The sequence below is a fragment of the Ischnura elegans genome, chromosome X (genome assembly GCF_921293095.1).
Source record: "Ischnura elegans chromosome X, ioIscEleg1.1, whole genome shotgun sequence".
Classification (NCBI taxonomy): Eukaryota; Metazoa; Arthropoda; class Insecta; order Odonata; family Coenagrionidae; genus Ischnura; species Ischnura elegans.
The window spans coordinates 67,442,807-67,514,895 of record NC_060259.1 but is presented as its reverse complement, the minus strand read 5'-3'; the positions used below and the strand labels follow the sequence as shown (position 1 = coordinate 67,514,895).

The window sequence follows — 72,089 nt, the reverse complement described above, 5'->3', positions numbered from 1 at the left end:
CCTCATAAAATAGGCTTAAAACACGACAGTTAAAACAGTTATACCGCGTGCAGAGAAGAGCCGCCCGGTACGTGAAAAGTCATTACGATAGTCTTGTTAGTGTTACTGACCTCTTAGATAAACTCGGATGCGAATCTCTGTCAGACCGTTGACTGAAAAATAGACGAAACCTAATAGATAAATTCAGCAACGCTGTATTTTCCAATAAAGTTTGCCATATCTTACGAACGCCAACGTACTGAGGTAGATCAGATCATGTAAATAAAATAAGAGAGATAGACAGACCGTAGGACAGATAGATTCAGATCGTAGTTTTTTCCTCGATCAATAAAAGGCGTAAACGGCAGCGATAGAACACACAAATAGATAATATGACTTGTAGCGTAGCCTACTAACTCGTGTATACCTTAATATGTATTTCTAAATTTTCTTATTATTTATAATAGAATGTTATTTGTGCGGTAGGTTTATTGGCAGATTATCCCAATGAGTGGTTGGGATTTGCATGCATGTGGTATTATAATTCGTTATTATGCGTACTTTATGACCGTGTGATGTGCATGTGGGAGTCCTATCGCATGCTGGTAGTGGATCACCCCCTGCCAAAGACCCTAGAGGTGAGTCGCAGGGTATTATGTAGATGTATATTTACACTAATACGAGTCTTTCGTATGTCTTTATCTCCTTCCTCTCATAGGTTATTTATTAGTATTGTAAATATACTTCATTTTAAAAATTTTTGTGAATGCTTCACAAAATAAATACAAAAAATTTTTACAAAATTTACAACATGAAAGAAATTCGCATCTACGACTTCAAGTACAATGGGAAACAAAAAAAAATAAAATAATGATCTTTGCATTATGTTGCAGTTTTTGCAATCATTTCAAGTAATTTGTTGAAACATTATTAATTTTAAGTTTCCTTTTCACACAAACATCACATTACATTAAAAACGGAAGCACATTCGCCAATTTTTAAATTTCTTCGTTAACTGGTTGGGGTGAGTTTTACTCACCTGTGCAGCTGATCTGAAACAGGGTTTCGGCGCGGTCTCAGTCGTGAAAAAAACGCAGTGAGCCTGTACTTATGCAGAGATCCCACTCAACCGCGAAAACAGTGAATAAGCAGTGAATTTCGTCTACCGTGAAAAAAACAGGAAATAGCCGTGAATTACGTCGGAAAACCTCAAAAACCTCTCAAACTGGATCGTAGATCTATGATTGACAGATCAAAAAAGAAAAATCAATACGTCGATCGTTATTTCAAGGTCAGTCACTCGCAGACACCGTCCATGCATTTATCTGCACACGTATATTCGAAGCGCAATTATTGGTCCGTGTGCCCATGACGATACACAGACCTCAAGCCTGTGATTGGAAGACCACTTTAGCTACCGTTCATTAATCCTGGCCAAAAAATTGACTCCCCTGCCACCCTCCATTTTCCCACTTACAACCTTTAGCCGGCTCTAAATTTTGGCAACGATTGTCGTCATAAGAGCACCTTCATTGCTGCGTTTGCATTCCCGGCGTTTATCGCGTTTGCTAAATTTTTAGTCAAAGTGCGGCCGGTTATTGCTAAGTGATCAATATTATCTTCCTAAAATGGCTTATCAAAAGACCGTGAATTTGGCGAAATTTAAACCTTGAAAACCTTGAAAAAAACGGTGAATTTTATATTTTAGTTTGAGTGGGAACCCCTGTTACGAGTCTGTAGATAACCGTGAGGCTTGGTGGAATAGGTCCTTTTTTACGGGAATGCGCCGGCCAAGGGCGTGTGCTAGCCTCGGTGGCGAGGGGTGTGTAGTCCTGGCCCTGTAATTCAGGGGTCGCGGGTTCGAAATCCTACCGAGTGGGTTTTTCCTCCACCTACCTTGTCTTGATGTACTGAAATTGATGTCTTAACACAATGTTTATTATGTAGTTCCTCATTTTCTCTTTCATTTATTATTTTTTTCATCTCGAAATTCAATTTTTAAATACTTTTTCGTTCAATTTGGAATAGTTTTGCGGCAAACTTTGTTTATTTAATTGTTGAATGGAAAATGAAAGAATAAAACTTCGTAAGGGTCACTATTATATTAATTATGGGCACGACCTGGGTTTCGTAACTTAGTTACATTTTCAGATGGCTGATATTACCAGCATCTTATATTAAATGCGACAGCAAGGGCATCGATTGGAAGGGATAGAATTGGGTGAGAGGGGGTGGGGGTTAAGCAGTGAATGGAGGGGGAGGAGGAGAGGCCTTGGTTTGGTCGGAGGGTTTTCCTGTGTGAATAGGTATCTGACCTGTGAGAGGGGGCAAGGGGTAAGTTGGGTTAGGAAACAAGGGGCCAAGGAAGGCAGCGGAATTGGAGAAGAAAGAGGATTAGCGGGGGGGGGCTGATAAAATATTATCATTGAATTGTTCATCTTGCCTAACTACCTTGTTATGATTTCCTGACATTGATGCCTTAACAACTGTATTATTATGCAGTCCATTTCTTCTGTATTTTCATTCATTTCACTTTATTTTTTTGCTCTTCAATTATTTTACGCATTCCTTTCTTCATTCTAAAATAAACAGCATTGAGTTATCCAAGTCACAATAGTATATCGTAGTTCACGAGTCCGGCTGTGGATGATGCGAGCATGGTATAATGGTTTCCCAGAAGAATATGGATCGCTGAATGAATTTTAGCAGAAGCACTGCGTGGTACTCTTTCTTGGAAAATGTGAATGGTACACAGGTGGATTTTTAGTGCCTATTTAAATGCACAAGTGAACCTTACAAAGTTTTATTCTTTTATATTTCCAATAAGTATGGAGAGGTTTCACAGAGTCAAGCCTGAAGTTATCAGTTACATGCTGAATGGAAGATAGAGACGGCAGAAGTTGTGTGCGAAGTCGAAAATTCCACATAGAAATATCTAATATTCAGAGAAAGTCATGAAAGGAATGGTAAATCGCACTCTTATACTATTGAACAGAATAAACAAAATACACAGTTACTTTACGCTTTGCAACCGCGCATACTATGACTGCAGCACCTCCATTGGATTGTAGTGACCACATTTGGAACACCATTTTAATTTTAATTTCTACGTATTACTCGAGATATGTTCCCATGGCTGTGAATGTATGAGATAATTGCATTGCCATTCAGTCTGAGCTATCCAGAAATTTTTATTGCTCTAGGTAATCAGGAAGTGGTCGATATACGAGTGGCTAGATTTTTCCCGGAAGGTCAAACAAGAAATAGAGTATAATTAAAACGTGATAAAATAAGAAGTATTTTAAATTTTTACATGGCAAAAATTACCGGTAAGGCAATTGTTTTATGAAAGAAGGTAATTTTTGCACAACATTTTTAAGATGAGCAAGGGAATTGCCGATAACTGCTTTTAAGATAAATATAGTCTTTCACTGAAAAAAGGAGCGAGATAATTATGTGCATTTAAGGGGAATGCTCTGACATTAGTATTGTTCAGTGTTTTTTTTTAAGAAATGCGAGCAGCATCAGCGTGGCGTTATGATTGTGAGTCAACCATTTAGGGTGGTCATGAAAAAAATTTACCTGCCCTTCTAAAATGAAAAAGGGAGTATATTTGATTATTATTAAAGGCATCCTAATAATCTTGTATTACATAGAAGATATTACGAAACACCCCGCCTGCACCTCTCCCAACTTGAACTTACAACTCTAATTAACAGTAACGCGCATTCGCATTAGGCTCTTTCATTTTATACATATCCTTGCTTTCATCCTTCCCTCCCACCTAACCTCAAATCTCTACTATGGATAGCACTTCATTACTTTTCCTCTCCGCCCATCTCACCTTTTACGTGCTCTTTAACTTACCTCTCGGATGCCTTTATTTCGCTCCGTAAAGTGCTACATCTCAAGCAGTATATTTGGTAGTTAATAAATATAGTTTTTGTTAATTGCACTGAGGTCAGGTACTCGACACGGTATATTTTTATCGGATGAAAATTATGCATGCGTAGTTTTGTGTTTGTAGGAACATGTCCTAGTGTTTTTTTCACACGAAAGACACTCATGTTATTAATTTCGTGAGCGCAATTCTATAACTGCTGTAAAACCCCTTACATTTAATATAATAATATATATTACATTTATAGTCATTATATAATAATGTGGAAGATATTGGCATGCATGATGTCACCAGGCGCCAATAGCGTCCGATTGTAATGGAAAAAGGAAAACTAAAAAGGAGAAAGACTTGACTTGACCTCAAAGAAAGGGGCATAGATAAAGTACGGACTGAATGTGCCTTGAAATTGCAAGAAGTAGTCTAAAAAAAAACATGTAATTATTGATTCCTATGTTAATTTTAATTATCAAAAATGTATTTATGATTACTATTAAGACATTCGAGCTTAATTATGAACATAATTATGCGAATCACTTACTGATACCTGGAATATATTAAGCAGTATTTGAATACTTGTTAAGGGAAATGTTAGTAACGACTGAAGTAAACATCATACCGAAGTATACATAATAATTTCGCGCACATAATTTTTAATTTCTCATGTAATGAGGTGGGTAGAAAACTGATGGATAATATCCATCCAATAAAATGCTTAGGAATAATGCATGCGCACATCCGAGTGTCAAAAATACTTAAGATTAGAGGAATATGCATTGATAGTGATTGGTAATAATGTGTTAAGGACATAATGTATATGGTTATTTTGTTGGGATCCTTTAGAACTCTTTGAGATGAAAATTCCGATTTTTGTTTCTACGTCACATGTGTGTTGCGACGCAGATATGTCTAAGTATTTTTGAGTTCAAACCAGACTACTCGGACCATCTATGTCAGAATTCTATCAGGGTGAGGTTTGCGCGACTGAGGACTTAAAAGTTACCTTCTGTTCTGACACCTGGAGTCTGGGAGGTCTGGAAGAATTTGGTAATAGAGAATAATGCCTCGGTAAGACTTCCGCGGACGGTGAGAGTAAGTCGAACTGGCCCTTTTCAGGCACACAAGGCATAGGCAATACCCGAAATTAGAGCTCGGTGGAAAACCGTATTTGGCGTTGGCCGTGGGGACCGACTTTTGAAAGTGCCTGCACTTGTGCCATTACTTTCAAAATGATTCTCTTGAATTGGAAAAGATTATTTATTGGAAATAACCATGTAACTATGCAAATTAATTGCACTACTAGGGCGTTTGCTATCAGTACGCATTATTTTATCGCGCTGAACATATTTGTTTTCTTTTTATACCAGGTCTCATGTGTTCCAAAGTATTTATAGGTGATTAATGAATTGTGTTACTGACACTAACGGTAAGTTTTGTAAGTTTTAATGGGTGACATCATATTATTCTTTCGGTTCAGGCAGGAAAGAGTAAATTAATTATGAAATACCTATATCCGAGTTTTGGCCCCAGGTAAATCAAAGTCTATGAACTCTAAGTCAAATGAAATGTCGTATCCATGGAAATTGAGTCTTATGATGGGGGAATAGGAGAGAATCGATTTTATTTATCGACGTCATTGCTACGTATATCGAAAGATGATTTATATTGCCCAACTAGGTTTCAATAGATCTCGTAGACAGTTTTGAGATATAAATGGTAGCAATGATATCTTGATTCTTGGATAAATTTCATATTATTCAATGGACAATTTGCAGATCAATTCTGAACTTTAACGCTAGCTCTCATTTACATACTTGGCAATACCACTCTTAACCCCAAGACATCTATGCTTTACCGTAGGTACTGTCATTTAACCGTCCCCTCAAGATTGCCCTCGCCATTCTTACCACCAAATCTTTTTGCAAAGCATTTTTTATGCACATTTCAAATCATTCACTGAAGTTCTATCTACGTAATTTTGTACACCAGTCTAATGATGGAAAGTTGTCCTTCGGAACTGATTTTTCCAGAGACCTATTTATAATATGAAGGAAGTGCTCTAACTTTCTTAACAAAAACAGAAACAGGAACCCATGTATCGATTAATCGAGAAGAACTTCTTAAATACGTTTCGTACAACATCATGCTTCTTATTCATAAAAAAACTCGTATTCGAGGAGCAGAAAAAAATTAATTAGAATTCAGAAATGAATAAATAAAAGTAGTAATTGAAGTAAAAAATCTACAAATTAAAAAATATTAAAGTTTTTGGATCACCGCTTGAAAACAATCGGCAGGACATATTTTCTTAAGCAACTGATTGAGTTTACTTGATTCCGAAGCAATTAACGTACATGGATAAATCTGTTACGCCATCCGACTTTTATTCCAAATTCGGAAAGTGAATGTGTGTTGGTAGACCATCCCTAGGTACTGCGGTGGACGCATCGAGTAACAATTGCTGTGAATCGAGAATTTACCTATTTCTAAATTTAATTGGATTCAGTAAATTATACATATTACATCATTATGATGAGGCTATAATGATGTGGTTGATTAGCAGCCGCGAATTTAAAAATTAAAAAAAAACTAAACCAATGAATAACCAAGCCCCCACGAAGATTTTCAAGAGCTGTCCAAATCTGTACAATCTAATCGTCAAAAGGTTTGGAAATGGGGAAATTTTACTATTCCTATTGTGAGTTACTAAAACTGATTGTGGGACACCGCACTTACCTGAAAGCAGTCTGGAATCCCACGTTCTGCCAACTCTCCAGATGGTTAATGCTCACCACAATGAACTGCAATTGCTGGCGCGAGACAAAACCTAGGATTTCGAGAAAATGCCTCAATTTTGAGAATACCCTCCGTTAAAACCTGCAAATAATGACTGAAAAAATTACGAACAGTCAACGGAAGGTCTTACATTTTCGTCCTCATCTAAACGATCGAATAATAAAATAACCCTAATCAAAACCAGCTGCAACACTATTACTTGCGATTGGCTTTCGGCAACGAACACATTCCAAAAGAACGCAGGTGAAGTCCTATACCGTTTATTTAAATAGTTGATCTCACCTCTCCGATAATGCAACACCCAAACTAAGCCGGGTTCATCGTTTATATTACGGAAGAACTGCGGCTATCGTCTTAATATTTATTTGGCATAAGTAGGCAAGATCCACTACTGGCATTGCCCGGAATCAGACTAAATTACATTCATTTATTGAATAACAACCGTGGGATGGCTATTGGCGTACCTTTATGAGGTCACCCGAAAGTGTACCATAAATATTAGAAGGACTAACTCACATCTTATTAATCCGAACGCTGTACTATCTGCATATCAATGACTTATGTTTTTCTTGTTGCCAATCCACAATAGTTGCAACGCTGCTTCGTTACAGCAGTTTCTCCTGTATACACTATTATTCACAATCTTAGAGAAATGCAGTATCTGAAATTTGGCGACAATCGGCCGATAACTGGAGAAATTATTGTACCATATTACGGCATACATGTATAACACGAGGGCCTGAGTTTCGAATTGACACCAAGACACGAAAATTTGCAGAACTATCGCAATGAGCTATTTCACAAGCTATCGTTGCATCAATTACTCCCGTCTTTGTCATTGATTATAATGCAAAATAAATTAAAACATTTAAATTTGATAGCTGTCGGACAGCAACTGGAGAAATTTTAATACCATACCCTGGCCAAAATATAAATGCCAAGGCCCGATGCGCAAACTAAAAGAAAGACATGAAAATTCTCAAAAATTGAAGCAGGCGAGCGTGAACCATCGATGAGTAAGCTATGGTCGAAGGATGTCGTGATCTTTTTCAACACCACATACATACAAATGCGAAGCATATGCATGACTACACTAAGAACAAAAGACATACGAAAGTAAACGCGTGGACCAATAGAAAAAGAGAGAAATAAGATATTAGTAAAGGGATAGGTTGCATGGGTTTCCTGTTGCCACCCAAAGAGGTACCATGCTAGCTCGCTGGGACCCAATTCTCGGCCTTCGTCATAGAAGCGACGAAGGCCGAATGGCCGGCCCAATCACGCATCTCGTACCCATATCTCGAATGAATATGGAAACGAGAGACGTCCTACTGTGCCATGTTACAGCCCCGCCTTAAAAACAGGCGAATGAAAGGCTGCCCTCAGAAATAAGAAATGACTAAACTGATCTTTAACTTTTCCTTAACAACGATTTATTACAATATATATATAGTCGCATATTGCTTACAACCAGGTTCATTACAAAAGAATTACACTTGAATATAACAATTAATGAAAATGCAAGGGCATACACAAGTATCTCTAATAGTATACATATATGCATTTGAATTAAACAATATTTCACATTGAATATACACAAATGCTCCTATAAGATATTAATGGAGGAATGGGAGTCACATAATTACGCAATGCCTTTAAGTGTGTGTTTATAAGTCGTATTAATTGCCTAACATCTTTAAGTGTCCTACCTAACCCATCAGCTAAATCACTTTATTCTCCCTCCACTTCTTTAAGGGGTTTATACTCTGCACGCTCCAAGAAGATATTTGATTTCCACTACACGACACAACTTATTTCAATTACCCGCATGGAACATGATTTATAATGATTTGAAGAATATTGTTAACGTAGAGAAAACTATATCCCTGTCAGAACAATCAATCTTATTTCAAAATTAGGGTACGATCTACGGAAATGAATTTATCACAGCAACCTGAAAAAAATACCTACGACATAATGAAAACAGTATAAGAAATGATCGCTATCGAAACCAAAATAAGCACTAAAATAATGGGGACAAGCTATTTCTTAAACTATAATTTCGTCCACCTGAAAAAGAAAATACGCACTAGGCAAAGTGCCCTAATCAAAGTTACTTGGAATTAGGCAAATATGAATTTAACGAGAGAGAATTCGCACTATCATCAACTTGGAGCAGTGAACACAGTATAAAATGCTTCTCTAAAGCCCCATCGGAGGGCCCTACCGCGAATAGACCATGTCTCGTGAATAACTTAACCACCCTACACACTGCGTGCCCTAGAAGAGGAGTCGATCCCTTACCTCGAATCATCTGCAAGGTCCCTCGGTGGAAGAACTCTGCTTTCCATCGGCGATCCCACGTCGCGCTGCACTAATCACACAACTGACCATTTAACAAGAACACTATCACACTCACACTGCACTGATCACTCTCTTCTCTGCTGCTGGCTGCACTTATGATGATCTTGTAGAAGGTGTTGCAATTTGAGGGGATCGAAGCCACAATGAAGTTAAACGATGATAATTGACAGATAATTGGAGAAAATTATGCTGCGAGAATTGCGAATGAAGATCATTTATGGAAAGTCATGTGCTTTGCAGTGAATATCAGCAGACTGAACATTCGTTAATAATGAGTGTTATAAGAATTTAGAAAAAAGACGAAGACACCAGGTTATAATCCGTGCTTTCGATAACTAGCAAGGCGCAGAATAAGGCGTTGGAAGTAGATGATTGTAATAAGAAATCAAGGCAAATGTGTGAACGACGAGAAACTACTCTGGATATACTGAATAACAGCCAAGCTTAACCCAATGATGTAGAAGGCAGTAAAGATTCAGGAGTAAATTTGTGAAATATATATTGAGATGAATAATCTTAGGCCCCGTGAGGGATGCAAGCAATAAGGAGAAGATTCAAATAGCATTACCCTAAGTCAACATCAGCGCCAGTCGCTTTCGTGTAGGGAAGTCTACGCGTAATCGAAAGACTCTGTGAAGGTAAGTTCAGGTACATTGCCAGCAAATGGAGCATTAAATAAGAATTATGATATAACAAAAATGAAGGATAACGAGGAATATGAGCAGCTTGCGAAGTGCTAGGAGTATTAAAGGAGAAAATTAGAGCGAAGAAACGGCTGGGATTGCATTAAGCACGGATTAGCAAACTGAAAAACAGACCGAGACACGATGACTCCCAACGCCCCTGCCTGAAATAAATAACTATGCGTTAATGTCTACCGTAAATTCAACACATCAGTGCAATTTATAAAAATATCAATATAAATTAATATTGATTATGTACGAGGCATTGAGTATGAGACTTTGAATGAGGCCCATGATATTAGCAGAAATTTACACCCTAAGGAGTGAAACCAAAAATATTCAAGGTGGTAGCGAACACCATTTTACAATCTGAAATACTTCATAATCAATTCTTGCAGGCGGTTAAAACATTACTTATTCTAAAGTGTTCCATGAGAGACTTACATTTTAATACAAGAGACGAGGCAACCACGATGTCCTGGAATCCGCAATCACTCCAACTTTTTCATCACGATCACAGGCAGCACTCACAAATGTTAACAGCACTTCGTACGAAGAACCATTGAGAACTAGAAGCGAACTCTCTTTGCCTTATATACACATCTAAAGCCGTTGGTTAGGTGGAAAGGGGACAGGGTGGGGAAGGACAGGGGACCGTCTAATTCAGCGTGAAAACTCATGAAAAATTGAATTGCAGAACTCTAGTTGAAAGGTGTTTGTAAAGATAATGTGGATAGGGTGGGAGAGGATCTGTCAAAAGTGGAGAAGATGACGACATTCTCGAGAGCTGGCGTCAAACAACTGGGAATCACACAACCATCTTTGTCCTTACCACCCTGAGAGCCAATAATAAGGTACTGAATGCAGTCTGGCCCGCTTACCGATAACCGTCCGAGACCGAGAGGGCGTTCGATGACTGCTATGTCCCGCACAACCCGAAAATGCACCCTCCGAATGCTCGAGTGAAGAATTGGATATGGTGCGATTCGACTTGGAGGCAAGCATTAGAAACGATTGGGATAGTCCGTAGGCCCAACGACAGAGAAGAGCGTCTTCATGGAATGGCTGGCAATGCCTATGATGGCCATACGAACCTTTTTAACCAATCATTTTATTCGTGTGTTTTAAGTTATTCAGTTATTCTCTCAGGAATACTTTTAGCTTACACAATATAAAGTTTGCAGGCTACCTATATAAATCCCTCAAAAATACACAAATTAAAATTTCAAAGCTTTGCATGAAACAAGTGACTTTGTACACATACGTAGTGCACGGGTGCAAGCTATATATATTTACATCTACATAATACCCTGCGAGCCACCTCTAGGATGTTTGGCAGGGGATGATCAATCACCAGCATGCAGCATTCAATTGGACTCCCACATGCACACCACACAGTACAAAATACGTCACGCATACTAACAAATTGTACTTCCATATGCTGTTAGAAATAATAATAAAATTAAGAAACATGTATTAAGTTCTACATAGGCTAGTAGGCTACACTACAAGTCATCTAATTTATTGATGAGTTTTATCGCTGACGTTAATTGATCTGACGACGCTAATCTCTTATTGATCGTGGAAAAAAGATCTTCTGAACCTGTCTGTTCTACAGTCTATCTCTCTTATTTTATTTATATGATCTGGTCTTCCGTAGTATGTTGGCGTCCGTAAGATATGGCTAACTTCGTTAGAAACGACACTGCTCTTGAATTTATCTAAAAGGTTTAGTCTATTTTTCAATCTCCGGTCTGACAGAGATTCCCATCCGAGTTTCATATAATAAGCAAACATATATTCACATAATAAGCAAACATTCTCAACCATTCAGATACCTTTCACCACTGCATATAACGCTATTTTTTACGTTTTAATGGTAACTACAGAGTACATCCAACAAAATGTTTACGTTGCCATAGCTCATTTACTGAGGAGTTGCGATCCCATTTTTATAGTACAAAAAAATGTTAAAAATTTTCTCCCCTACCACCTTCTGAAATATTGCTGATTCCTCCTGAAACACCATACGAACGAACGAACATCGATAGGTTTTCAATATTAACCACGCATTTAATGTGGCAATTGTCAAAAATGAAGCCAAGAATATATCCTGAAACCTTCAAGCTAATCGATTTCAAACTCTACACGAAATTCGAGAGCATTGAATTAGGAAGAAGTAGTTTTCATCACATTGGTTCCTCCTTACTTGTCTTTCAATTTATGGCACGGTCTGTATCTTGAATAATTTCCAGGAGACAATATATTTACAATTCAAGGTCCATGTACCAAAAGACGTGATAATAAATAAAATGTGCTGAACGAGAGAGTTAATCAACAACTTAAACATTTTTGGGCTACTTATTTTCAATCATACCTCATTGCATCGTTTCAATCTGGAATAAGTAATTATAAATTAAAATCTAATCGATAAGAATGACTTTCAACAACATAGAATTATGTTTTTATCCTTTCTCATTATTTTATTTATAAAAAATATATATTTTTGTTCATATCTTTTGAATACCTTCCTTTGGTTATAATATTTTAACTGAGAGGAAATTCTCAGATTGCTCCTCTCTTCAGATTGTGAGAATATGTATTTTATATCATCACCTTTCATGCAACATGCGTGGACTGTTGTGAAACGCTTGCCATTGCAGCTCACAGAGATGATTACGCAGGGGATGACATTGACGGCTGAATAAGGGCTTGAGTTGAGAATGAGAAGGGGAGCAGAATAGGATGGTTTACTTTTATTTTTTTATTGCCAAACTCCTGGAGTACGTATTTCACGCTTTTAGATTTTTAAATGACGATGTCTATTTTTCGCGATTAAATGAAAAGTGAAAATTTTTAAGCGCGCGCAAACGCGACGGCTAAGTATGAATGCTGGGAAAACACCGTGTGACGTCGTTCTGGTTCCGGCTGCCGCAAGTGAGGTGACCTTGGTGCGAGGCTTTGAGCGCTGATACGACGCAGGATGCCAGCAGGCAGCGGAGTAACCTGCTAGCTGGTAGCGCTTGGCTTAATTAAGGATTATTAATACCTTATCAAACGAAGAAAACTTTCCGACCTTAGCCAGTTTTAATAGGTGGTTATTAAGACATGCTTCCCTGAGCTCTGTGCCTCATACATGCATTGGTAATCTCAGACGATGCAAAACTCCTATCTACTCGTATAGAAACTAGGTCCCTGTGACGTCACGTGGAGTGGAATCGCATGGGCGCCAATCTGGCCTATTTCAAATGAGGATAAAATTGACATTTGCCATTCGTATAAACCGGTATTTCTGAAACCAAAACATTTGTATATTATGAATACACTAATGGTGGGTAACGAATCGCAATCAATGCCTTTCGTTTTCTTTGGTGAAGGAAACTACCCTATTATATAAGGTGAATGGAAGATAGAGGACAGAAAAATAGAAGGCAGAAGATTATTGTTAGGTATGTTTGTTCTTGTCCATTTTTCATCGATATTATTGTTAAGGGTATGTGCATCCATTTACTAGTGTCATATACTTTTCCAGGAAATCTAGATGTTGCTGTAAACTTAATAGTTCCTTCACGAGCTGTAAGTTTTTATTTACTACTCCAAAACATCTGGTGCACGAGTTTTACTAATACTCTCTGTTATGCGATCACCAGATTTGTTCTGGTTGGACTAATTTATCGAGAAACGGAGAAACGCACGTGGCCGGTTCATTTTTCGACGCTTTAGATGCCGTCCTTCCTATGTAACGACTTGACGGCGTTCGACAACTTGGATGATATCAACGGGGCTCTTGGAAAAGGGAATTCCAGGCGGTGTCGCCTTTTTTCTCAAAAGAATCAAAGGGTCGCTTTAAGTTGATAAGTTCAGGAAAAAACGGCTATGTAAACATTACGGCTCCCATTTTTCTTAACCAAGACGTCACTTCCCAACCCACCTATATAAGTCAGTCCCAAACAGTGGCAGATTAAGGTGTAATTTCTGAAAGTAACGAAAATATAGTTATATTTATGATAGCTCTCCGATGAAAGTTTTCATTTTACCACCTTTACAGACAATGTGGAAATTACTAATGAATATCTAAAAGTCACTTGTCTGTGCCTGTCAGACCTCTTAAAACAGACCTCGAAAAAAGGATCGTTTTATGCGATTAAAACATTTGAACAAAAGTTTTTTCCTTCGGCTCGAAAAGATCATGATATAAATATTGTTTTCAATAACTTGATTGGAGGCACTTTTCATTGTACACCATCAATTTAGTACAATGAATCTAATTATCATATTTTAGTACCAGTAGTATGAAATTAGCTTCTTCCTTTAGTTTCTTCACTAGTTCCTTAATAGCGACTATGGGCAGTGGCGGATCCAGAATGGGGACAAGGGGGGGGGGGGGGCTCTGTGGGGGTTAAAATTCCAGGAGTAGAGGGGATCGGAAAAAATTACCATTCTATCTCGTGTTAATTGATTATCCAATCCACCACTGACTATTGGCACAGTTTGAGCGAGGAGGAGCCTTTCCCCCCTCCTACTTAAATGGTAATTCGTCCGAAAAAAACTACGAAGCCTGTAAATTCAAATACAAGGAAAACAAAAATATTAGAAGTTTTAATAAGATTTAGTCTTAGATGTTTCTTAAAGTGCTATTTTCAAAGGCTAATTCATAAAATATTTCTAGGGGAGGGCCCCCGTTTCACTACGAGGTATTCATCTACATCTACATAAAGGATGACAGAAAAGCATCTAGATCATCAGACTACAAAAAAGGATGAAGTTCTCCATTTAAAAATATTATGTAATGTCCCGGCTAAGGCAAATATATTCAAGTGGCCAACTTCATCCTTCATCTACATACTACCCCGCCAGCCGTCGTAAAATGCGTGTGGCAGGGGGTGTTAGGGCATCAGCCATTAACATATGAAAAGCAGGTGCTCAAACAAAATTACGACTAGCATTCATACGAATTCCCTTATCTATCCGTTCTGCAATATATCTCTCTTAATTTATCGCTTCTGTCGGACTTGGAAATATTGTGGGGCTCTGAGATGATGTTCTTCTAGTCGCTCCTAAATATATCCATTCTTAATTGTTCAAGCAATCTAAGCCTTGCGCGAAATATCCGAGTCTCTATCGGCTCCCGGCCTAATTCGCTCAACATCAGGGTAACGCTGTTTGTACGCCCGTAGCGGTTTTTGACGAACGTCGCAGCCTTCCTTTGTATTTTGTTCAGTTCGCGTTTTTAGTCTTTCTGCATCAAATCCCATGCGCTCGCTGCATATTCAAGGTGCGGTCGGACGAGTGCGAAATAGCATCGTTCTTTTACATTCTCATCCGAAAATCTTCCCGCAATACATTTGACCAATCCTAATTTCTTTAGGGCTATGCCGCAAATATTCCTAGTATGGGTTCCCCACGAGAGGTTCGAGGTATTCTTAACTCCTAGGTACTTCAATTCGTCTGTTGCATTTATGTTAATGCCATCCACAGCGTAAACTTGGTTAAAATCGGACGAACTCCGCAAGAAATTTACCGCTTTGCATTTGCTCCAATTACGTTCGAGTCCCCACTCTTGGCTCCACAAATGAACATTGTTTAAATCCGATGATAGATTTTTAAAGTCAGTGTGATCACTAATAATAACGCTTGTTGTTTATTAAATTAAAATTTATCAAAATACATTTTGAAAAAAATTCAAAACATATTTAATTAAATTATAGAGTATCTTGGCGTGTCCTCATTTAAAATTACTTAATCTAAACTTGCACCAATCTTGCCCCCCCCCCTCAACCCCTCCAACCCTCACTCCCATAACACTGGACGGCATAAAAATTAGCCCTGACACCATTCCTGCTGATTCTCATGTAAAATGACCTCCTAAATCCGAATATGAACTTCGTTTTTCCCATCGCCCACCATTTTGGGGGGAGCTCCCCCCCTCCAATTTTTATCACTTTTCGGTCATTTAGAGAAATAAAAAGGATTATTTTAGCGTTTAAATTTTTTCTAGGGGTTTTGAGGGGAGCAAAATCCTAAAAAATTAATATTTATGGTAAAGAGGTAGATTTGGGGGGAATTAGTCTCCTAAAATTGAGTAAAAACGCATTACAAATGATCAATTTTGCATTTTTTTCCGCAAATTTTCACGTATTAAAAAAAAATCCAGCATCCATTTCACATCATCCTCCCCCGAATGATAAAAATATAAAACAACAAGAAACATCAGTAATAATAAAAATATTTTGCTGCATAGCACAGCAACAGCAATTAAAATATGTAGCAATAGCTTGGAAGATTCACTTTACTACGCTGGCCTGTCCCGCTCAGGCTTGGACGGCAATTCTCTTGCTTTCGCAGCTGAAAAAGGAAAAGTAATAATTTCTAACTGTACGAATAATATAAGATTGAGATTTTTATATTCTCATTGGAGTTAAAAAGTATTCTTTCTCTTTAATCATGGGGTTCCTCAAAGTATCAACCTCTCAAATCAATTATGTGTATTGAAGTTGTCGCCACCTTCCCTGAGTGATCGCAGAGTCAACTCTTTCGGATTTCTGGACAAGGATCCTTTTTTCGAAGTAATTTAAATTTTGCAAAACAGTAAAAGTTGTTTTACTCTGGCCTTTTCCAAGTGAATGTCAGTATGTGGGCTTAAGTTGTGATTATTATCGTGATTTAATTTATAATTATGTTACGCGTGTGTAAACATCATCCTCATTGCTTCAGCAATGATTGCGGTTAATTGACTTAAACATCGCAACAATAGCCTCTTTCTTTAATTTTTAAAACTGTATATAAATTTTACTCTAGCTGCCAAATTGGCGGTCAGGGCTAGGATTAAGCTCCAAGTGTTTGCTGTACCACTTGTTACAGTAATTTAACGAAATACGTGGTCAAACTACTATTGCTGCTTCTGAACTGCTTCCTTTGTTGATACAACAGAGACAATATAACCCGATATATTCGCGCCCGAGAAAAACATTACATCTTACGGAACTGGCCTGTGCGAGAAAGCTTCACTCATGGTTATAAAAATGTCGCTCATGTTTCCCCGTTTCCGACAGAAAATATTCACTTGCTACCATTGCACATCAAACTAGGACAGATGAAATATTTTGTGAAATCAATCGACAAGACAGGAGCTGATTTTCAATGTTTAACTTAAAGTCCACGTCTTAGTGAAGCTAAAACCAAGGGAGAAATTCGTGGGCCCCCAGATTAGGAAACTTTTCCAAGATTCGACGTTTATGAAACACCTGAATCATAAAAAAATTGAGTTTGCCTTGCATTCTGAAACGTGTGTTAGAGCTTTTTGGATGACAAAGAAGTGATGATTATGTCGCCCATGTCGAGGCATTGCTGCCAGCGCATTAGGCCATACATATCACTAAAAATGCATTTCCTTCATTCACACCAGGACCTTTTCATAGAATATTTTGGAGCAGTTTCAAATTAACATTGGGAACGGTTCCATGAAAATATCACCTAAGAAGAGGAGATTTTCATAGAAGTTGAATGCGGGAATGTTGTATGTATATTAGGCCTACTGCAGGTTTTTGTATGAGAAACATCTACCTCAGTGTATAAAGGGAAATAAAATGCCAAATTACTTATGTTATTCATCGTTCTTCAAATTTGTTATTTTTCTCTTTGTTGATGCGCGTGTGGTATTGAGGGCGCCAGCGTGTTAGCGTACTTTCTGAACTGTTGGCACAAATTTTCATTATTTTTTCTATGCTGTGTTCTTAAATATTTTTATAATTGCTGATATGATCTGTTGATACATTTTTCAATCATTCTGGAATATTCCGGGTTGGGGAAGATGAAAAGGGAGCTGAAATATTAAGAAAATAAGTGAAAAATTGCGAAAGGAAAGGTTGATAATTTTAATGTGTTTTGTTAATCATTAACGGAAACTAATCCCCCCAAATCTACATCCTTAACATTAGCTATCATGTTTTAGAACTTTTCACCTCTCAAAAACCGAATAAGAAATATTAATGCTAATATAATCCTTTTCATTCCTCCAAATTATTGCAAAGTGATGAAAATTAGAGGGGGGCTTCCCCCGAAAATGGTGAGTGATAGAGGAAAACGGATGTCATATTCGGATTCAGGAGGTCATTTTACATAGGAATCAGCAGGAATGGTATAAGGGCTCGAGAAAAAAACTATTTTTTGCCGTCCAGTGTAATGTATAGGCTAATGCGCCCTCTTGGCGGAGTCCTGCGACCGTAAGACCAGATAGAATGCAAGCCTCCTCCGATGCCTTGTCTACACTACAGACTTAAATTAAGTCACTTCAATGAAGTATAATCTTAAGTGTGGTGCGGTAACTACATTTGACCTTTAAGTCGACTTCAGCGCCATGATTGTCTATATCGGGAAACAGTTATGTTGACAGATGAAGATCTTGGAGAGAAATTAGTTATTCTGTGATCCTAAGCCGCGGATATTTGAAACAAACTTCCAAACTCCGTGAATTAACCATTTTGGATTTAGAAGTTTAAAAGAAAAGACCGATTTAAGTCCCTGAGCAAACGCTGTTTGGCGAGAGGTGATGGAGCCGGAGGAATTAAGAATTGCTAAGCTTGACTTCGTGAAATGACATATTCACAACGTAAACGAAAACACTTACTGTCTGTAAAAAAAAGCAAGATACTCGAGTTTGAGGAGCTCTAGCGTCTGAACGAAGCAATCGATTTCAATGCAATAAAAAGCAAACGAAAGAGAATTTAGTTCTACGTTATTTTATGTACTTTAACAATTCTTCGGCTAAATACTATTTCCTGTACTTAATTTTTTCTCAAAAAAGTACCCGTTTTTTGCGCGTAAAATCAAGGTGACCAACTTTGAGCACTTGACATTCCCGTAGTTTTCGTTCCTATAACTTGCAATTTTGAATTAAAGAAGGCACATCTATTATTAGCAGTTTGCCGAAAACAAATTGTTTATACCATTAAAATTAACGGAGTTGTTGTAAACAACGCAAACCTCTGCTAACTTCGAAACCAGTGAGCCAATTGAAAATTGATTGGTACTTTTATCTTCAGTAGAATGTTAGTAATGTATATACGTAGATCATACACGTTAAATGTCAGCAGTATATTCAATATCTTTTTATATTTATTTATGTTTTTAGCTCTTGTTGTCGCCTTCTCCCTGCCTGACGGGCATGGCCTAAACAATGCAACAGGAAAGAGAAAGTCTCTCGAAGTCGTGCGCAGTTGCCACATGGCGCATCGTGACTCACAGTACCCTAGCAGTTAATGAATCATTCGCTGGTTGCTTTAAAACGTTTACCACGTTTACCTTTAGGGATGATTCGACTATTGTTAGTGCAGATTCCCTCGGTGAATCATGCGTCCAAGAACGGGTTTTTCGGAGACGAAAGTCCAAATGGTATTGAGTGCAACTTGCTTTTTTCGCTGCGAAGCAGAAAAAAGTATGGACAAAAGATATCCTGCGTATCAAACTGTGTCTGATTGTCTTGGTATCAGCTTGATATCAGTGAAAAGAGTCGTGGCTAAACAGAAGGATTGTGAAAAGGAGAACACAAGTGGTTACCTTCCTACTTCCTTTTAAAGTAGCCTTTAGTGGTCCAAAGCCCACATGAGAAATGCTGATGGGAATTGATTCAAATAGTTTTTTTTACCATCCGATAAAATTTACGCTATTATGGCTTAGAATTTACGTCGTATAATAGCATTTTGATGAAAGCTCAGCCCAACCTGACCTTAAGTTTACCTTTAGGGTTCTACAACGATACTTTCATCGTGCGGGTCGGTCGTTTAAAGGAAGCGCGCCCTCTGCTGAGTCGGTGGCAACCACGCGCCTCTTTTTGCCTCCCCCTCCCACGACGGAGCTGCCGGTACGCGCATAGAAACATCTAGATAAATAATAAGTGATATTGACGTTATTATTGATATTTAATATACATTTCATATGTGCTTGCATTAGAAACATTCTACTGAAGACAACAGTACCAATCAATTTTCAATTGACTCACTGGTTTCGAAGTTAGCAGAGGTTTGCGTTGTTTACAACAACTCCGTTAATTTTAATGGTATAAACAATTTGTTTTCGGCAAACTGCTAATAATAGATGTGGCTTCTTTAATTCAAAATTGCAAGTTATAGGAACGAAAACTACGGGAATGCCAAGTGCTCAAAGTTGGGCACCTTGATTTTAAGCGCAAAAAACGGGTACTTTTTTGAGAAAAAATTAAGTACAGGAAATACTATTTAGCCGAAGAATTTTTAAAGTACATGATATAACGTAAAACTAAATTCTCTTTCGTTTGCTTTTTATTGCATTGAAATCGATTGCTTCGTTTAGACGCTAGAGCTCCTCAAACTCGGGTATCTTGCTTTTTTTTACAGGCAGTAGTCAAATTCCACTCCTTTATTAAAACCATTGATGTTAAATTTTAACCTTCAATTCCTCCCACGCCCAATTAAATCGCCATATCTTATCCCCCTCGGCATCCCCAGGACTAAAATTGAAGCCCTATGCGATGGTTTCAGTAGCAGTGTGTGGGATTTTACTAATTGTAAGTGCATTCGTTTACGTTATTTTCGATTATGACACCATGGAAACTTAACTGTTTTACCGGATCATCTGCCGTCGTCTCAGTCTTAAAATTCCTAAATTCGTTTCTAAGTTTTATAATACGGGTTTCACAGTGAGCGACAAGCATAGCAATTAGTTTTCATGGAAACAAAACCAACAATAAGATGAGAAACTCCACAAAATAAATTCGTCGATTTAATAACCCCAACACTAGAAAGTTAACTAACGAAATAGAACGCTCAATAACCACATCATGGAATACAGCACAACTTATAACATAATCAACATGGGTATTATCATGTGCCATTTACAACACTTGAAGAGCTTCAACCGTGCGGAAACAGTTGCCTTCGCAATTTAAGTATGGGTTCTACTAGTAGTAGTAAGTGACTGAAGTGGAGGTGTACTTAAAGGAAGCTGGTGACACCTACACTACCAACTTAAATAGAGAGCCAACAAGTGGTCACTTAAGGTACTAGTGTAGACCCGGCGCAAGCAAGACAGGGAACTTGTGATGGGTATAGGTCGCCATTGATTCGTTCAAAATGATCTATTCACCGATTGAATCAAATGACTCATCAGTCGTTAACCTTTTCCCTACTAAAGAAGTAAATATGCGTCTGGATGTTTATTGACCCGGGAGTCGAAAGCCGTATATTTTCGTCATAGATATTCCTATGCAGGTGAAGGAATGCAGAACAAGTACGTTTCCTAGCTCTCCCCCTTTTATGATGGTCACGAGTGTGCGATGTCTTTGTTTCGGGACCCAACACTGCGGGGCTTAGGTTGCCTTCATAGCTCGGCGTTGCGTACTTGGGGGCGGAGCTAACTCATCGCAGCAAGTTGGAGCCCTTCACAGCTCTGCGTTGCGAAAACAAATGAAAGGCAAAAAGCGTCGGCTCCTAAAAATCAGCCTGTGAGCATATCATCTTATGATTTCGAACTAAACGCACAATACATACGTTGTTTTCTGCATGTTAACACAATTTCATTTCTTAAAATATTCTTCTTAACTATAAATAGCATTTGAAGTTAATATGGCGACCATAAAGTCGATAATAATGCATGTAGTGATGGCCCTTGCCTATGTATTATTATGACCTTTAAATTTTATTTCCTAACTCGGAATATTCGACAAATAGCTAATTACATACACTCAATGAAAATGAGTAACGTGGAATGTTATCAGGAATATTTATTAATGATATCTATTGTTCAAACAGATTGTCCTAGTCATGTTATCTAAATAGCTCTAACTGAGTAGATCATGAGGGCACAATTATTGGATATAAAATGGAATTTTAACTACCTTAGCTACCAAAAAGCACCTCTCACGCTGTATTTAGCTTTTGATACCATTTACGGGTATGAGTTACGCTAATCTATGCTCCTCAGTGATTGTAATCTAATTTAGGGTTAACATTTGTCTTATGTTTAGGAAAGATACGAAATGTCTAAGCTGAACACTTCAAAATAATAGTAAATAAATAGCATTTGCCACTCCCGTTAGAGCTTATCTTGCATATTTGTATACCCAGAAACAAACAACAATTCGAAATCGTCGGCGTACTGCCGCCTTGACGCAGAGAAAATCCGACAGGTTCAGTTTTTCTGCGACGACGCAGCGAGCTGGAGACGTGACGTCATCAATTCTCAAAAACGGGCTCTGATTGGCTCGCTAGCCGCGGCGTCAACGCAACGCCGAACTGTGAAGGCCCCCTTAGGCCTTACCCTCGATTTCCGAGAGCAGGTACCCGGACCCCTTGTCTTATATTACTCCTCTTAGCGGTAAGGAACCGCAGTCATGCTATTGTTCACTCAGTCAGTTTTCGAAATAAATATTTGTTCCTTTCTCAAAAAATATAAACTAAGAATTGAATTCTTTGTCTTTTGAGCTGCGTTTGCAATTTTTAAACGAAATTCTACGATAAATATTAACTTATATCTCGATTTCAGTTCAAAAATCAGCATGGAAATTGTTGCTGCATTAAATGCGTTAATATTGACCGTAGAGCTTTATTCAGTTTGACAATTCACAGAATAAAACGAGGAATGCAAATCGAAGTCTGTAATTTACGTTCAAGCAATAATTATATGTATCATATAGCCAATTCATATAAACAAAGCATGATTGACCACGAACCGATGCCGCTGGTAGGGTTATAAACTCCGAAAGGAGGGAGCCCAACTACCAACTAGTTCAAAAGGAGGGGCGGAGAACCCTGCGCCTGCACGGTTTGCAGCCAATTGCTGTCCCCCAAACCTCATTCCCTCGCCCAGTCATACAACGTTGTCTCATGGATATGAAGCACTGAAACAAGCCTGAGCCACCAAAACAAGCCCTTTCTGCGAATCGCCAAAACAAAGGAATCTTCCTTTGGGTCCTTCACGATCGTCGTCCCTTCTGGTTCCTTTCTTAAGGGAACCTTTTGTTTACGTGTGGTGTGGGCGTTTCCATTTCTTACCTGGCAACCTTGCCCCCTACTCCTTCTAGCTGTCATCGGACAACTCCCGGCGGCCGGACTGTACCCTCGGAGTACGAGATAATGCGGAGTCGCCCCTAGGAAGGGTCGATAAAGGTTGGTGCTGAGAGTGTGAGATTATCCGCGACACCCTAATTCACGAATGTCCAGCAAAAATGCTCCGTACAGAGGGGACGGAAGAAAATCTCGGTGCTCAGTACAGCAGTCATGCTAAAGCGAAAACCTCACCGTCTCGAAAGGGTTAAGCAAACAGACGTCGATCATAATTCTATTATTATTTCTAACAGCATATAGTAGTATAATTTGTTAGTATACGGTACGTTTTTTGGACGGTGTGGTGAGCTTGTGGGAGACCAATTGCATGCTGCATGCTGGTGATTGGTTGTGGTCGATAAATGCGCTTGCCGAGGCCAGTATGTTAGGTCATTATTCTGGAATGAAGAGAGAGGTCCCATCTGAGCAGGCTGAGTTAACTCGCATAACGATACATGTAAACCTACCTTGAGAGTAGAGTGCTTTCATAAAAAATAAAGAGATAATCTCATCCAGTGGCGTGAATAGGAATATGCTTTGGGGGGATGAGGGAGCTTTGGGGAGGTGGTGGGGGCTTTGGGGGGGGGGGGTGAGGGGGGTTAGTGGAGGCTACCCCCCAGGTAACGGGGATTTCAGGAAAAGTTTTGGAAAATGACATGCCTGAAAATGCATTTTACGTCATTTTGGCCCTTAAAATTTAACTTTTAGCAGATGCAGTTATTATATATCAAATCCAGACAAGATTTTCTTATAATTTTTTGATTTCTCAGAGGCTTTGGGGGATATACATCCCCTCTTCCCCCATAGTTACGCCACTGATCTCATCCTCAGTGCACCCAACGTATTGTGCGTTCTCCGTACACCTAAGCTCAGTCTACTCAAATCCCTGGCCTCGCAATTTCCCCTTTGGGCCGAGCCCTCCCTGCGGGCCAAGCATTTCTCCCTTGAGACGTGCCGTCTCTGGGAACCCCGGAGAAAATCGAGATAGGGCGCCCACGCTCCCATCTCGTATTATCTCCGTCGCGGCGGGTCGTGTCTTATCTTCACTGACTTCATGCATTCGCGGACAAGGGAGGCAAACTTTAAATGACATCGCTCGCAAGAGACCAAGCTGTAGTGGCGCGTAATGGAAATGCCCTTTGCCTATTATGAGTAATGAAGTGGGACACACGCTATGAAGTACTGTGAACACTGCGTAAGATTTCCGGCTTAACTTTGTGAAACCATTGCACAGGGAAATAAAATTCAATACGTACGCTCTCTGTCTGCTTTTTAAAATTGGAGGAGCTGTGACTACTCGGGATAATAATGTGGTGACGTTCCACATCGCAGTACTACACCCGTTAAAGTGAATGCTACCCCGCCAGCAGTGAAAGGAATGTCGCTATACTGACTACTTTCACTCGTTAGCAGAACAGCTGCTGCCCTTTTTCCCGGGTGATGAGAGACATAATAGGGTGGTTTCCTATTTATTTCAATAGGATGGTCTCCAATTATTTTTTTATTACCGAAATCGAAAGATTATTACTCCTGGAGTACGCATGTCACGCTCTTAGATTTCCGAATGACGATACCTATTTTTCGCGATTAAACGAAAAGTGAAAATTTTCAAGCGCGCGAAAACACGACGGCTAAGTATGAATGCTGGGAAAAGCCCGTGTGACGTCATTCTGGTTCTGGCTGCCACCGTGTGAGGCCATCTTGGTGCGAGTCTATTAGCACCGATACGATGCAAGCTGCTAGCAGGTAGCATAGTACCTACCCTGCTACCAGGTAGCGCTCGGCTTGTATAAGGATTATTAATGCCCTCTCAAACGAAGGAAACTTTCCGACCATAGGCAATTTTAATGGGTAATTATTAAGAAGTGATTCCGTGCCACATTCATGCATTGGTAATCTCAGACCATGTAAAACTCCTGACTGCTCGTATAGAATCTGGGTCCCTGTGACGTCACGTGGAGTGCCATCGCATGGGTGCCAATCTGGCCTTATTCAAATGAAGTTAAAATTGACCATTAACATTCGTCTGAACTGGGGTATCTAAAACCAAATAATTTGTATATTATGAATATCATCATCAAGCAATGGTGGGTAACGAATCGCAATCAATGCCTTTCGTTTTCTTTGATGAAGGAAACTACCCTATTGCTTGCGGCCTCCCGTCGCAAAGTCACGGCTTCTTCATAGGCTTTATATACCATTTAGATGGCCTATCTCAATAAGGGATAGGCCCATACGAACCTCGGAATGCCAACGCTTTTACCTGATGGATGTAAAAGAGAAGAAAAACGTCGCCATGAAAAGGCAGGCGGATTGGGGAGAGGAATGGAGAGCTGCGTCAAACCAATCTTAGGATTGTTGTCTTATGGTGATGATGCGCGCTCTGCGCTGAATATTTCTTAATACCGGCCATGGTCCCAATATTGATATTACATAACAGCATCAAAATCATGATCAATGTTTGCAATTATTCAGTGTGGAACGTAATAACTGAATTTTATTTTCCTGATTAATTTGAAATATTAATTTCATCTGCATCTACTTTATGATCCACAAGCGACAAATTACCGTAAAACATACTCTTCCATGCATTAGTCTGTTATGACTGCCTCCCGTCCTAACTTACATCCATTCGAATTGGTGCTAGTCCCACCATCATCAAGCAACTAAGGCACTGCCTTCTGTTTTTCACTCTAACTAGTAACGAATATAGCTCGCCTGCGAGGTGAACACCTGATTTTTTTATTTTTCTTGCATTGACCACTCTTGGTAAGGATTCCACATGAACAAAATGACCCGTACCTAGCAATGTCACTCTTTTTACCTGTTATCAGACATCTTGGAAAACGGTTGAAATAATACAAGGTAATTACATTTCATAGCAGTGGCATATATAGATCTTCATTTCGGGGGGGGGGGGGGGAGTCCTGGCCCTCCTTGAATTCATCCTCGAGGGGACTATCATTATCAACTCTTAACATTGGTTTGGTCCCACCAGGCCAGAAACTAGGGCGTTACAGAGGGGATAGATTTCAAGGGGCAGCAAAGTTTGAAATTTTTAACAAAGAAGTTTCTTGATTTGTCTAATTAAATTACTTAACAATAATATTAATAAAATTTCTTAATGGCAACCATACGGTGAGTAATTTCAACCACCGCATCTCAAAAAAATAGCTTAGGGATTTGTTATATTCTAGTGGTGCGGTAAGGGGGAGGAAGTGAGCGAGGGGGAATCAGAGGAGGGGGGTGGCAAACTGATCTTTGACCCGCCTGACAAAATTCCTACTTCCGGCCCTGGGCCCCAGTGCAGGTAATGCCAGAACTCGGTGACGGAAGGCGATCGCGCCGGTCTGTAAACCGGTCTTCATGAAATTCAGTTCGGTGATTTCGGCCCCTTGGAGTATGCCTGCCTCTATCTCTTGCGCGTATTTGGGCTGATAATGCTCAGCCATAGCTTAACCCTTTCGCTGCTGCTCAATCTCCGAAAACCTCATCATATGCGGCGGAAAGGTTAAAATGCGTTTCGTGTGCCCATGGAGCAGGTACTTCAACATTGGATGTGGTACACCTTATAAAGGGTCGCTAATCCGGGACCCTATCCTCGACGAGCTAACCCACGCGGGACCGTCTCATCGACCCTACCAGCGGGGGTCGAAAAGTGACCGCCCTGACTGCAATTTGAAAATAAATCAATCAATCCCATCATCAAAAAATGATTGTTTGCATCGCACTCTTGCCAATCAAGCAATAAAGTACGTCTTTGAACCGTGTTTCTGCGATGAAAAATAACGATTTTGCTAAAATGGCCATTTTCCGGTGGCCCGCAGCCACGTTTTTAGCAAAGCTAACAAAATCGTTATTTTTCATCGCAGAAACACGGTTCAAAGACGCACTTGATTGGCAGGAGTGCGATGAAAAAAATAATTTTTTGATGATCGGATTGATTGATTGATTTTCAAAATGCAGTCACAGTGGTCACTTTTCGGGAGGGAGGCTCCCCGCTGGTAGGGTCGATGAGACGGTCTTTCGTGGGTGAGGTCGTCGAGGAAAGGGTCCTGGATTAAAGTGCTTTTGCGAAAGTGCATGGCAGGGAGGAAGAAAAAGTATGTTCACTGCAGTCTGCCGTGCGAACGTACTAGGTACGTTCACAGCAGTGAAAGGGTTTAAGATACTGGAACGATGGTTGTTGGGAGAGGTAAGATCAATTTAAGAGTAGGATTACTCATTTAAATATGGGCACCTCGTGACATATTATGTCATAATACATACGTATAATACATACGATGCATACATACATACATTTCAATAATGATCTATCGTGGAATAAACATATTCGAGAAATAACCGGTCAAGCTAATCGTAAAATGGGTTTTGTCAAAAGAATATTAGGAAAGTGCGACGACAAAGTGAGAGAAATTAGCTACTCTTCCCTCGTTAGGCCACATCTGGAATACGCTGCCAGTGTTTGGGACCCTCATGAAAAAGGCTTAATAACAGAGTTAGAACGCGTGCAAAGAAGAGCTGACAGGTATGTGAAAGGTCGTTACGATAGTCTTGTTAGTGTAACTGACCTCTTAGATAAAGTCGGATGGGAATCTCTGTCTATTCCCTCATCTACATCTACATAATACCCTGCGAGCCACCTCTAGGGTGTTTGGCAGGGGGTGATCAATCACCAACATGCAGCATGCATTTGGACTCCCACATCGTCCAAAAAACGTCCCGTATAATAACAAACTATACTACTATATGCTGTTAGAAATAGAATATAGAATAGAATTTCAGAATGTCTGTAGATTGAAAAATAGACTAAACCTTTTAGATAAATTCAAGAGCAGTGTCTTTTCTGACGAAGTTAACCATATCTTGCGGACGCCAACGTACTACGGAAGATCAGATGATATAAATAAAATAAGAGAGATAGATTGCAGAACAGACAGATTCCGAATGTCATTTTTTCCACGATCAATAAGAGATTATAACGGCAGCAATGGAACTCGTAAATAGATTGCATGACTTGTAGTGTAGCCTACTAACCTATGTAAAACTTACTGCATGTTTCTGAAATTCTATTCTATATTCTATTTCTAACAGCATATAGTAGTATAGTTTGTTATTATACGGGACGTTTTTTGGACGATGTGGGAGTCCAAATGCATGCTGCATGTTGGTGATTGATCACCCCCTGCCAAACACCCTAGAGGTGGCTCGCAGGGTATTATGTAGATGTAGATGAGGGAATATACACAACTTTATACAGTGGCGCATGATTCATCATACTAATTCAGACCACGCTACATCATTTTTTGTTTACTTTTCTTCATTTCGGGGGGAGCCCTGGATCCCTTGGCCTCCAAGTATATACAAACTTGTTTTACGGTATTATTGTTATTAAATGCGCGACGGGTTTTAGTTGATTTAATTGTGGAATATTTCCTTGCCGTGTGTTTTTAATCGTGCCCTCATTTTACATCTGTTGGGATTTAGTTTTAGTTTTTAAGAAGAATCTTTGAGGTTGAAATTAATGAGTTTGGGATTGATTGGTATCCGTTGGAGGCCAGTATCTAGGGCATCTTTGGCTGTGTAACTCCGCCTCCAAAAGAAGAATAGTAATGCAGGGAGTTCCTTCGCTTCATATTCCTGCTCTTTGCCATTGCAATGAAAAGGAAAATGGCACTGTAAAATGTATTATCATCTTATAAAACGACCTTATCTTATCGAATTAAGGAAAAATATGTCAGCATTGACTTTTGTAGATTAAGAAAATGATATTGGTTTACTAATCAAGAGGGCAGCTGCATGCGTCATAGATACCAAAGAACGTCTTTGAAGCATTGTTTTAAATCATATCTCAATGATTAGCCACATGAATTTGAAAATTTCCTTCATATATGACGATTTATGAGTCTCTTAGCAGCAGCCTTTTCAGTTTCAGATGCTTAATCACATATAGTTTATACATTCATTAAAAGTTTAAAATACAGTTTCCGGCTGTTTTCGACTATCGTTTAAAATCCCCACAACTATTATCACCATGATTTAACAATAGGGTGGTTTCCTATTATTTTTATTGCCTAAATCGTAAAACTCCTGGAGTGCGCATTTCACACTTTTAGATTTTTAAATGACTATATCTATTTTTCGCGATCAAATGAAAAGTGAACATTTTCAAGCGCGCGAAAACGCGACAGTTAAGTATGAATGCTAGGAAATGCCCGTGTGACGTCGTTCTGGTTCCCGCTGCCGCAAAGTGAGGTGACCTTGGGGCAAGGATATGTGTGCCGCTGCGATGCAGGCTGCTAGCAGGTAGCCCTTGGCTTAAATAAGGATTATTAATACCTTATTAAACGAAGGAAACTTTCCGACCATGGGCAGTTTTAATAGGTGATTATTAAGACATGTTTCCCTGAGCTCTGTGCCTCATTGGTAACCTCAGACGATGTAAAACTCCTATCTACTCGTATAGAAACTAGTTCCCTGTGACGTCACGTGGAGTGGCATAGCATGGGCGCCAATCTGGCCTTTTTCAAATGCGGTTAAAATTGATCATTGCCATTCGTCTAAACCGGTATTTCTAAAACCAAATAATATGTATATTATGAATACACTAATGGTGGGTAACAAATCGCAATCAATGCCTTTCGTTTTCTTTGATGACGGAAACTACCCTATTCTGAGATAGATTTGAGGCAGCTATCCACTCAACGTTTGCTTTCGCCATCATTCTTCTGCTCTAGTTACCTCTGCACGTGATCCATAGATCTCGTTTGGAGGTCTTTCTTTGTCACTGTTCCCATGCACTTATCTCTCGATGATAATCTTAATCACACCATGATGCCTCATCTTAATGCTATGAAACCCACTTCCGACCAGTGACTGACTGATTCATACAACGTTTGGATTGAACGGGAGGAGATGGGACAAAGAGTCATGGAATCGACTCCCTCTAAATTCATCTGAAACCCTAGGAAAAATTGTCGGAACTCTAAACTTTTTGCCTATTACTGTGTTGCCAACTGCCTCTATGCCTCAACTATTTTAGAGGGAATATGGGGGTTAAAAAAATCAATTACTCAAAATTGTCATTTTTCGTATCTAGACCACGTGATACGTCGAGAAGACATTTTTCAGACCGATGGGAACACTTTTAATTTTGGCCAAGGCGTGCAATGACACTATTTCGTGGATTATTGTCACTACAATGGAGGGAGATACGGTGCTGCGTCATAGGGCTTAACAAAACTTGTAAAGGCCTCTTTACACGATACATTAACGCGTACGAGTTAATATCTGTTTGCATGAATGATTTTTGTGGACCGGAACGGAACATGTAAGAATGCATGAACCAAATTAGAACAGGTCCTATTTTCTGTGCATGCATTTGCACAAGTTGAGTGGTTACACGGTGCATTTTGGCGTTCATTCTCGCATTCATACATTTAGACATTAACCCGTACGTGTTAATGTACTGTGTAAACAGGCCTTAACAACTGGCAGAGCCTCCCCATCGAACGAAAGCGAGTAGATACATATTCACGGTGATCACCAGTTTTCTCTCCTACTCTTCTCAAGACTTCTGCGTAACTCGCATGACCAGCGATTGTGTTTATTTATACGTGTGTGCGTGTATTCCTTCGCCCGCAGTGTGAATCGATATTCGTTTTCGAGCCCTTGACGCTGTGTATGTTTGAGAATATTGTACATCGATAAGTATTCTTACAATGGTGTGCGTGGGGTGGGGGTTTTTGGCACTGTATAAGAAAATTCCAAAGTATACTTGTCTGTTTTTCCTTCATAGGCTGACGAAAAGAAAAAAAATTGCTACATTTTTACGGAAATCGCATTGGAAAAATAATTGTTATTTTCATAGGCTTTATTGTCAATGCTTGTGTAAGTGATGGAAAGAACGTTTCTTACTGTCAGAATACAAATTACGATGAAAAAAACTAAAATTTAATTTGTTTTTTCAGTTAAATCATGATAAAAACGGTATGTACTTCACCATACCGCTCTTTGAGCTATTGGGTGATAAATGATTAATTGAATTAAAATCACGCTAGTTACCTGAGCCTATCGCTATGGTGAGCTCACAATGCTTCAAAAAGCAATTTTAAAATATAAAAGTGGAAAAATTAGGTTAAAAACATAAACATTATATTGTCCATGTAGGAGCGTTATATCCGAGTGGTGCTATATATGAGCTATGAGCTTTTCTATCCCAAGGGTGGCAGGTTCAATGCCTGGGAGATGACTTGGGAGTTGGGATACCCCCATTATAAATCCTCGAAGTGCGACGTAGCTCATGGAAGTGAACCCCCCTTTGCCCTAAATGTGCGAACTTCGGGCGGGTGTGGATTAGTCTGACGCAGTGGCGGATTAACCCTTTCCCTACGAATGACGAAAATATGTGGCAGGACGTTTCTTGACCCGGTAGACCAGGGATTCCCAAACTTTTTTGTACCACGCCCCCCTCCCTCTTCAGCTTTCCATTTTGCAATACCCTATTTCCACGGTGCCGTACATACCAACTCCTACTTGTACAAGTACTTGTACTCGTACAAGTATGTGCCTACTTGATACGGTGAGTAGGTAGATTTTTTTGTTCACTGTTGAATGCGGTAACGCAGAATGGAAAGATTCAATAATTGTACGTATGATGAAAATCAAAACAAGTATTACATGAAAAACGAATATAATTACTGATACAAAATTTAACATTGTAACGCAGATACATTTTCAATTTAAGGAAGGTGAAACAATAGGCCTACCTACTTACAAAAACGAAACATAAAATGTAATTTAGTGACATGGGTGCGCTTGCATGTTCTGGATAAGTTGACAGATCCTGGGTTGAGTTTCAGACAAAGCACAGCGTAGGTCACTTTCGACATCAAGTTTGTTGCGGTACTGTTGGGTGTCACACCCCCCCTGGACTTTCTCCACGCCCCCCAGGGGGGCGCGCCCCCTAGTTTGGGAACCCCTGCGGTAGATGAAGGCCACAAATTTTCGGCGGAGAGTTTTCTACACAAGCGATCGAATACCGAAAACATACGCTTCCTTGCTCTCCCCCTTTTATGACTGTCACGGGTTCGCTAAGTCTTCCAACAAAGCGGGACCCTCGCAATCCTGGAGCAGGATCCCTAGTCTTATAACACCCCTTTTTGTGGTAAGGGACCGCTCTAAGGGGACCGAGGTCATTCAATTGTTCATCCAGTCAGTTTTCGAAATAAATATTTGTTCCTTTCTCAAAAAATATAAACTAAGAATTGAATTCTTTGTCTTTTGAACTGCGATTTATATACGCGGGAACGTTAAACGAAATTCTACGATAAATATTTAACTTATATTAAATATTTACCTTATAAATTATTATCTTCACCTTATAAATTAACTTATGTCTTGATTTTAGCATAAAAATCAACATGAAAATTGTTAATGCATTAAATGCGTTGATATTGACGGTAGAGCTTCGTTTAAAATTTGACAATTATCAGAATAAATCGAGGAATTCAAATCGAAGCCTGCAATTTACGTGCAGGCAACAATTATGCATAAAGCTAATTGATATAAAGGAAGCATGATTGACCGCGAACCGATGCCGCGGGTAGGGTTATAAACCCCGAAAGGAGGGAGCTCGACTACCTTTCGAGATTATAACGGCAGCAATAGAAGTCGTAAATAGATTGCATGACTTGTAGTGTAGCCTACTAATCTATGTAAAAATTAATGCATGTTTCTTAATTCAATTATTATTTCTAACAGCATATAGTAGTATAGTTTGTTAGTATACGGGACGTATTTTTGGACGGTGTGGTGTGCATGTGGGAGTCCAAATGCATGCTACATGCTGGTGATTGATCACCCCTTGCCAAACACCCTAGAGGTGGCTCACAGGGTATTATGTAGATGTAGATGCACCCTTGGAGTCTGAAGTAATGCGAAGTCCCTGCTAGGAAGGGTCGAAAAAGGTTGGTGCTGAGAGTGCGTGATTGTCAGCGAGACTTTTCTTACGAATATCCTGCAAAATTTCTCCGTACAGAAGGGACGGAGAGGTCTCTTGGGGGTCAGTACAGCAGCAATGCAAGGCGCTACACACGTTCCGACCCCATCACGCGACGCGACCGAACTTCCCGACCATCCCTGTCTGGGCCAGCTCTACAGACGTCCAAACCAATCCACCCGACCCAACCAACTTAACAAATATTCCTCAGTACACAACACAATCGCGTGAAAATGGTTTCGCCTTCGGCAATGGCTCCGCATTTTTCGAAAAATCAAAAAATGGGTTTGCCTTTAGCCAATAGTTTAGTTTCCTTCATCAAAGAAAACGAAATGCATTGATTGCGATTCGTTACCCACCATTAGTGTATTCATAATATACTAATTATTTTGCTTTACAAATACCGGTTTCGACGAATGGCAATGGTCAATATTTATCCTCATTTGAAAAGGGCAAGATTGACGCCCATGCGATTCCACTCCACGTGACATCACATGGACCTAGTTTCTACACGAGTAGATAGGAGTTTTACATCGTCTGAGATTACCAATGCATGCATGAGGCACAGAACTCAGGGAAATATGTCTTAATGATCACTTATTAAAACTGGCTAAAATCGGAAAGTTTTACTTCGTTCGATAAGGCATTAATAATCCTTATTTAAGCCAAGCGCTACCAGCTAGCAGGGTACTCTGCTACCTGCTAGCATCCTGCTTCGTATCAGCGCTCAAAGCCTCGCCCCAAGGTCACCTCACTTGCGGCAGCGGGAACCAGAGCGACGTCACACGGAGGTTTCCCGGCATTCATACTTACCCGTCGCGTTTTCGCGCACTTGAAAATGTTCACTTTTCATTTAATCGCGAAAAATAGATATCGTCATTTAAAAATCTAAAAGCGTGAAATACGTACTCCAGGAGTAATACTCTTTCGATTTAGGCAATAAAAAAATAATATGAAACCACCCTATTAGGTTATAATTGGCGACATATAAAAAGGGAAGACTATGGGCGAAGAAGCGGCAGCTTGAAGTTTCATCAACATGAATTTACTTCGATAATTGGATAGAATGGATTTCCGAAATTATTTGAGGATAGGCGAAGTGTGTTTCATGGAGTTGCTTAGCAAGATCAAACCTCAAATTGATTGCAAAAGTAGCCGATTACTGTAAAGACGTTGCGACGCCTCAGAAATCGTGGTAGGGCGGTCGGCGTTTAATGGTCTGACAGGACCAACCACCCGACCGTCGGGTCCGACTTTTTTGTCGGGTGACAGGCCTACACACTCTCCAGCCGTCGCGTCGGTGCGGAGTTGGTCCCGACAGTATGGTGGTTTGGTCGGAACGTGTCTACATCTACATAATACCCTGCGAGCCACCTCTAGGGTGTTTGGCAGGGGGTGATCAATCACCAGCATGCAATTGGACTCCCACATGCACACCACACGGTCCAAAAAGCGTCACGTATACTAACAAATTATACTACCATATACTGTTAGAAATAATAATAAAATTGAGAAACATGCATCAAGTTTTACATAGGTTAGTAGGCTACACTATAAGTCATGCAATCTATTTGAATAGCGCCTAAGGCGAGAACTCCACCGTCTCGAAAGGGTTAAGGTTTTTATTTCACCAGATTAAGGAAAATGTTAAAAGAAATAATCTATTAATATGTAAAATTTACTTATCTGAGCATATTAGACGTCAGACATACGTGGGTGGGTTGGTATGGCATACCACCAAGGCACCGTGAAAAGTTATGAACTCCCCCTAAAGAACGACCGTAATCCGCCCCTGGTCTGGGGTGAGTTTTACCCACACCTATAAAAATTAACCATCGAACTGAAGCCTTGAGTGAGTCGGTATTGTCCACGTTCCGTTGGGGTTCTCTCGTATTAATTAAGGTCATCAACGATTGTTAACTATGAAGGCAAAATTTTTTTAAAACATATGCCAAAAAATTATGTCCAGTCTTAGTCGAAATGGAACTTTCATAGCGGAGGAATGTCAGGGACAGTCGACGACGTCGGCGTTAGCCGTACTATTTTTAGCGAAAGGAGTTGAAGGGGCCGTGGCTAAGCAGCCCGCCCGACGGACGGTACGTGTCTGCCCGTCGAAGAATGTGGGGTTCTGGAAGAGGCAGTCTGGGGTGATTGGAGGCCCTCGGCTGGGGCCCATGATGGGGCCCTCCTTACGAGGGACCCTCCCAAGAAAGCAACAGGTTCTCTTTCAGCTTCGGACACCTTTATTTAATTAATTGTTTTGAAATATTGGTTAATAAGTGATATTGTAAACTTGTAATTTCTTTATTTTAATCTGTAATGTACAAAATATATTTAATTATCATAGCTCTGTTTAAAATCCCCTAAAGTTGAAGTTGAAACTTCTAATATAAATGCTATGCTCTCAATGTGCCACATGTTGTATTGAATAACTGGAACCTTCTGACAAGCCATATGCCTTAGAAGGACCAAGTTTGTATATGCAAATAAAGGCAATTATAAATAATCTTTTTACACTGAGTATCTTGCAAATAAAACAACTAATAAAAACGCAGAATTTTATAATGGCCAGCAACCTTTGGCTCAAGTAATCTGGGTCTTTTTTTCTTATACCTTTCATATTGTACGCTTTACGATAGATGCGAGCGCTTTGGGCCCCCCCTGCGCTCGGGGCCCTCGCCGATCGCCAGCCAGCCAATCTGGCCAGACCGTTCGGGATTATTATTTAATTATTAAAAATCAGCCGATACGGCCTTTACATTGAATACAAAACTTATAATCTGAATCTTTAAGAAATATAAATTATTCATTTATTTATTTGATTCAGTCCAAAAACAGCACGAGGCCAATTACAGAGGATAGAGAATAGCAAGAGAATAATTTACTATTATTAAGCAAAACGTAACCAACAACGAACGAAATAATATTCAACAATATTTACAAATAAATAACAAAGAATGGTTCATCGGGTGGTGCGAGAAGTAGGGGGAGAATTACGATAGAAGATGCTGCAAAATGGATGAGGGATGAAAAAAAGGATAAAAATCTGGAACATATCTGGAATGGGAGTTCATGGAAGAAGGAAGCCTGAATAGAAAAGAGCGTTTAGAGACAGAAAGGCGGGGGGTGAAACAAATAAGTCACTCGACCTCGTCGTGCACGAAGGAACACGAAGCGGGAAAAGAGAAAGAAGGTCAGATGATCTGTATTTTCCGTTAATAATATTTAGGAAGGGCCTCTGATCATTGAGGACACGGCGATCAGATAAAGTTGTAGTATAAAAAAGATAAAACAAAGTTAAAGATTCAGAAGAAGTTGACCTATCGAAGCTGTCTCTTGATTGATCCGAAGGGCATCTACATCTACATCTACAAATTACCCTGCGAGCCACCTCTAGGGTGTTTGGCAGGGGGTGATCAATCACCAGCATGCAGCATGCATTTGGACTCCAACATGCACACCACACCGTCCAAGAAACGTCCCGTATAATAACAAACTATACTACTATATGCTGTTAGAAATAGAATATAGAATAGAATTTCAGAAACATGCAGTAAGTTTTACATAGGTTAGTAGGCTACACTACAAGTCATGCAATCTATTTACGCGTTCTATTGCTGCCGTTATAATCTCTTATTGATCGTGGAAAAAATGACATTCGGAATCTGTCTGTTCTGCAATCTATCTCTCTTATTTTATTTATATGATCTGATCTTCCGTAGTACGTTGGCGTCCGCAAGATATGGTTAACTTCGTCAGAAAAGACACTGCTCTTGAATTTATCTAAAAGGTTTAGTCTATTTTTCAATCTACGGTCCGACAGAGATTCCCATCCGAGTTTATGTAAGAGGTCAGTTACACTAACAAGACTATCGTAACGACCTTTCACATACCTGTCAGCTCTTCTTTGCACGCGTTCTAACTCTGTTATTAAGCCTTTTTCATGAGGGTCCCAAACACTGGCAGCGTATTCCAAATGTGGTCTAACGAGGGAAAAGTAGCTAATTTCTCTCACTTTGTCGTCGCACTTTCCTAATATTCTTTTAACAAAACCCATTTTACGATTAGCTTGACCGGTTATTTCTCGAATATGTTTATTCCACGATAGATCATTATCGAGTCTAACCCCTAGATATTTCACAGATTCAACTGCCTTTAACTGCGTGCCCCGAATGACATAGTTACGCTGTAGGGAGTTATTCTTCTTCCAGAAATTCATTACGACGCATTTTTCCAAATTTAATTCTAACTGCCAAGCATCGCACGAAGAGATCCATGCAAGAGTAGGTAGACGAAATGGTGTTGAAAAAGATAGGATGTAAAAAAGTGATCTATGGGAGAGAGAAAGGCGGAATTTAGGTCGGTGGTGTGGGTGGTCGTTACGAAAGGCGCGGATGGGAATATTGAGTGAAAATAATGGGAGTATTTCTGAGGTTTGGTACTTGCCATTTAAGGTATTGTAAACGAAAGAAAGATAACTACTAGATAGATAGATATAAAGGAATATAGTTACAGATCAATTTAAAAAATCTCCATCGAAGGAATTTGAACCTTCGTAATGAGCAGGCATTCAAAGTAGGTCGACTAATGGACCGGTTGTTCTTTTTCTAAAGTCATAAGGAGGAACCAGGCAATTCCGAACTCAGCCAAGTGGTACGAGATTTTTAAGTTAAACTTCATGGACAATAGCTTGGTACAATGCGAGAGGAAGATGAAACAAGAGTGCCAGTTAAAATTTTAAGTGATTAGCGAGAATGGGCGGCATACGCTTGAGCCATCGGAATGGTAACTGTCAATTGCCTTACGCTAAGAAATGAAAATCGCAATTTCAAATTTTTTTCATTTTACGTGAGCAATTTTCATGCTTGGAACAGAGAAAAAAGGCCAGAACAGTAAAACACCCCTAAAAGGCTTACAATTAGATTTGCAAAAGGACTTGATTTGAACATAAAAGATTGTTATATTATCTATTCAATCTATGTGTACTTATTTTTCAGGATATTTGAAGTATATTTTAAGGTTATATTTTTTTTATTTGTTGATTAGGTAAATGTGTTATTTTGGTTGTTCATTTATCAATATCTAGGACCAATGAGTCCACGGTAATAAGTGTTTAATATTGTTATTATTATTATTATATTAAAAGAGGAGACTTATCGTTCCGAAGGTGTGTTTATAGTTGTGAAGGAAACGATCAAAGGCCTGGCCATTTATCTCTCGGTCATGTAATGAGTCAGTTTAGCCCTCTTTTAAATCGATAAAAGTTAGCAGTGGTAATCGAACAGCTTATCTGATGTGTCGTTATCCTCCTTTCGGAACTCGAGTGACTAATGGCGAGTATCAAATCCATGTACGCCGGACGAAAATTAGATTTGCAGAGATTTCAATGCCCTCTCAGTAGATTGGAGAACATACAACTACATCTTTCAATTAGTATTGAGTATATATGCCTTAATGGAGCATTACACCCGACAGGCTTCTGAAGACCTAAATGATATCATACCTAATATAGTTTGACCTTTTGTTTGATTTTATGGTCAATTCTCAGTTTATTCAGCGATCGATTTTCAAAGATGAATTCACCATGAATATCACTAGCTTTAAATCCTCCCTTACTTCTTGCAGACCCAGGTATCATCACAGTTGCGTTTAGGTTGTATTTTTCTGGTTTTTCACTAGATCAGATCATCTAGGCCATTTTGGTCCATGTTTCGTTAAAATTTAGGATGATACCCGCGTCAGTGCGAAATAAAGCGTTAAACGACGTTATTCTCGTTATGAATGAAATTCCCACAAAATTTAGCCTGCGTCAGTTTAAAAAACTGTCAAAAACGAATCACCACACAAAAGTGTGTCTTTTGAAATTCTTTTGACTTGAATTTATCTCAAGATTTAAACTCGCTATTATTATTTCTTAAATGTTACCGATTGTATAACCGAATGGGTGAGTGAATTATGGGCGTACCAACAGGATAGGTATTAAATTTGGTTATATTCCTGGTGAAGTCTTCGTGGGTTTTCCACCGGATGAGTTGATTTTAGGCCGACGTTTCGATGGCTGCCACTGCCATCGAAACGTCGGCCTACAATCAACTCACCCGATGGAAAACCACCGAAGATTTCGCCAGGCTCAAACGTCGGGAAAGAACACGATCAAATTGTATATTTAACTGGGAATGCCCGGCGATAACTCCCTGGCGCAGCTGGTGTTCGGCGACTTTGCTTCTGTGGCTCTCCCCGTCCCCTCCTTTATCAGCGTCGCAAGCGCTTCCCTCCGCCTCCCATGGAGACCGTGACGCGCTACGGCTGCCAGCTCGTCACATATTTCCGCCATGCGCTTGCTCCCTCGACTGGCCAACGACGAGCCACTGACCTATGTCAGCGCATTTGCCGCCAGCGTCGCGTTATCGTCCTCGTGCTCACGGTCTCAATTCTTACATGCCTTTCAAGCTTAGAGTATGTAGTCCTTTAGTAACTCTATGCTTTCTAGTATGGACTATCGTTCCTCATTTTTTTTCTAATCGTTAAATTTTCTAATTTAACTATTAGAAAAATTTTCTAATTTAACAATTAGAAAAATTTTCTAATTTAACAAATTAAAAATTTCTAATTGTCTAAATGCTGTTATATCAACGTATGTCCACGGGCTGATTCAGCATTGTTCTGGAGGGGCACAAGGAACTGACAGGCAAACGATCTTCTCTGATTTGAAATTAAAAACAGCATACCACAATTACTGTTCGAAATATTCTATTTCTTTTAATATGAAAGTTATTAATATGAGAATATTAATAAGTTACATACATAATAACGACTGTTTCCCACTTGAGCGATTCTTTTTTTCGAGCGCTGACTAGTGAATGACCAATGACTGGCAACTCTGTCTTCGTGACTTGGGCTCCAGGCTTAAATAATTGTGGCTCCGTAATTCACAAAACAAAACGAACGTAATGATAATCGTATTAAAACCAAGGGCGTACCCAGGATCAAAACTAGGAGGGGGCAAGCCATGGTCGTTCAAGTTGTAGGTAAGATTTAAGCATGGGAAAGGTGAATGAAAACAACACTTTTAGGTAACAGCTCTTTATTAGTTTTTAAATTTATTTCCTTGAAAAAATATTATTTTTCTTAGAGACATTTGCGATTTTTACTTCTAAGGGGGGGGGGCAGCTTCCTCCTCCTGCCCCTCACTGGGTACGACCATGATTAAAACTCTTGTCTATTTTTTATAAACGTCTGGGGGAGGGGGGCACGTGCCCCCCCCCCCTAAATCTACGTATGTGTATACCTACTTTTTTAATTTATGGTAACCTCAACACAGCTTCGTCTTAAGGGGTGGTTACTCGCTGCATACACTCGTGCGAGTTAATATCTAATTGCATGACTGAACGCAAAATTGTATCGTGTTACCACTTGTGCGAATGCATGAAAAGAAAATGGTACAACCTGTTCTAATTTGGTTCTTGCATTCACACACGATCCGTTCCCATCCACAACAATCATTCATCCATTCACGAATTAACTCTTTAGGCCTATTTACACTATAAATTAACACGTACTTGTCAATGTCTGTTTGCATGAATGATCTTTGTGGAGCAGAACGAAACATGTACGAATGTATGAACCAAATTAGAACAGGCTCTATTTACTTTTCATGAATTCGCACAAGCTGGATTGTTACGCGGCGGATTATGGGGTTCATTCTGTGGAAGATAGTGGTGGAAGATACACATGGGGGCGCAGGAGGCGCGCGCCCCCCTTGAGGAGCCGCCCGCATTGCCGAACATTTCATAACCACAATTGTAACTTTTTTGTGTCATAAGATAGCAATGTCTTGTGTATTCGTATAATTTTTTAAATAAAACTATCTTAAAAGTTGTATGTAACTTGATTATTTTTCATTACGATAAAAGTATAGGTAGCTCAAAATATCTTTTACGCCCACTCTTGAGTTTTTTCTGTATCCCTTACTGTACTCCTGTTCATACATTTAGACATTATCGCGTACGTCTTGATGTACCGTGTAACCAGGACTTTACTCGTTGCACCTAATGTTCCTATACTTTTTCTGACATGAAATGTGTGTTGTTATATTCAATCGCAAACAAAGCCGTGGACAGAATTTTTTTTCAGGGGTGGGAAAAAGGAAAGGCCCCTTTGGAGGAGGATAGTACTTTGAAGGGGTGGATTTATTTAAAGTAGGCAAACCTAAGTCTATATCTCCGAGGAATCACAGGGGCTCTAACTCCTAGGCTACGGCGTTGATCGTAAATGCTATCGATGGTGTTCGCGAACCGCGGTCTGGACCTTGTTAAGTGAAGATAGATGGCCATCAAATCAGCTTCTAAATTATTCATAAAAATTCTCCCGATTTCAATAATAGTTTTAGCTAACCAACGATTCCCATGAGGTAAGACAAGATGTCGTGTTCAATGAGCAATAAAGAAACATAACTGTAATGCATCTACGGTATTAGGTAAAATCATCCCCTGCCGCACACCTTTGGAGTGGCCTGCGGGACACTATGTGGGTGATGCCTTGATCGCAAATTGTGTTGATGGAGTTTATTCTGGACGCTGTGAAAATATATGGTCATTATATCAGCTTCAAAATATCCATCGAGAATTACTATCGATTGCCATCATGGCTTTAGTGAACCAACGTGCTCCATGATGGGGACTGATAAAACAGCATTTTATATGAACAATAAATATTCTTAATCAGTGGCGCAGCGAGGGGGTTTTGGGGGTTAACCCCCCCCCCCCAGAGCTCAGAGAAATTTTTAAATTTAATCAATTTTACTTAATGAATTAGTATTACTTATATAAAAGCCTTAGGATTAATCAAATTTCTGGAGGAGGGCCCCCGCAACTTCCACTTACCCTGGCGGGTATGCAATACCCCAACACCCCAAAGTATTAGTTGTGCCAAAAACCCCCCCTAGCCTTAATTTTTGGCTGCGCTCATGGTCTTAATTACTGTGTTAAATCTACGTAAGTAGATAGGTAAAAATCATCATCTGCCATGTACCTTTAGAGTTACTGTCGGGCTTCTACGTAGGTAGGCTTTGTTCTACCAGGAACTGGGTGACATTTCCATGTAATTTCTCGTATTTGTATGTATCCATGTTCACATTAGCTTTCTCTCAGTTGGTTTTCGCAGATTGTTCACGCCCCTCTTCCTGTGTTGGCGTTTTCCTGAAGTGGGTTTTATTGCACTCGTTCTGTGCATCTACGATTTTGAATGGCGCGGCGTTGAATGATGTGGCGGGGAAAATTGTGGTGATCCACTGTGTCAGGTGGAGCCTGTGTATAGACAGGGTGAAACGCCAACGTGGCAGAGTTTGAAACTACTTGCGTTTGAAGCACCTCGGATCGGACAACCCGTAACACAAATCCACAGAACGGAACTTTCATACGGCACCATCACTCCGTAGCTTGTCTATCATCTCCGCGAGCCCGTGTCATCTCACCGCAAATGGCGCTATTCTAGATTTGCGAAAGTATACTTTGAATTCTCAGTGGACAGTTGATTCAGGATAACTTCAACTTTACACTTATTTGGAGAATGTGTGCTGCTTATCATTGTCTACAGGACAGTGTACATGCTTGGTAAACAATGGGTAAGTCCTTTCCGTTTGCTATGAACTGGTTTTGTTATTTTCTGAGGGAATGACTTAGTGCATTTTTTGTTTTAATCGTTTGTTCGTAATTGCGATTTTTTGGGCTGAAACGTGATTACGAAATGGTAGACTGCATTCGTGTGAATTAATTTATTTTTAATATGAAAAAAAAAATCGAAGTTCATTTATCTTCAGGTCGGCAGATAATGACGCGAGTGTTTGCGATGGATAAGGCAAATAAATACGATAGCAATTTTTTTGCATCACCAATATCATGTGTATGCATATTTTTATAATGTTTGTTTGTCATGTTCATAGTTGAAATTTATGTTTGCTGAGAATTATTTCGATGGCAGTGAAAGCCGTTTTCAACTACTCTTATAATTAGGGATGTACCGCATGGACCAGATGAGAATATAATGTTGAAGACATACCCTCGGCATGTCTTGCTGTGATGAAAATAATTTTCATCGATGGCGCTCTCTACAGCGGCCTAAGTTGTTTATGTTAAGGTGATAGAAATTGTTTTAAGGCCCAACAACCTTGTTAATTTGAATTATATGTGTGTTATCTTCAAATGTGCACTGCATTTAATACCTTCCTCCCGTTTGAGGGTGGTTTTATTTTTATCGCTTTCTGATTTTTGCATTTGCATTCCTGATGTGAGTGCTTCATAGTGTGAAATAATTAATGAAATTTTTTCTCAAGAACTAGGTTGCCCCATAATACTTACTAACCTGTGAACCGTTGATGTCATGGTGACTATTTAGTCATGCGATTGTTTTGAGTAATTATTCTTATTTCAGTGACTGAAGAAGAAGTTTGGGAATAAAGGCCACGAGAATTAAAATGATGGTGTGTACATGCGGCTAGTGGATGATAGCAAGGCCCTGAAAAGTGTTTTCTGAGAAGTTAAAGCCAATGCCATGAATCACGTGGGCGAAGGAGATGGCGCGACTTTCGAAGCCCGGAATACGCCACCCGAAAAACATCTTCCTGTGGGCCCTGGGCCTGGGGAAAATAAAAAAGGCCTTTCTGGTAAAGACAAAGCAAATTTCAAGGCTAGAATTATACGGAGACGGAAAGGGAAATCTGAAAGGCCCGCTTCTAAGAAAACTAGTGAAGAGAAAGGGAAAAGTGAGTGTGAAAGTTCTGTTCCAGGGTCTTTGAATGGACCTGAGAGTGATTTGAACTTAAAAACGGAGGCTGAAATTGAATCACAACTCTCAACTCAGGTGAAAAAGTTGATTAAACAAGAAAGGGTGCAAAGTAGGAAGAAGACTGGTGGTGACTCGCCCTCACACTTGGAAAATGTGGTTAAAACTAAATCAAAAGTGGAATCGCCTGTGAAAATTGATAGTGATAAATGTCGACAACTAGTGACCAAGCATATTAGTGATCAGTCAAATCCTGAAGTGAGTGCAGCCAATGTGAATCAAGAAAGTATTGTGAACGATTTGAAAAACTGTAATTTACATGACGCAAATGCTATATTTAATGCATTATGTTACGAAGACAAACTTTTGCTTCAAAGGAACTACATCGATGTTCTCAAAAAGGTAGGGTTATTTTATTTACTAATAGTATTAATATCTTAATATTGCTTCCTCAGTGTCATGTTGATTGGATTCGTTCTTGAAAGATAAATTATTGTTTTCGGCTGCAACCAGCTCAATCCGATAAATATTTAATTTGCCTTAATTCGTATGGGCGTAGCTAGGATTCATAGCATAGACCTCTCTTGGGGGTGTCAATGGAGTGTTAGTGCCTTGTGTTAGGCACTGTTCAACAGGTTGTGGAAGAAATATATCAAAATGCCATTTCAATGGGGCCCCTGCTTCCCCCCTTTGGCTATCGCTATATTTATGGATAAGTATTTTACGTATTTTAGCCAGCAAAGTTTGAATCCGTTAACGTACCAGTGGGGACCGTGTCGCTTCTATGGCTGCTCTTCTAAAAGTATAATGTAAGACCTTAAGTTTCTGTGTCCATCACTCGGAACTGTGTGATCGCTGTAGTTCGTATTGGACATGCTTTAATTTGTGAAATTTTAGTATCTGAACTTAGTCTTTTGATTAGCCTTGACAGTCAAAGATTGTTTCTTTCATATCTTTTTCCGTCGTTGTTTTTATTTGAATGGATCATGGTAGTAAAGTAGAGAGTTGGTAAAACTGGCGAATCCTGTGGAGCCTGGAAACTTGCGCACCCTATGCCATCTATCCTTTTAGCCTGTGTTTTTAGATAGTGTGCCTGAATAGAAGGTAGATGGTGTTTGCGTTTCTTGGGGTGGGGGCTTAATAGGGGAAAGCACATTGTGTAGAGGGCATACCCGAGACTAACCCGCAAGCAGTCCAGGAGGGTTTGAAACTCTTGCCCCATCCCCGGTAGCGACGACCTTGTGCTTTGATGTATTATTTCGTCTAAGTCTTTTCCATACCTGCTTACCACCGTCAGATTCTTTTTTCTTGGTAAAATGATTGTTTATGTAATAATTTTTGTGAAGATGGAAGTTAACACACATGTCACATCATTGGTGAAGTCAAATTGTATAAATGTCCCTCTCAGGAATGAACTGTAATGAAGTTAACTTACATTATGACAGGAATATTGTAAAATCAACCTTGGTGTATAGCACAAGAGGCATATAAAATGCAAGCTATTGTTTGAAATCCACTGAGAAAACAGGAAAACCTCAGAAAATTTCAAACTAAAGTTTTTTTTCGTCCCTGTATGGTCAATTTTGCATACACTCCAGGATATAAAATTTTTAGTATTTCAGCTTTGTCAGTATATTCCCTCTTTGTGGATGATTTTAGTTCTTGCTTGAAGGAGAAGGTATTAGCATGTTAATGGAAAGAAAAGAAAATTTTCTTTGCAATAGGCTTAGAAAATCTTTGGGGAAATAGCAGCTACACAAATAGTGGTAAAATGAAATTCTAATGGCATATTAACATATTATTCCACTTTTAATCACAAAAAAATATTGAAAATGATACCAAAATTTTCAGGTGCAGGAATAGTTATTTATGCAATTGATTACCTATGTAAAAATAGTTCAGTTTAAAAAGTGGCCTCAATTTACTCCCATTTCTCATTTATCAATTTTTGGCATCCTACTGAAATTTGGTATTGCCTGCCTGTCATTTCATTGTTTTATAGTCCTTAATATGTTTTGAAATGGGAGTAAACAAATATCAACCATAATTGGCCAGTAATAAGGTATTGCATAAATCTAATTTGAAGTCCCTTCGCAGTACTATGAACTGGTTTAATCATTTTCTGAGGTAATTACTCTGTGCATGTTTTATTGTTATTACCTATTTTAGCTAAGGAGACCCTTCACAATGTGATTACCATAAACCTAATACAATGTTCAAACTATGTACGATTTTGCTTCAGAAGAGAAATTTTCTCACCTTTCCCACTTCACGAGTGGGGTAAATTAAACAAATTTTAAAGCACTAATTGAATTTGTAACAGCCAAAATTTTTAAGACTGAAACTTAGGTTGCTCTAGTTCTGAATTGGCTTAAGATGGAGGCTTTTAATTTAATACCATTCATAAAATATGTAAACTAACCATGTGTACTAAATTTCATGAAAATCCAAGTTGGTGGGTTTCATATTGCCATTTTTATGCTACATTTGATACGGAATGACCATTGTAAGGGATCACAACAATGTTAATTATAACTGGATATAGGGTTATATCATAATACTTATGATTAAATTTTTATGCTACATTTGATACGGAATGACCATTGTAAGGGATCACAACAATATTAATTATAACTGGATATAGGGTTATATCATAATACTAATAATTAAATTTTTACTGAGTTATCTTCGTGAGCCTTTGATACCTTTGCAGATGTGAAGCCTTTCCTCTCATCGCATTTGGTTTCAAAAGCAGGTTTCCACAAATAGGTAATATACTAAAATGCCTGCTAGAATAGTTTTGATGTTCAGAAAAAGGCAGATTAGTGAAAATTTAACTGATGTCTTTCGTTTTTATATTTTGTTGAAATTTAAAGTTTTATACATGAAAATGAACTTTGTGATAGAAATTCTTGCGAAGGAAGATTTATTGCAAAAATTTGATGAAATGATTATGTGAGAAAATCATTTTCTTGTGCCCAAGTTATGTACTTGCTAAGAGTAAGTTGTATTTTTTGACATTTTTATTTCAGAAATTGGAGAAGTACCCTGCGGCTGTTTTTCATTGTACCTTATGCAAGTTCTATGGCAACAACATTTCCATTTGCAAGGCACATGTTCGGAAAAGCACTCATGAATCTGATGTGGAGGTAAAGAAATGCTTTTTTACTGGCTTTATTTTAAAGGGTTTAATGCAAATATTTTGCATTGTTATCGGGAGTATGGTAAGAAATTTGTTGTGGATATGGTTGTTAGTTTAAAGTTCTCTTGGTTTTATCTTTCTCCTCATTTTTGTCCGAAAATTGTTTAAGGTTTCTGGCTTAACATAGAGAACCATGGCGTGGGAAAATAACATTCACATTGTACACTCCTCACTGAATATTTATTCACGCTTTACACTTAGAATTAGGCAGCTTGTATACCGACTCACTCAGTCTAATTCTAAATTAATATAGAGCAGGAGTCAGACGATAGGTGATTTTTCATTGTTGCAGTCCATGTCTTGTGGCCTGTACATTGCATTAAAGTCACCGCGTAGGACGGTGTTGCCTTTAAAGGAAGTGATATAGGGAATCGTGGCCTTTTCAAAAGATGGCCAAGGATTTCCTTGGCTCTTTTTGAGCTGCTGGAAGGTGCATAAATATCAATGAAGGAGTTATCATCTATTGTTAATAAGAGGATTCCCCCCAGGTGGATTACGGTGGATGGCATGCGCTGCATGCAATTTTTTAACTCAGGTAGTGATGCCATTCCACAGACCAGAGGAATAGTGAAGGGTAAATATTCGGGGTAGTTCCAGGGTATTTCATCTGACATTTCTTGTAAGAGGACAATGTCAGGGGAATGAGTGAGGATGTAGGTATGGAGGTGGGATAATATGGTTGGGTTGGCAATACCTGCAGTGTTCAGTGAAATGACTCTCAGGGGATTGGTGGGGTGGTCCTCCGTGTTATTACCTGCCATTTATGCATCGTGTGGTTTTTCATTTCTGCTGGTCTGGAGGCGATGGCATCTGCATCTTCTCATTGTCTGCTGCTTCTGGTAGAAGGTGAGATTGGGAGTAATGAATGATAATTGTGGAGTGGTTGAGTTGGATCTGCTGTGGGGGGGGGGGAGTTTGGGTGGAGAGGAAACTGTTGAATTGATGTTTGAAGTTAGGGAAATGTAAGAGGGTTGGAAGGAAGGGAGATCTTAGGAGGACATTCGTTGCCCGAGGAAGATGTATTCCCGGACATGTTTTCGTCGTCCGGTGTTTCTGCAATTTTTGTGACGTCACTCGTTGCCTCCTCTTCCACAGTCACCTTGTATACGTTGACCGCTGTCTCGCTCTTACCCGCTCAGTCTCTTCTTCCCCTACCGCAGCACAGTTCACCCTCTTTGTCGTGTTTCGCTGCCCCTTCCTCTGCTCCTTTGGTCACGCGATGGGAGCCTTCCCTCTTGTCTTCATTCCCATGGTTGGGGTGGGGAAAGATGGCACACGTACCAAGTCTCCGTTGCTGGCCACTTCGTCGCTGTCTGGGTGTTGCGGGGCTTTATCACGTCTTCTCCTGCTGGCCGCTCTGTTGGCACTGGCGCAGCGGTGGGAGGGTCGGAGTGGGGGTTAATGCTTTGTTTCAATCCCTCTACGAGCGATATTTCCACCGTAACTAGGAGGGCATGGGCACTGTGCAATGCAGCCAATTCCTGTGCTAGGGGGATAGTTGTCTCCTCATCTTCTTCAATATTTTTGGTAGTTGTGACCTCGTAGCATCTAGGTGTCTCATTCCACGGGCGGTGTCGCTTCTCGTGGCCCTCCATGTTACATTGGGCACATTTCCGGTGCTGGCCTTCATAGATCACCAGTCTGCATTCGCCGGAGACAGTCATATAGGATGGAATGTTTTTTGTTCAAAGTCATACTAAACACTTTCGTGCCGGTTGAGCATTTGAAGTATCCCTCTCTACCCCATTTTGTCTTCCACCTTTGGTGGGTCTTTCCGTGCAGCGAGAGTACATTTCTAATTTCAGTGATCAGTGTCTCGCAAGGGAGACATGTAGCTTTTGCATTTACAGGTGCCCCTGATATTAATTCCATTCTGCAATCGAAGAGGCGATTCTTGGCTGTGGGGAATGGTAAGATCGCTGTCTTCGAAGTGAAAATTCTCTGGAGGATGTCAGCCAAAGCCACTTTCATGAACAGGTTTCTATTTGTCAGTCCAAATTGAATTGTTTCAATTTCCTCTTCTGCAACTGCTAGGGTTCCTCTCACAAAAGTGTGAAACTTCAGGGGGGTGGGGACATGCTCGTTAGTATCGGTGCTAAGGATAAGGGTTTTTTGCTCTTTACACGACCATCGTGAGGGATTGTCGTGGAGCAGCAAGAAATGGGGGGGAGAAAACACACACACTCAGCACAAGTCACAAAATACACTTTCTGTCGTCACCTCCTGAGAAAAACGCTGTCCGTCGTCACTTTCTACGCTTACTAGTTTCATAAAGCTTCACATTTGCGAAAAAACCAAGCGATATTGCACAATACACAAGAAAGAAAAACTTTGCCTTCGCCGCAAAAGTGCGGGAGATGCCATCGGCAGGTGACCGCTCAAAGTCCAATGTCGCCTTGTGCTTGGCAAGAGACAGAGCACTCCAAAAACACGTCTGAATCCGGCCTACTCACTTATGCTACCTTTTGCTCTCATATGAGATACATCATTCAATACAGGTCATGTATCATAACTTCATTTTTTACCATCTTTAATTGCATTTATCTCAAAATTTTATGAGAGGTACGTCATCTCGCTTCGGCAAATTGAATTTATAGCCATGATCCACCAAATTGGAAAATTTGAGCTCAATTTGCCACCCGACAGTTGTGTATTCCTATTGTTAGTACATTGTGTTCCCTAACTTTGTCATTATCAATGCTAGAAATCTGTTTAAAATTCTACAATGCTTAAAAAATGTTAGTAATTCTTATAGAAGAGTAAATTATTGAAAAGCAAATGCCTTATTTGGTTAAAAAAACACTGGTAATGCAATAAATTGACTGTGGGCTTGTGCTAAGATTGGGTTGAAGGGTCTAGCCCTGTGACCAGGGTTAGGGCTTGGTGCCCTGTTGAATTAGGTCCCAAATTGGAGGGATGAGAATAACTCCACCCCAAAAAAGAGCTCTGTACAGGGAGGTTTAAAATCTTCTAATGCGATTCGTTGCATGGAAAACATTTTGTAGGTGCTGGCTGGGTTAAGTGCCTCATGGAGAGCACTTCAAACCCAGCACTCTGCCTGTTGGTTGGGGTTTTAAGCTGTGGTCCCCTTGGTGCCTTTTGTTAACAGCAGGCTAAATTGGACATTGAGTTTCTTTCTTTCCTTCCCTACCCTTCCCTCATGGTGGAAATGACCTTGGCTATTGATTGCCTCCTGCTCCTCCCAAGTACTATACCAGCTATGTAATGGTTTCAAAACCATTGTAAGTGTTAATAAATACTTGGGGTGGAATGTAAAAAGTGAATTTTATTTCTCTTCTTTTGTCTCAATACTGCCAGAAGCTAGCCAAAATTAATAAAGCCAAGTCTTCATCTCTTAGTAGACAATGCAACAACATCATAACATTTTAAAATGCAGAAAATTTACGTTAAACCTTCCTCTTTATTATCCTGCTGTGCATATTCTGCATAAGTCTTTCTCCTTTCATGTCCAAATGCTTGTAATGCTTTATGATGTAATTCACTGCTTTGTATCAAGGCTTTGTGAGTGACCCCGAACTGCAATGTTGGGGTCCTTTGCAAAGCCAAGGCTTGGTGTTTGTCTCTATACAATATCACCCCAGTTATTCCATCCTTAGCTGCATGTATACGGAGTATGCATTTATCATTTTTTTTTAATTATTATTTTCCTTTGGAATTCATTCTTAGGCATGTATTTCATATCTTTTATTTCTTGGACCCTTCGATGTCTTTCGTTATTGGTTGCTGAAAGCATTTGGGATCATGCTGTACATGCTAATGTACAGCAATTGGAATCTTGTTAGATCTTACTTCATAAAGGCATCATTGGGTGATTTCAGTCTCACTCTTTTCAGTGATTTGCTGATGAGGATGTCATGATCACTAGGCAAGACTCGGTGGGATATGGAGGTTTTCTTATGTAGTGTTCCTTGATTTCAATTGATGTTATCCATCCCTTGTTGAACTTGTTTTTTTACTTAACCCATTCAATGTGGGTCTGTATGCAAATTTCTTTCCCAGTGTCAGAATTCAAATTTTCGCATTTTCATATCTGTAATTGTGTTTTGAGTAACCATAAACCATTAAAAAATATCAATTAGTATGTTTTACTTCATTTTTCGTAATTAAGAAAAATAACTTTCATGAATGACATCAGCTCCAATGGAAAAAAAAAAATCCGTCGTTATGCAACCCGCATTTCTTTTTATTTCACTGCTAAAATTCTCATTTATAATATTAAGAGAAAAGTCTACGCTAGATGTTTCTTCTTCCAAAATAACCATTAGGATGAACGAAGATATTTCTTCCTCTCTAAGGCTTCTGTGGTGGCATATTTTTGGCTGTACACCTGAGATACAATAAATTCCATATTAGCCATTGCTTAAATTATGTGTGAGATTTATGCAAGTCTAATTAAAATGAAGATAGATACCTGAAACTCCAGAAGGACCGGCGGCATCCTCATTATGCGGATTTGCATGAGAAGCTTCAGCCCTTCCTAAATGAATGTAGTCATGTTAAAAAATTCCAAAAACTGGCTTAGAAACATTTTTGAAAATTACAAAAAAAAATTCAATTATTGAAATACACTCCAGCATCTGACGAGCTTGATACTTTTGCCCTTTTGGAAGTTTGCAGAATCACGCTTCGCTTCATTTTAGTTTGTTAAAAATGTCCTGTATAAGCAAAGCAAATAATAGTTACGATACAGGTTAAGTGCTACGGTAGTAATGCGTTGGAGCAATAAACGGTAGGTTTTTAAAATGAAGTTTGTTGAAGACAAAATTGAAACTTAATTAAATTTATAATTTCAGACTTACCTAAATTGGGGTGAATAAAAAATTTCTTGATCGAAGAAGTCCAATGTTTTCCAGGAAAAATTAAAGTATAATCCTGTATACATAGGTAATACACTTGCAGACTCACTCAACGTGTTAATTTACAAGATTCAGGGAAATAACAAACAGTTCAACTGAATTGTGCCCTTAAGTCCAAAAATTTTTGGAGTGGGTGGATTAAATTATTTTTCCCTTCTAGAACTCTACTTACTCAAAATGCATTCACAAATCATTCAGAATTCACTATTCCTGCAAGCACAGTCCATTGAAGGGCCAACCTGGGGCTTCGCATCTGAGCACACTAGTTTTAGTATGATGGTCCCATTGCATCGAGTAAAGCATTCTTTAACCAAGAAAATGAGCAAAAGCGATATGTGTTCCTTACTTCTTATTAGGTACTTAACACCCATGCATATCAGAGCAACATGCAGGTTGGCCATGTCACTTGCCACTGATTTCTCGGTGGGAAAGTTCCCCAAGGATCAGTAATGGTATCTAAGCAGTAAATAATATGAGAACACGCTGTTGACTTCTGACACGAAAGCCTGAAATCCTATTTTCTTTTGCCTTTAGGAACAGAGGCTCCTTGAAACAGTGAGGCAGATCCCTCCTCCCACTCCAATGCACATTCGTTCATTGGACAAAATGGTTATGAAGAGTGTTCACAAGCTTAAGATGTGGAAGCCACAACGAGAATCATGCATCAGTGTCTTCAATGAAGTTTCCTCATTTGTGAGTGGCCATTTTCCTGGTGAGTGCTGTTCCGTGAATTGACAGTGTAGTCATCCTCTTTGTTACTGTGATGATAATAATTTTTTTTGCATTTTCAGTGAGACAGTTTGCAGAATCATAATAATGCTCATGTAATCTAATGTATTTTCTTATGGTCTTCTTCCTTGTGGTTAAAAAAACATAGTTTTTGGCAAGGTTCTTGAAAAGCTCTTTAACTATTTATTTTATTGGTCCTTATGATAACTATGAAAATGCTTTCAGGTAATAATAAATACTGTAGCTTAAAGGGTGGGTTCTGATAACCATAATCCTTAGGATGCAATTTGGGTAGTACATAATTGTTTTTTTAGTCTTTTCTCTCTGTCATTGTTGGGAGAGTTCAGTATCTCAATAATGATTCTTCAACAGGATGTTCATTGACACTTTATGGATCTGTTGCAACTGGTCTTGCTCTTAAGGAATCAAATGTGGACATGAACCTCCTGACACCATCATCAATGAACGGACCCACTACTTTGGCTGATATTGCTAAAGTATTGTCTTCAGATGCAAATTTCAGGTATGGTGCGTGAATCTGTAATGCCGTTACTTTTAATGAAATATTTTGGTTTTTTTTACCATCATAAGAAACCATCTGTGTATTTTTTGATGCATTTATTCTTTTGTATAGGGATGTAGTCAAGGATTTCGATGAAGGCAGGCCATCAGTTCATTTTGTACACCACAAGACGGGTATTAAATGTTGCGTATGCCTTTCAAAGGAGGAGACATTGAAGACCTCTGAAATCATTGGCAAATATCAAGTGATTGATTCCAGATTTTGCCAGTTAGCTGTTATTTTTCGCAAGTGGGCCAAGGTAAGGTTGTATGTGGGTTTACTTTTACTTTCAGTAGTTAAGCTATGGTTCATATTTCAAAATATAAACTGTTTTTAGCCTTGTGAATGAGAGAAAGGTTCAACAGCTGATAGAAGTTAGCCTATAAAGATAGTTTGGTTATCCCAGTGAAGCTGGGAATCTCTTTAAATATGGCGATCATTCTAAACTCGCCTCTATCTCTTTGAATATGGATGAGTTAAGTTGAATTTTTCTTATTCAGTAATTTAAATAGTCCCTTGATATTTCTTTGCTGAGGTACTTGTGTAAACATAAACCTAGTACTCAAGTAGCTAATTGGAAGAACGTTTGCCATATGCAAAGTTTTATTGCCTTGTGGAGTTGCTAATCAACTGATCAATTTTCCTTTTTTAGATGTGCAAAATAGATGATTATAAGAATGGAATGTGGCCCCCTCACACATTCCCTTTGCTGCTTATTTACTACCTGCAACAGGTTGAGCCACCTGTGTTACCAGTATTGCACGAGCTAAAAGGTGACCCGGAGGATGATAGCTATTTAGGTATTTACCATAATCATTTTTATATCATTAATACTGCTTCTCTAACTGCATGACAAGAGCACCCTAAAAATGGTAATTCGGCCCAATTGAGCCAATTTGGACAAGAAAACAGCTTGGCTAAGGTAGGCCATGCATTCAAGACATTCGGGAAGATGAGGCAGTCAGCTGAGTTGAAGGTCTTGTTGCTGCCATCATGTAAGAACTTTGATAAAGATGGCGCAGCCACGGGGAGGGAGGTTTCCGGGTTACAAACCCCCTCACCCCCTAGAGCCTTCAGAGGCACCAGGAGGAGTCCAAAAGAGACACGAAAAACAAGTAAAATGGCCTCAAAAAATAAATTTTAATAAATAATTGTACACAATTACTGTTTTTGAGTCGTAGAAATCACGTTTTCAGAAAGAAAAATTCCAAAATTTTCCACAGGAGGATCCCCATTTGCCCTGAGGTATTTTCCATGCAACCCAGAAGGGCCCTGAAATCTCCAGTAAACCCTCTCCCCATTTTCAAAATCGCTGGCTATGCCCATCGCTACGCCACTAAGTACACTCATTTATTACTGTCATACTTTTATGAAAAAATTGTAGAAGATGTGTTGAAATTCTAAGGCAAGAAATGATTATTGGTCATGAGCTATTTTACCAATCCACCACCGAGATTATAATGAGTGGTATGAGGTGATTTAATGCTTAAGAGTGAGAGACTATCTATTCTTTATTACCTTCTTGGTCTTACTATTTTGAAAATTAAATAATCCTGAAAGTTTACCATGTAATAAAAAAATGAACTCTCCATTACTTTTCATATTAAAAAATGAACCAATGTATGAAAAAAATTCCACAACAACTTTGTAAGTCTTTGCCAGGTTTTATGGGGTCTCTCTAGGGGCAGGGAATAAAAATTCATTACAACCCAGTGAAGGGCTGTAGCCTCATGACAGTGAAGAGGATTAGGAACCAGGATTTTGTGGTTGTTCAGATGTTACACATAGATCTTACGTTTACTTAATTATAATCCATTCACTTGTCTCTTTACTCACTCTGCTTAAAATTACTTTAGACTTGAAATGTAAATAATAGTCAATGATAAATTTTCCAAGTGTCTTAAATCCATTACTTTATACTATGGCAATTAAATTTACAATGCATTAGATGTGTACTTATTCTCAATGTTATAAATTCTTTACTCTATCGTTCAATATATGCACAGGCTAGTCAAGTTTTGCACTATGAAAATCTGTTGTCATGGTCCTGATTCTGTATGTATGTAAGACTTAAGTCGGAAGCCAAGCTAATTATGAATCATTTATTTTTCTTGAAATCTAGATCCAACGGATCCTGAATGGAAATGGCAAGTAAAAAACAAGACGAGTGTTGGAGAGTTATGGCTGGGCTTGCTGAGATTTTATGCTATTGACTATGCTCACTCAGACAGAGTGGTTTGCATTCGAAAAAAGGCTCCTCTCTTGAGGACTGTTAAGAGTTGGATTGGGAAACGAACTGCCATTGAAGGTTGGTTATCATTGGTATTAAAAATGCAGTTAAGAATATATGTATTAACAATCAATATGCCCGTGCAACCAAAATCTACCTAAATAGAATACTATTTTGTGGGTTGTGTTGGGAGACTTTTGGCCCATCGAGAAATAGTTTATTTCCATTTTCTTGGTAGTATTAAGAATGCTGCAGAGACGGTAGCAATTATAGTTTATTTGAATCTCCTTGATATGCCAGTAGCCGCCATTTTAATTCACTACAGTAAAACTTTGATTTTACGCAGTTGGAGGGACTGAAATATGGGCACTGTGTAAAATATAAGTGTGTAAAATCAAGAGTTGGTATTGAGGAGGAGTAGAGTTTTCAGGATAACACTTGCTCATTATTTTAAGAACGCTTAGTCATACACTTTTGTATAGTTCTGATTTAGATTTAGAGAGATTCAATGTGAGAAAAAGTCTCATATGTGAGGTTTTACGGTAAAGGAGCATGAAATCCTTTTCAATCGTGTCAGATATATGTTTCCCGAATTCAATCACTCATTTGGAGGCAAGAAAATGAAGCCTAATAATCTTATTTTCTCACAAGCAAAACCACAGATGACGTGTTACCTTAACCCCTCAAGCGCAGCGGGCATTTAATTAAATCCCATCTCAGCGGCCGGATGAGATTTAAATGACTTCACCTTTTTTGCATACTATCATTCAATAATTTATATATTTCATAATATACGATCAGTATCGTTGAAAATTTTAGTAAACTTGCGTAATATAATACGCTACTACATAATAATTTTTCGAGCGATTTGAAAAAATATTTATTGTTTTATGCGTCTCCTTTTATGAACTAATGAATAAATTTTCAATTTCGAAAGATTTTAATTTGGTTTCGAATAAGCTACGAGATCTCTAACATTCCATCCATTAAAACAAATACAATTACATGATGTAATTTAGTTATTTGGGGTTGAAAATGTTATAACAGATTGGATACTTTCAATAGGATTACCCGTTTCGACTACTTAAAAATTTACCACTCCGCCCACTTCTCTGGCTTTGTTCCATTATTACCGTATCATTTCATTTAGGTAATCACGTACTAATGTTTCAAACGTTAATATGTGAATACTCAAATGATTTACCTTAGAAAATCTGCTTTGTGTGACATGATTTGAAGCAATCCAAACATTATCCCACTGCACAATTTTCACACCAGCACATGCAGTCTCTTCATTTCCCATATTAAGCACAAACTGCACACCTCCTTTGAGACTTTGATTTCTTCCCAGCTGCAGGAATTGTCTTTAGGAAATGTATTTCTGTGAGTCTTGGTACTAAATTGTGTAATGAGTGACGGCCATATCCAAACAGTTCGTATGATGTTGGATATTTCAAAAATATTACCTCGACCAATGGCACGCGAAATGATAAGTCAAATTTTTATACGTGTTTTTCCTATGGTCAACATATGAATGTAGGACTCCCGCATTCAATAGTCTACTAAATAACTTCATACACATACATGTAATGGCGTTTTCTTTCAATTAGGTACGAATGCAATAATAGGTCCTTGAAATTCACCCCACCAATGAATTTACTATAACCTGACACACAAACAGACTTCCGAGTCTCTTTTTTGCCTTTCAATACTATTCCCATTTCGTAGGATCCCCAATTATAAAAAAAATACCACACGCAGGAAGTACACCCGATGAGAATTTCAACACACTGCCTGAAAGAACACCACACAGCATGAATGACTCTAGTGGACTGAAGCTCGTGGTTTAGAAGCTCCCTCTATAGACGAGAAAATATCTCGAAGGGGCCCTGGTATATGCTGACTGTTTAGATGGAATCTTATCTTCGTTGATTACTGTCCAGAAAAAAAAAATTAAAAAAAATAAATGCAGAGCAAAGCACATGGCCCCTTCGCCTAGGACGCTAAAGACTAACGAGGCGGACCAAACACACTTGGGGCTCGAAGTGACGACAAACAAGGAGAAGACGGAGAGAAGGCATTCAGCTTAGAAGATACCGTATCTCAAGCTAAAGTAGCTGACCCTTCTTGACGTCTCTCAACCAGAATAGGCAGAAGTTTTCATGATAGAACAGTTGAAGGAAGGCGTTGAGTTTTTGGACCGAAGTCCTCAACGCGTTGGTTTAAAACAGAATTTTATCGAAGCATTTTTTTTAAATCTTGAAGGCATAAAGCCGTTATGAATATTCTATTGTAGAGGAAAAGCATTTCGTCAAAAGATAGAGTAATTAGTTTAAATTTAACATGCAATATCTGGCGGAGAAAAAATATTATATACAGTAGGTCAGGAAGCGTACTGGGTACGTATGACGGCGGCATACAAAATTTAAAGGGCGCGTACTGGGTACGCATGACGGCGTTGAGGGGTTAAGAGAAACAAAGTTGCGTGCGAGAAAAAATGCGAAGTGGCAGGCGTTGCAGGTTGTTCGTTTCGTGGGCGGTAATACAGTCAGTCTATACAAAGAGTAAAACGGTGTGTAAATTGTTGATTGCGATCATGGTTTTAGCAAATTTTAACGTCAGAGACATTTCCACGAAAATGTAAAAGAGAACAATGCTCACAATAATTTTGGTTCCTGTTACTGCAACGATGTTTCAGCGATGATGATGCCCAGGCAAGGCCCACCCACCTCAATTCGCAATTGAAACCATCTCTTCGATTTCATAATCCCAGTTTGCATGCCCTCGTTCATTTCCGACATTTTGATTTTGCTCCTGACCGGTCCGAAAAGAAATTATCGTGGCGAACGTAGCGCCTATGGACCGGTGCTCCGTCTGTAGTATCTGGTAGCGGAAGTAGCATTCATTGGACCGCATCCCATAGCGAAGCCGAAAAGCAAATGCGGGAAGATACAAAAATGGAGGATATACGTCACTGCTGCTATTGACGTTGATGAAGACAGGAACTCGTGTTTATGCCATAGTTTGGCATTCCTATCGTAAAAAATGCCCCAGATATGATATGCTAAATTTTTTTCACATAGGAATTGTGAGATCTAGGAGCCAATATTCACTTTTTACATTGTTTTTTTTATGGGATATCATGCTTCGATTAACGTTGCATGCATTGACGCGGCAACATAGTCCAAAAGTTTTCAATCATAATAACGTCATTTTGTTTATCGTCACATTTTTCAGGAACAATAAGTGGCGTTAAACGAGGACTCACTGTATATTGTTTTTTTTATATTGCTTTTCTCCAGGGCAGTAGTTTTGATTTGTCTGAAGTATCATCATATGCATTTGCGTAAGAAATTTGTTGCATTTCACCACTCCACAGAGTCTTTCTCCCCCACTCTTCTACCCTATTTCTCTAGAAGATACCTCTAGCTGAAGATGCATAAGTTCAGCGAGTACCATTCCAGGTGTCAAAAAATTTCAGTTGACTTACCACCTGGAGAACTTGAATGTAGCTCTTAGAATTACTTTTAATTGGTCTATCTAATTTAACTCATCAGCATTGACAAAGCGATTGTTGAGCGTTTGCAAATAATTTCATTTAGAGGAGTTGCCTGGGATATTTTGGTTGAGTTTTGCTCAGTGGATTAGAGGGCTGGGAGTTTGTGTGTTCTTATAGTCCATAAAGAGAAGTTCTGGTGCTAAGGATAGGTACTGTATTTGTCGGCATGTAAGATACACTTTTTTTCTTAAATTTGGTCTCAAAAAAATTACCTACTTCTTATAGGTGAAGGACACACTTTCAATACTGAAGGCTATTTTTAGCCCGCAGAAAGGTTCAGACACACACAAATTTTTCTACATCTGCCATAATTATTTTATTTTAATTTTTTAATTTTTTATTTTATTTTATTCCCAAACCTCCGAATACAGCTCTAATAGGCCATTTTAAATCGGGGTATTCAACAAATTCAACAATGAAACGTACACGAACAACCATGCCCTGGATAAGGGGAACTTACCCAGGCGGGACTCGAACCCGCGACCTCATGTATGGCAGGCGAGGACTTTACCCCGCCGCCACCGAGGCCGGCAAAGATATAGCTTATCAGATTTATCTAAATGTTTGCCGGCAAAGATATAGCTCAAAAAGGAGAACTGAGATGGTTTCCTTCGAACACCGCACTTTTCCCATCAAAAAGTAAACGAAACTAGTAGCGCTTGCTCTGCCCTCTTTTGTTTCTGCTTTGCTTTACCTGCCTATGTTTCTGCTTTGTTAATTTGGCTTTTATGAAAAGTGAGAACTAAAAGAATTATTTTTTTTTATATTTCTGCTTTATTTTGTATCATGTTTGATTGCTTGTCGTTCATTCATTTAATCACTATTGAAATTTACATATCATGTTCAAAATAGCTTGCCGTTTGTTAATTTTCCTTAATAAAAATGTTTGGTAATTGCGTTCAATGATTGTTTATTTGGCTTTTACGAAAAGTGAGAACTAGAAGACACCACATTTTAAGTTATTGTGGTAGCGTGCTGTCTCGTGGACTATTGAAACTTTTTTTCTTGTGTGTGGCCTTCTAAATAAGGGTGCGTCTTGTACGCCGTCAAATATGGTAACTGCTCGAGCATTTGTGCACAATGATTATGCATGTGAGCCACGAATCATATTTTAATCATCGTTTATGACACTATCCGACAATGTTTGTGCATTTCCTGGTAAATCAATAAATTTCCTTCCAAACAAGGTCCTCGACAATCCAATGAAAATATGTAGCTCATGCTTGTATATAAACATCATGGCAAGTGTGCACTGTGATGCACTCATGGCAATTATGTAGTTAGAGAATAATTATCTTTTGTGCTTATGTGAATATCCTTATTTTCTCAATTTCCTTCTTAACTTTAATTAGCATTATCTTCTTTTATGCTGTGGATTTCTTGAATGCCTACTAATTCTAGAAATTCTTTTTTTTCTCTTTGCAGAACCATTTTGTGTGAAACGAAACGTTTCACGCACCATCATACATAATTCTAGTTTTAAATACATTATGATGTGCTTTCGCTATAGTTACCTGTATTATGGAATACCTCGCACATCAAATGGGCATCTGTATGCTAGGATTATGCCTATCTATCCAAAATTAGAAAAGGATGAGGAACATATAGAGAGGAACAAGGTGTTGTCTGAGTATTATTTGAAAAAGTGCAAGGAAAGTAAACTGTTTTCCTTTGGAGAGGAACAGTCTGATCCTGAAGAGAAGAATAGTGAGTGCAGTGAAAGTGAGGAAATGGATGAATCGTCTGATGGTGCTAAGAAGACTCCCAGCAGTAAATATGTTATTGCTGAGGAACTTTTATTGGCTGATGCAGTTAACTTTGGTAGCCATGTCAAGGATAATGTGCTCAAATATGAGTTTGCCGCGGAAAACGGTAACAAGGTAGGTCATTTTATTTCTTTCAGCTCAAGTATTTTTTTTCTGACTGTGACTTACTATTCATTAGTATGGAATGCAAAGTCTGGCAAATCGTGTAGTTGTTATCGAATTCCAATTTCATGCAAAGAATAAAGAGTTCTGCAAAATCTCAATTGATGAGTGCAATAATAGAATATTAGCTGTACTTTAAGGTCTTTGCCATAATGTTGCGTAGGTTGCGTAATTTTGCTAAATATCCCAAGTTGGTATGTGATGAACTCTAATGCTTACGTGAATGCCTAATGGCAATCGTATGACAGGTAGAGCTATTGACCTTAGACTCAAGGCTGGCAAATACTTCCATTCAGTACCCACTGGGTAGGGTGGATCGTACCCATTATTCTTATTCATGAATTTCTCCCGACTGCTTATCCTTCCCAGCCCTGCTTCCAAATGCTCCTTATGACTAACTACTTCCAAAAGCATTGCCAACTGAAGATAAGGAGTTTGAAATGGTTTTCTCTATCTCTTAGTGGTGCCTAGTTGGAGGTGCACTTTTACTTTGGTGGCCCACTGCACATTGCTGAAAACAATATCTCTTAATTTTGTTACCTGTAAAAGGAATTCTAATAGTATTTGTTTTAAATATTATAATCTTGTCAGAATTCATGGAAGAACATGAATCTTAGAAGTACATATGTACTTCTGCTATTTATCTAAAAACCTTGAATGTGATGGTGATTTCAATGCCTACTTCTACTGGGCCCAAATTTGAAACTTGACCATAAATTGTCTGTTATTCTTCTTACTGAGTCTTACTGAGAATCTTTTAAGGATTCTTATGAGTATATCCCTGAGACTTAGAAAACCATGTAAGAAATTTGTTAAGTCTCATAGAATTTTATCAGTTCCAAGGATTTCATATAGAATTCCATATGAAATTCTGTATGACTGATGATAAATTACAAATATGAAATGGCCATTGGTACTGACATCAGCTAGTAACTGCGATATGGTTTATTTTAAACGTGCCTGGTGAATGGCTGTGAAATTCACAGTAATTGGTGTTGGAAAAAATTCCAGAGACTGGGAATGGAACCATGGACCTTTGGCTTTCTGGACCATGGCACAGACCACTATTCTGCATAGGTTATTTAATTCTCATGGCAGTTTTACCAAGATTCAATGGTGCTATTAGGCCCATAAAATTCCATCAAGTTGGTATTTTTGGGTTCATAAATTGCCATGAGAATTAACAAACCTGGATTGTGTAGTGGTCTACTCAGCGGCCCGGAAAGCCAAAGGTCTGTGGTTGGATTCACGGTCCAGGAGAATTTTTTCTCCTCGCAATTAATAGTAACTATGATGTTGATTACCAAAGCTAATGTGGTAACAATTACATTTTTGTCCTTTCTCTAATGCAATTTTCTATTTGATAGCCATATTGCTCGGCTTCAGAATACCAGTCTAGTATGGCCAGTCACTATGCCAAAAAAATGGACTTGGCAATAATTGATTATTTGGTGGAAGTGACCTATTTTTTTATCCAATTTATCAAATGATTAAATATGCGTAATAAATTAATTTTATGATTGTTTGAACTTATGAATTCGATATAAATTTAGTATTACCAAGTTTTTCTGGTGCTTTTAAATGTGTTATTTTAATTAGTCCTTTAGTTATTGTTTGTTTTTTATCCATATTATCTTTATTCCACCTTGTAAAAGTTGGATATTTATTGTTGCTGACATAAGTTGTCTAAATAGCTATTATCGGTACTCTCAAGGCATGAGATAAGATGCTACATTTTGCTTCAGTGGTAGCTGAACTTAAGGTATATTAATGCATTATTCCAGATGCCTCCAACTATCTGTGCTATTTGCTCAAATGATGGGCACTCCAAAGATCAGTGCCCAGAAGCCAAACTCCCACCATTGCAGCCACTGCCTCCAATGACAGAGGAGTTTGTGAGACTCCTTGATGAATTCTGTGAATTTGTCTTCAGTAAGTGGCAGTGTTTAGTACTTGTGTGTTTCTTGGTAGTTCGCCCTTTCATTTTGTGGTTTTTGAATTTTGATTGCAGGAGATTATTCTCAGACTCCGGATGATATCCAGAAAAGAAAAGAGATCTTGTATATCTTGGAGAATTACTTGAAGAATCATTTTCCTGGTGTTCAGTTGTCACTTTTCGGCTCGTCATCTAATGGATTTGGATTCAAGAACTCTGATCTTGATATCTGCCTCACATTTAAGGGCAATAAGAGTGGGAAGGTAAGACAGAATATTATACATGTATGAATACATTTGTCTCTGCTTTTTTAATGTATTTGTATGCACTTGATAACAATAGCATCGACTTGCTGAATGCCAAGCTATAAGTTAATCATTTAATTCTGGCCAGAACCTTCAGTATATATCATGAATGTGTTGTATTGATTGAAAAGAGATTTTTCTGAATTTAGTCTGCCGCTCTTAGATCTACCCAAAAAATAGTGAAAATTGCCATCCCTACTAATTTTTCGGCCATCGAGACAGATTGCCTACTGGTTGGTGAGAGATAGGATATGCTGTTCTGTGATCATTTTCTCAACTTCCTTGCTCTGACAACACTGTAATTTTGACATGCAAGTAGAACTGTATTGCCATACTTTGAATATGCAGCGAGCATATAGAAACCGGTGCAGAAAGACTTAATCCACGATGTGAATAAAATACAAAGAAAGGCTTCGCGCTCAGTCAAAAACTGCTACAGGCGAATGTATAGTGTTACCCAGATGTTAAGCGAATTAGGCTGGGAGCCGCTGGAGACTCAGAGGCTGTACGCTAGGCTTAGATTGCTTGAACAATTGAGAATGATATCTTTAAGGGCGACACGGAGATTTTACCACATTAACATAATATTAGAGCCCCACTATATTTCCAGGTCCGACAGAAGCGATAAATTAAGAGAGATGTTTTGCCGAATGGATAGATATGGGAATTAGTTTTTCTCCCGAACCATAGAGGACTTAAATAAATGCTGGTCATAATTTCCTTAGAGCACTTCCTTTTTATTTGTAAACGGCTGGTGTCCTAACACCTCCTGCCACACACCTTTTAGGTGGCTTTCAGGGCATTATGTAGATGTAGAACTGTGAGGCCACTGAAAAATCATCATCCATCTTGTTGAGTAAGGCTAGGTTGCATACTTTTTTAGGCTATCTCTTGCTTTGATGCATGCTAGTTAGGGCTGGATCAAAGGGGGGGCATAAGGGTCTGGGCCCTGGGCCACCCACCAAGCATGAGTCTTCTTTCAATATAGAGGTAAATCTCACTAAATTGGAAAAAACAGGAAAACACCATCATGTATAAGGGTATTCGAGGGGAAGCTGGGTTGTATTTTGGTTAACATGTAGTCGTCAACATTGATGTTAATAAATTGTTAATTCTACTCATAAATAAACACTTAATCCATTGGCATTGTTAATGTAGCTCTGAACGTAACCAGTGGTGTACCAATTGGTGTTGTTGGAAACACGAGTTGCGCACATAGCTCATTGTGTATTTAGGCCTCCTACCAAAATGGGCCCCAGGCCACCCACATCCTAAATCTGGCCCTGATGCTAGTGAAGAGAATGTTCCACTGCAGTGGGGATTCCACTGTGTTCCCAGATAATTTTAGGTACAGAAATTACTTTTTGGCTCTGAATGAGTCTTCTTTCAGTGTTTTCTTTGTGCGGTAATATGAAGTCAGCATTAGTTATAGCCTCATAGTCGGTGCATAGCAGTTTGCTATTATTAGTATGTATGTGATAGAGTGAGTGCAGTGCTTCAAGTGCTGTTAATGTTGTGAAATAGGAGTCATAATTCATGAGAAAATTATTTTCTATCCATGGGATTCAAGTAAGAATTGCTTTTATTTTTTCATTAGTTAAAAGTTGGATTCCAATATATTTTAATTTCATACCTGAGCCAAATATTACTATGTATTTATATTTCATTTTTACTATAACGAATGGAATTCTTGTAGATGGAAAAACTAGTGGTTTTTGATTCCTTTATATTTTCAACAGGCAAGATCCAGGTTTTCTTACAACTTTTAGGTGATGACTCGCCAAAATAAAAGAGTATGAACTATCTTCTGATTGTAGTTGGGAAGGTTAGTAGGATTGTTGTTAGCTATAGTGTGGGAATAGGTAGGAAAAGGACCCCTGTTGGTAGGGGTGCCCATCCACCAAATGCTGATATGTAGCATATTCCCCCTCAATGACAGCATATAGTTCTCATTGCATGCATTTTCAAATCCGACCCATATTTTTAAACCCCCAAAATTAGGGTGGCTTTAATGTTTAAATGAGGGGGATTAGTTTGAAGTCTGAAAACCTATAGCCTACTGCATTGAAATGGGTTTGTAAAATCAAAACTAAAATTATTATTATGATGGTTGTGGCGGTAGGGATGGGATCTGACAGTGGGGAACGGACACTGCTATCATCATTGCCACGACTTTTGCCTCCAAGCAGACTGTGTTCTTTGGTAATGCCGCTATTTGATTATTGCTCATTTAAGTTGCTAAGGTACTTTTTTATACTAAACTTTCATTTCCATATTGTGTCAAACCGTCTGTTATAAACTGTTATGCAGAAGCATAATTCCCATAATTTTTGCACAAAACTGGGACATTGTAAAGAATTTTTGGAAACCGACGGAATGCCCTCTAAAGCATCTAAAGCGGGACTGTCCTGGACAAACCGGGACGTATGGCCACTTTATATAAAATTGTATTTTATGGTGCAAGTGGTGCCGCAAATTCCTCCAGTGTGCAGTCCTACCCAGGGCAGGCCCTAGCAGGTGCGGGGCTAGGGGCGAACCTTCAGTGCGGGGCCCTTCACTTAAAATATTAAACTCTATACCCCATCTACAAACTCGAGCATTTTGAATCCCTACCACTCTCTGGCTAAGTATGTGTTCCCCTCCCAAATTCAGACTTCGTAATTACGCCAATATGATACCTTGATTCAAAACTATCGTATATTTTAATTTTTTTTTCACGAACGTGCGGGGCCCGGGGCGGTCGCCCCTACCCTAAGGCCGGCCCTGGTCCTACCTGTTGGGAACACTTCAAAGTTGAAGGAATGTAGGAAAGGAGGAATAAACTGTTAATAAACAATGAGTTACAATCTATTTCATAACTGTTTTTCTCATATATCCATTGCATTTAGTGGTGAATTATAATTTTCACACTCAATTGCTTTCTTTATACTGTGTGATTTTTAACCAGTAATTACATTTTCCAGGATATCAATGTGCCGGATATAATTCAGAAATTGGTGTTTTGGCTGAGAAAATTACCTGCAGTGAGAAATATTGTGCCCATTCCGTCAGCTAAAGTCCCAATTGTCAAGTTCAGGCATGCTAATTCATGGCTTGAAGGAGATATAAGTTTGTATAATACCCTGGCCCAGCATAACACCCAACTGCTGAGAGCATACACTCTTATTGATAGAAGAGTTCAGGCAAGTTAACATCACTTTATCGCATTATTTCTGTGCCATTTCTATGCCATGATTAATGTTACTATAAGTTAGTGTAAGTATTAATTATTTATAAAAGTACTTCATATTCCTATATAATATCATACGTTTACACATTTTAATACAAACTGTTAAGCTAAATTTTGTATACATCCCATGCTCTGCTGCCCTGTGGAGCAGTTGATTGAACCAAGATACTGGAAAATGGATCCATAGTGAATGCAATTACTGGAACCTCTGTTCACTCTTGAGAAAGCTAAATGTGATTGCCTGCATGAATAGAAATGTACTTACTTCCAACAGATAGAGATGAAATGACGGAGCCTACTTCATAGGGTTACGTTTGATTTGCTTATGAAATGTCCACCTTCAAGTGTAGGTTTCCAAAGTCCTTCTAAATTCCCTGTCCTTCCTGTATTCTTTATCCAAAAGTAATTACTTATGAACTGAATGTGACATTGATTTAGGTGCATGAACTGGATACCAGTTCCATTCATCTGATTCTTCAATGAATAATGAAAAGATGAAAGATAAAACAAAATGCCGGCCTCGGTGGCGGCGGGGTAACATTCTCGCCTGCCAAACAAGAGGTCGCGGGTTCGAGTCCCGCCTGGGTAGGTTTCCCCGGTCCAGGGCATGGTCGTTTGTGTACGTTTACTTGTTACATTTGTTGAACACCAGGTGTAAAATGGCCAATAAGAGCTGTATCCGGTGGTTTGAGAATAAAAAAAAAATAAATAAAAAAAAATAAAAATAAGAATGGAATACATTATATGTATAAAGGAATATACTCTTGGCTTACTCATCAACATACAGTGAAACCTAGATTTTACATTCCCCCATTTTACGTTTTCCCTGATTTTGCACACTTTTTATCAGGTCCCAAAAAATACCGTCTTTAAACAATGATACTCTATTTTACAATTTCCTCAATTTTGCACTTTTTGTAAGTGGTCCATTCAAAAGTGTTAAATAGATGTTTCACTGTAAATGGGAGACATACGATACGTGCATCATGAAAGCAAAATATTTAAGGAATAGCCTCGCATATTTCGATTTTTGGATTTTATTGTTGTTCGTTAACCTGAAATTCAATGGAACCAATTCTTCTTTACCTTTTAGTATTGGGTTTAAATGGCATTTTTAGTAGCATATGAGGCCTATGAGACAGGCTTAATGACAGAATTTTTTTATGGGTTTACTATCCATATTTTAGGATTAAGTGAATATTAGTTTTGGAGGAAAAACTGTTGGATATTAATCAAAGTAGATAATGATAGTGCTACTGGATGAACTTGGGGAAATGTGATTGTGATAAATAGGAGTAACGAGAGAAATTCCTTCGAAAGAAATTATTCCTTTTGTAATTTTTATGATCAGAAAATGGTGAGAAGTTTTTCACTTTGATTGATGTGATGAAGGAGCACTTGAGTCATGTCAATCACTGTTTTGGGAAGGGGGTGGTTTTTTGGATATTTACTTACTGCCTGTTCCGTAGTGGTATGCAATGCCTTGCAGCTTCAATGAAAGGTCTGACGAACATTAACAAGGGGCTTCTAGATATTCATAAATTATTTTTAGACATTGTTTGTTAATCTGATGAAATCGAAATTTGCTTTGGAGAGCCACCTTAAAAATTAACATTTATTCAATTTTTGTAGAAATTATGGGGGGCAGATGCCTTTATGCCCTTAATCCGTTTACTTCCTTTATCTGCCACTGAATTATTTCATCAATCCTCAATGGAAACTGAAACTAATGTGTTCTAATATTTGCTGTTTTTTTTGGCTATTGATATGTGTATCATGTAGGATTACATAATGTCTTGATGGGGGAAGTGTCTCATTTTGTCACAATTAGCTTTTCGTTGGTATTATTCTCTATTGATGATTCATTCTAGGTTTTGGGCTATGTGATGAAGGCATTTGCCAAATTATGTGGCATCTGTGATGCTTCACGAGGAAGTCTGTCATCTTATGCATATATTCTCATGGTTATATACTTCCTTCAGCAATGTAATCCTCCTGTTGTTCCTGTTTTACAAGAGGTAACTATTGAGCTCTTCTAGAGGAATACAATCTTAGTGTCTTTTGGAAATTAAATAACTGAATTTCTGTTTCTATCTCTGACCCTCACATTAAATGTGTTGATGATATATCTATTACAATGTTATTAATATTATAGCTATCATGATTATTTTTTTGTTTCAGTTATCTTTAGTTCAGCCTAAGCCCAAGGTTATAGAAGAAGGTCAGGATGTTTGGTTTTTCAAGGATATCGACAACTTAGTGAGTGTAATTCATCATTGTATGTCTTTTTTTGTTTCCATCTGTAGGTTGTGAGCTGTTTTGCTAATCATTGATGTTTTGTGTCATTTCAGAAAGAAATTTGGCCTGAGTACAGGAAAAACAACCTGAGTGTTGGTGCTCTGTGGTTACAGATGTTACGTTTTTATACTGAAGAGTTTGACTTTGAACAGAATGTTATTTCAATTAGGCAGAAGGAGGTTGTTGATAAATTTAAGAAGTTATGGTTCAAAAAGCCGATGGCTATAGAGGATCCATTTGATATTGATCATAATTTGGGTGGAGCCTTGTCTCGCAAAAGTGAGTACACAGTGGACGTCATGGATTATATTCTTGCAGTGTATTCTGTCTTGGTGTTTTCCCTTCACGTATCGACTGCCAGTGTTTCAGTGTGCAGTGGAAAATGAAAATGACTGTTGTTGCCATTGAGTGCCGGCCATTGACTGAAATTTTTAACTCTTTCTGTATATATTACATGAAACTTTTAACTCTTTCTGCATATAATACATATGCACTGACTTGCATTACGGAATTGACATTGAATATTTTTCTTGTGTATATTTTCAGTGAAATTATTTATAATCAAGTCCTTGAGGAAAGGGAGACAGCATTATGGGACTCCAATTCAGAGTTTACCACCATCAGTGAAATCATGGAAGGTACGTTTTTTTTTTACATGGGAATGGAACTATGTATCTAATTACATATTTCTATGTCTTGTGACTTTAGTCCAAGTTGTATATTTTTTATATACTATCCATTGGAATTGGTGTCTATCATTGTTAATGAATTTAATGATTGTTTGTATTTTATGGGCGGGAATGAGCGGGTTATATAGAAAATTATCTTGATCTCATCAACAAGCTGCTTGTTGACAGAAATGATTTTGAACTGGAACACGTATATACTTATGTATTTATTTATTCCCATGCCACCGAAAACAGCTCATATTAGCCATTATACTTTGGGTTGTTCAACAAAGTTAACAATTATACATGCATGAACAGCCATGCCCTGGATGGGGGCAACCTGCCCAGGCAGAACTCGAACCTGTGACATCTTGTTTGGTGGGCAAGGACTTTACCCTGCCACCAGCTAGGCCAGCAAGTGGTTTAGTGGGGGAGGACAATCTGCCATCAGTGGTAGTTTCATAGCAATATTAATTATCTGGATGCATTCGTGTTAAAATATTGTTGGCTGATGTGATGAGTTAGGAATCTTATCGGTAAAGTGTGGGTGGCCTAGGGATTCGCTTACATACCTTCAAGTTTCTCTCCATATTGTCCCTTATTTTTTCCCATTGCCTCAGTGAGTAAAGTAACTGGAGAAGTATAAAAGATACCAATAGATTGAAGGGAAAGATACGTTGAATTGACAAAAAAAACTATCTTCATTCGCCCATTATCTCATAAGTTTAACAAGAAAAAAAGGTGAAAGTTGCCACTCACTTCAAATGAGATAGTGGTGTCATTACTCTTCCAGTTCATTCACTCATTGAGGGAGAATGGTATAATGAAGGAAGGGTATGCTCGTGAGGGTTTAAAGACAATGAGCCATGAATCATTCATATACTACTTTGGTGAATGCAAAGGAATATTTCCTTTTCTTTCAGGATTATTTCCTAACAGTGTCTTGCTTGAGGGAAGGTGCTCCTCCCAACAACGGGTGCCACATATGCAAAAAGATTGGGCATAAGGTGAGAAACTGCCCTGAGAAGAACAATTTTTCAAAAGAGAAGAGGAACGAAGGCGAGCGAAGGGAAATGAACAACCCTCCGCAAGCGTTTGGACAGCAGCATGGTGATCAGAGGAGGGGGGCACCAGTGCGGATGCATGGGGGGCAGCCGTTTTGGTCAAGGACTGGTCCTCCCCTTCTGAACGAGAAGCGCATGCCCCCTCCACCTCCAGGTCTTGCACCCGTGGCGCAGATGCGCGGCCCATCTCCCTTGATACCCCCAAGTCAGGAGTGGTACTCTCAGCAGTGGCAACACTTTCAAGTGCGTAGGCCCCCAATGATGATGGGGCCTGCTCCAAGGATGATGTCTGGTGTTGCGATGCCTTGTGACCCTATGGCAATGGTGAACTCCATGCCCACTTGTGCTGCTGTGGAACGTGATATGACAAGGGGGAGTGTGGAGGCAGGCCAAAACAATGCGTTTAGGAAGACTGATGTGGCTGGCCAGAGGTATCACGATCCATGCATATCTCTTTCCAGTTATAGAAAGCAAGTCAGTGGCGATGGAGGTGTGAGGAATGTTGCTCAGGGTGAAAATCAGAACTTCTTCAGGGGTGCCATTCCAAAAGTTGGGCCGGGCATTGGTCCAATGAAACACCGATTCTCAAAAGTTCAAAATGTTCGTAATAACAATGAACCTAATGCTTAAGTTGATTATTGACATGAATTTTATCTGGAAAAATGAATGATGTGTGACTTTTTCTATTGACATAGGTGTGAATGAATAGAAGGAGGATTTTATGATAATGACTTCTGCACCAATAGCCCTAGTTGGTGAGGATTTGATTCAGATTAATGGCAATTGTTACTGATTAATTTACCATTGGTCACAGTGCTGGTCAGTTTTAATGAGAGAGATGCAAGGAATTATTCTTAAGCGGGTTGGTATTTGAATGACTGAGGACCATATTGCTGTCAAATTTTTTAATGGTTGATATTAATGAATTTTAAAAAACATTTTCTTATTGAGATTTTTAATCGGGATATTAATGAAATGAACTCTGTAATGCACAGACTTTTAAAGACTGGATGTTTTTCAATGAACTTGCTTCTCTAGATATTTTTTTAAAATAATGGCTGGTGAAATTTATTTTAATACATTATTATTTCTATTGAGTGGAGTGGAACTGGATTTTGACATGAAATGTTTTGTTTTACAAATGAAATGACTATATTTCACTGGAAATAGTTGAGTTTCAAGATGAAATAAAGATATCCATTTTATTAAACGCTTATTTTTTTGCCCAGGGAAAAGTCCTTAAGTGGATTATTACACCATTGGCCATATTGCAGTGCCTACAGGGATGCCGACTTACAAAAAATGTTGGGGGGGGCCCAAGCCGGGATCTCTCCCCGGGAAATTTTATAAGTAGTGAGTTTTAAGTTTTTTAAGCATTTTAAAAGAGTCACATGATCAACATTAGAACCCTGATAACTGGAATATCGATATCTGGACACTCCAGGGAAAATCGACAAGCCTGACACATTTTTTCCTCACACCTATAACGAATTTTTGAGGGGGCTCGGGCCCCATGGAGTCGGCAGCACTGAGTGCCTACCTAACATTGATTTTCTATTTTAAATGACTATTTTCTCATGGATTGATACTTAAAGAAATCACACGGGTAAACTCCATACTGACTTATACTTTGTGATGGGCTTTTACGACCAATAATGATTCTTTCCGTGGAGGATAGGGCAGCATTTCTTAATGAAAATGGAGGTGGTGACCTCAGTGGCTGAAACATTCGCTAAGTTAATTACAGGTATAGTACCCTCAACAATTGTACATATTCAGGGTTCCCACTCAACCGTGAAAACCTTAAAACCGTGAATAAGCCGTGAATTTTGTCTACCGTGAAAAAACCTGGAAATAGCCGTGAATTTCGTCATGAAACCTTAGAAATCTCTCAAACTTGATTGTACAACTACGATAGACAAATTAA

The 72,089-nt window shown here is 38.9% G+C and overlaps 1 protein-coding gene across 2 annotated transcripts; it reads left to right on the top strand.

The window, feature by feature from the left end:
• The first annotated feature begins 42,169 nt into the window (after positions 1-42,169).
• LOC124170654 (terminal uridylyltransferase 4-like) lies at positions 42,170-71,372 on the top strand. 2 transcript variants are annotated; one of them, XM_046549525.1, is made up of 18 exons: positions 42,170-42,418; positions 43,225-43,977; positions 46,608-46,724; positions 52,189-52,366; positions 52,756-52,906; positions 53,018-53,204; positions 53,598-53,745; positions 55,068-55,253; positions 60,160-60,614; positions 62,447-62,594; positions 62,674-62,861; positions 65,867-66,085; positions 68,004-68,150; positions 68,314-68,391; positions 68,484-68,709; positions 68,977-69,068; positions 70,022-70,762; positions 70,858-71,372. In XM_046549525.1, the coding sequence occupies exons 2-18, from the start codon at positions 43,345-43,347 to the stop codon at positions 70,861-70,863; spliced, it is 3,900 nt and encodes a 1,299-aa protein (XP_046405481.1). In that variant the 5' UTR covers positions 42,170-42,418; positions 43,225-43,344; the 3' UTR covers positions 70,864-71,372. The 2 variants fall into 2 exon arrangements, with proteins under 2 accessions (XP_046405481.1, XP_046405480.1); XM_046549524.1 differs by having other exon boundaries at positions 42,171-42,418; positions 70,022-71,372.
• The last annotated feature ends 717 nt before the right edge of the window (positions 71,373-72,089 follow it).

Excerpts from the sequence above, each read along its gene's own strand:
- LOC124170654 (XM_046549524.1), top strand. The coding sequence starts at position 43,345 with ATGAATCACGTGGGCGAAGGAGATGGCGCGACTTTCGAAGCCCGGAAT. Across the intron at positions 52,367-52,755 it reads TGTGAGTGGCCATTTTCCTG|GATGTTCATTGACACTTTAT; the intron begins GTGAGTGCTGTT and ends ATTCTTCAACAG. Across the intron at positions 62,595-62,673 it reads ATTCTGTGAATTTGTCTTCA|GAGATTATTCTCAGACTCCG; the intron begins GTAAGTGGCAGT and ends TTTTGATTGCAG.